The sequence below is a fragment of the Triticum urartu genome, chromosome 3A (assembly GCF_056163025.1).
Source record: "Triticum urartu cultivar PI428250 chromosome 3A, HENAU_Tu73, whole genome shotgun sequence".
Taxonomy (NCBI): domain Eukaryota; kingdom Viridiplantae; phylum Streptophyta; class Magnoliopsida; order Poales; family Poaceae; genus Triticum; species Triticum urartu.
The window spans coordinates 720,315,733-720,387,212 of NC_141875.1; the positions used below are offsets into that span (position 1 = coordinate 720,315,733).

Here is a 71,480-nt window from a genome sequence, read left to right on the forward strand (position 1 = left end):
TACACATAACTAGCTCCAGTGAGCGAAATGGCATTCTGGGTGTGGTTTTTCTTCAGGATTCTTCTTGCTGTAGCTCCTGTACACCCAATTTTTGAAGAATAAAGGCCAGCATCTACAAATAATAAATTATGAAAAGTTAGAAACATAATCAAGTGAATCCGCCTAAGCAAACACAGAAGTACAATGCTTGAGATACATGTATGCAGCAAGAAAAACAGGCAATGTGATGGCAGTATGAGCGCACAATAATTCTGGGAGTAAAAAGAACATAAATAATACAACAATCTCTGGAAACAAAAACATGAGATGAAGCTTAGTTAACCAGAAAGTACATTATAGTGATGAAGATAACATCAACAAGATGGTCAAGAGAAACAAAAACATCTGACACTACATTCTGTGTATGGACAAGTCTACACAAAACCTAGTTAATACCATTGAATGCATTGCAAACTTATACCACCCAGACAAGAATTCATATGCAATAGATCCATTACAGATGAGAGACACGACTCAAAAACTTGCCTTCAACACTTCCTTTTACAGAATGTCAAGAGAGCAAACAACAAAATAACTAAATGTAACTATTTCCTCTTGTGCTCAAGACAAAGCTTGCCCACCACAACTGCCCGCACAGCTATCACAAACAATTTCAGCATTCAGTCACTACTAGCATACGAAGCTCATCGAGCTAACTGAGCATCAAAACATGGGAGAGCACCCATACAAGCCGGAGACAGCTATGTACACAAGCTTTTCCCGCAGGAGAATAACAAAACCCTAAGGTACATGAGGTACTACTGCTAGTGTATATAGAACCAATCAAGCTGCTGGTGCAGGAGCAGAGCATGAGTCCAACAAAACATGCTATAGGAGCATAAAAGAGGGAGCTAGGGGTAGGAGATGGAGCCAGCTCACCGAAGAACTTGGGAGTCCAGCTTGGGTCCTTGCTAATCTGCTGCTGCTCCAGTAGCTCTCGTGTGCGGGTATAAGATCAGACCCAACCGACTAGAAGCGGCCATTTGTCGAGCGATCTTTCATTTCCTAGTCTGCAACAAGAGGTAAATGCTAGAGATTAGCAACTGCTGCCAAACCCAATGTGACAAAGAGGTAAGCACTATAAACTGGATTTATAAAAACAGAATAAGCAAAACGCAGAGCCTGTGCAAGTTTATCAGTACTGTAGTTCAGTGGAGTAGCTGCAAAGAATTAACACTAAGCATAAGATAGACTAAGAATTTTCAGTGGAGCAGCTGCACATAATTAAGAAAGCATCAGCAAGTTAACAAGCTACTGAAAAACTACTGGAACCAAAATAGTACTACAAAATACAGAATTTGCAAAAATCTGTAAACTGAATTTTTTGCCAAGGAAACAAAATCTTATAGCTTCAGGCTGGAGCACTACAGTTGTTGGTTAGACTTCATATAGCTTCAGGCTGGTTGGAGTACTACAGCAGCAACCATTTCATGGTTAGACTACTCCATTTGCAGTAGCCAAATATTCAGATATGACTAAGTGACTGATCAGGCCAACAACATAAGCAAGTGGCAGCGTAAGCAGAAATTGGCCTTTGAATTATCAACATCAACCGCAAGACTACGACAAGAAGGCTTATTATAGAATCAGTCAATCACATAATCAATGACAGCAACTGATGACTGCACAATCAAGTTTCACTTCCATGGGCTCGTGATGAGGTCATACCTCGCAGGAGATGTATCGGGAGGGGGCTTGGAGATGGCGTCACGGTGGTGGTGGAGCTGTGTCCTCCATGGCGTCCTCACGTGCATGGCGTCATCCCCTCCATCGCGTCCTCTTCTCCATGGCGTGCCCTCTTGCTGTTTCTTCACTTCAGGTTCTGCTGTGGACACTTTAGTGAGAGAGCAGTTGCACTCTTGCTGTTGCTGCTGCTTCTCTTCTTTAGGGTGCAATGTATCTTCAGCTGTTTTCTTATGAATCTTGAGCTTTAAATCTGTGATGATCTTCTTGGCGGACTCGAGTTGCTTGAGCACACCGAGCGTCTCTCTTTCTTTGGCGCCGAGCTCCTTCTCTATCTGCGTGGTCTGCTCCGCTAGATTGACGTGTTGTTCATCTTCAGTCCCCCCACACACAGTCTGGTTCTGTTTCTGCAGGCGGAAAATGTGGCAAGAACAAAATTAATCGAGAGAACGAAGAGAAACATCAGTGCTGGCTGATTTTACTGGCCACATTTGCCTCCGAATCACGGACAAGAACCACTCCGCTCTTCTCCTAATTGAATGAAGAACTATGTGACCCAAAGTAGTACAGGGGTACGGCCATGTAGTACTATGCAAGAACAAAAAGTACTCCGCGGAATAGGAAATGGCACCGTTTCTCCAGCAAGAATGTAAATCAGGCCAAGACGAGTCGCGACGAGAAGGGAGACGGGAGGAGGAGGAGGTCGGACTGACCTTGTGGTGCGCGAAGATGCGGTTGACGAGGTGGGAGCTCCAGGCGGCGCTGCCGCGGAAGCGGTCGACAGCCTCCCACACGGACTCGAACGGCGTCCTCGAGCCGCTGCACTCGTCCCAGACCGACGATTGCAGGGTGTGGCGCGCTGCTCCCGTATCCTATAGGAGGAGCCTCCCAGGTCGCGGATCTGGCAGCCCTCGTCGCCGACACGTGCTGGATCCATTGGCGAGGCTGCAGCCATCGATCCAGAGGGAGGAAGGAGAACACCATGGATCCAGATCGGAGTGGGCAAGGCTGCGGCCGTCGCGGTCTGGAAGCGCTACCTCGCACTGCCCGACTTGGGGCCAAGGTGAGGGGAGGGCGTGGTGGTGTGCGGCAGCGGCATGGGTCATCGACGGTGTGGGTGGAGCGGCGACTGCGGGAGTGGATCCCATCTCACTGAACCGAGAGAGAGCAGCGACTGGGACGGAGGGGTGGTGGAAGTGGGGATGGCCGGGGATGGGGCCGGAGGAGGGATCAAGAAGTGGTGCAGGGGACGGGGAGGAGGTGGCGGCGCCGAGGTTGGCGACGAGGAGTGGTGCAGGGGACAGGGAGGAGTGGCGGCGGCGAGGAGATGGGGACGAGGGAGGAGGGGTGCGATGGGGGATCTGAGCTAGGGTTTGGGCTGCGGGTGGGGATCTTTTTCTTTTATTTTTTCTGTAGATAGATGGATGGATGGATGTGGGGTGGAGAGATGGATGGGTGGATGGATGGGCGCCATGTCATCGATCCGTGGGAAGAGTTCTCATTGGTTCGAAAAATCAGTGTTTTAAAATAGTCTTCAAGTATTAAAAATAGAGGGATTTTGTGAAGCAGCTATCAAAAATATTTTGCAAAAGGGCACAACACAAATTTTCACTAGACTTAGACCACATTTTATGGATAAGGACCAATTTGTATGCATTTCTGATCTTTCTAGATATTTTAAATCATTTTTTTGTGAAGAACCTACCAAATATTTGTTACAAAATTGGATTACATCAATTTTATAAAATACTAGTCCATATTTAATATACAATTGACCAAATGGTTGGGTGTCGAAAGTTTTGATCCACCTCTGGTAAAAAAGACAAATTTTCGTCGATTCAGTAGGAAGCAGGTCAAATTTGAACTAAACCTGCCTCATAGTTTGCTCTTTATGTTTTCCAAAAATCATTTCTAGGTAAATAAGTATCTATTTAATCATAGAAACACCAAAAAAATTCCAAGATTCAACCACTAGCTAGGAACGGTCAAGCCCGCCGTTTTGACCGCATTTTGAAACGGGCATAAAAAATTCAAAAAAAATCAAAAAATTGGAAAACCTTTGCATTGTGTCATTATATGTGACCAAGTTTCCAGGAAAAATAATAAACTTGTAATACGGTAATTATTTTGAAAAAGTGTTCTTAGAAATGAGCTATCATGCATGAAAATTCATGGCTTTCAAGCCAAATGATCAATCTTATGGCCACATTCATGGCATAGTTTGTTCAAATGATCTCATATTGTGCACAAGGGTACATCTTGGAAATCCAAACAATGTTTCCTAAGGAAGTTTTCATTTTCTTTGCATGGAAATTTCATTTTTCATTTTCCGAGTGCCCAAAAGGAGGTTTTTTGTGAAGGAACTACCAAATAATTGTTGCAAAAATGGACCAAATCAATTTTATAAAATAATAGGCCATATATAATGCACAATTGACAAAATGTTTGGGTGAAAAAGGTTTTGATCCACCTCTGGTGAAAAAGACAAATTGCCGTCGATTCAGTTGGAAACGGGTCAAATTTGAACTGCAGTTGCCTCATAGTTTGCTCTTTATTTTTTCCAAAAATCATTTATAGGTAAATAAGTATCTATTTAATCATAGAAACACCAAAAAAATTCCAAGATTCAACCACTAGCTAGGAATGGTCAAGCCCGCCGTTTTGACTATATTTTGAAACGGGCATAAAAAATTCAAAAAAAATCAAAAAATTGGAAAACCTTCGCATTGTGTAATTATATGTGACCAAGTTTCCAGGAAAAATAATAAACTTGTAATACGGTAATTATTTTAAAAAAGTGTTCTCAGAAATGAGCTATCATGCGTGAAGATTCATGGCTTTCAAGCCAAATGATCAATCTTATGGCCACATTCATGGCATAGTTTGTTCAAATGATCTCATATTGTGCACAAGAGTGCATATTGGAATGGAAAACAATGTTTTCTAAGGAAGTTTTCATTTTCGTTGGATGAAAAAACCATTTTCCATTTTTCGAGTGCCCGAAAGGAGGTTTTTTTGTGAAGGAACTACCAAATAATTGTTGCAAAATTGGACTAAATCATTTTTATAAAATACTAGGCCATATTTAATGCACAATTGACAAAATGGTTGGGTGTAAAAGTTTTTGATCCACCTCTCGTGAAAAAGACAAATTTCCGCCGATTCAGTTGGAAGCGGGTCAAATTTGAACTGCAGCTGCCTCATAGTTTGCTATTTATTTTTTCCAAAAATCATTTATAGGTACATAAGGACCTATTTAATCATAAATACATGGTTTGGTGGCGATACGTCGAGGTTTGGGCGGTGACCGAGGGCCCCAACTCTAGAGCGCGTAAACTCGCATGCCCGTCGCGTGGTCACCGGGTGACCGTAATGTTGCCATGTGTTCTGGGCGGCCTAGGCATGTCTAGTGGGTTGGGCACTCCCCAGGTTGGTGCTAGAAAGAAAATTACAACATAAGATTCTCACGAGGAGACCGATCGATGCTCAAACATGAATTAGCAGCCAAGTGTTTGATTAGCGGTACGGGAAATGCACATGGCCAATGGGCGTGAGTTTTGGATGACGATGATCATCTACTAAGAAGAATGTCTTCACAAATTTTTAGCTCAAAAGGAGGATCCTAGGTGGTACTTGCTTTGCAAAGTACCACGCTGGACAAAAATATGAATGTTGAAGCTGGGCTCAAAATAATGAATGGAGTGAGCTGAAATTTTGTGGAGGATGGTTATTTGGACATAGGAAAGCATTGTAGAAAATTGATACCATTTGGACATGCCAAAGTAGTACTTCCTTCACAATGCTCTTCTATGGACAGAAACTTGGGAAAACTAGTGAGAGAGATTGGATGAATGAAATGAGCTCAAAATTGGTGTAGGTAAGTTACTTAGGTATGGTCATGCGCTGGTAAATTTTCAGATCATTTGGGTAAGCCTAGCTAGTACTTACTTCACAAAGCTTCTCTCGAGGTAGAAACTTTGGAAATTTCCCGAGAAAGATTTACTAGGAAAATTGAGCTGCATATTAGCATGTGGCAATGATTTGGGTATGGAAGAGTGCCCGAAAAGTTTGAGGGTAATAGGAGGGGTCTATATAACACTTGCTTTGCAATGTGCCAATTTGGCCATAAAATATAAATTGAACCTGGGCTCACATAGATGATTTGACTGAGCTGCAATTTGGAGGAGGGTGATAATTTGGGCACATGAAGGAACTGTATAAATTTCATGTCATTTAGAGATATAAAAAAGGTACTTCCTTCACAATGCTTCTAGGTGGACAAAAACTTTGGAAATTTGCCGAGGAAGATTTGCTAGGCAAATGGAGCTGAATTTTGTCATGCGGTAATAATTTGGATAGGAAAGAGTGCCCAAAAATTCCGAGGGCAATCAAGAATATATAAATAGCACTTCCTTCATAAAGTGTTGTTGTGAACAGAATAGGAAAATGAATATTGTTGAATTAGTTTTGAACTAGGAAAGGAAGGATTTTTACATATTTGATGAAGATATGCCCCAAAGAATTTATGAGATTTTTTTGGGAATTTTGGGAATGATAGAAATATAGGTTGCTTCACAACCTAGGGCAAAAACTGCCACATGGACATGACACATAGGCAAAACTGATGAGATGGCGCCTAGTCATCACAACCCACCACAATCTACAAGGCTATGACCATCTATATTGGTCATTAACAACTATAAATAAGGCAGCGGACTAGCACTGTTTGCTTTGTGACCATTTCGTGTAAGGAAATTACGACCTTTCTGACCAAAATGGTCGCAATGGTTTAGGGTTTGGAGCCCCCTGAACAGCTTTTGACCAATTGGTCTAAAATGGTCATAAATTTATGACCAATTCTTCGAGGGTCACTGATAGAAGGTCATAAGTTGACATATTTCTTGTAGTGGAAGAAGCCATCTAGCTACTAACTATGGACCCGTAGGTTTGAGGTAAACTACTCACACTTCATCGGAGGGGCTATGGTGTTGATGTAGAAGCCCTCCGTGATTGATGCCCCCTCCGGCGAAGCTCCAAAACAGGCCCCAAGATGGGATCTCGTGGATACAGAAAGTTGCGGCGGTGGAATTAGGTTTTTGGCTCCGTATCTGATCGTTTGGGGGTACGTAGGTATATATAGGAGGAAGGAGTATGTCGGTGGAGCAACAGGGGGCCCACGAGGGTGGAGGGCGCGCCTGGGGGGGGGGGGGGGGGTAGGCGCGCCCCCTACCTCGTGGCCTCCTCTTTTCTTTCTTGACGTAGGGTCTAAGTCTCCCGGGTCTTGTTTGTTGAGAAAATCACGTTCCCGAAGGTTTCATTCCGTTTGGACTCCGTTTGATATTCCTTTTCTTCAAAACCCTATAACAGGTAAAAGACAGCAATTCTGGGCTGGGCCTCCGATTAATAGGTTAGTCCCAAAAATAATATAAAGGTGGATAATAAAGCCCAGTAATGTCCAAAACAGTAGATAATATAGCATGGGGCAATCAAAAATTATAGATACGTTGGAGACGTGCCAGCGCCTGGCGTGGCCGCTTCCGGCTCCTGGCCACCTGCCAGCCATCCCGCGGATGGTCCTCGGGCGGAGGCCGGCAGATCTCGGAGCGGACACGGGGACGTGCAGACGACGGCGACGAGGAGGCAGCAGGCGACGAGGCGACGGGGGATGCGGGGGTCGTGGGCCTGCAAAGGATCTGCCTGTAGGAGGCGGGTGGGGAGCCGGCAGAGCTGCCCGACGAGGGGCTGGATTCGAGCGCGCGAGTAGCCAGCCGCCGCAGGAGGAGGGGTGGCCATGGGGTGGTCGATGGGGCCGGAGCGACCGCCACCGAGGTGGGTGGACGCCGGGGCCGGTACATGGTCTTGCACATTGTATATACCTTAAATCTTTTGTGGCATCCACAACCACCTCCATCTTGCCTGCCGTGAGGAGATCATTGAAATTGTTAGATAAGGGGTAGATTTTCAACTCGGTTCTTTGCCTCAGCCGTTACCTTATTCTTCACTCGAACTCTAGCTTACACAGGCAAAACAGAAATGGCACGAGTCTTTTTTATAATATTTTTTCTCCACTACTCCTTTCCTTCACCACCACTATTTTATCTAGTGTTTAATCTGAAACAAATTAACAAATCAGTGACATGAGTCAGAAAATAATTGACATATATATACATGTCACAAATTAGGAAAAGTCTTCTCACTTGTGTAATTTATAAAACATTACTATATTCATGACTCCACATCAGGATTTTTTTATAAAAAGAGTATGTTTGTGTGAAAACAATTAGCCATCTAACTAAGACATGAAGTATTCAGTTAAAATAGTTCATTATTATCTAATTATTACTTTTGTTATTAAAATACATTGGAGCTCGGTTCAAAGCCTACATATTTGTTTTTTTCTGTGAAAACTTCGAATATGTCATTTAAAGACATTATAACCGAGCACTTTTCCCGCCCTCTCAGGCTATCAAGGTTTTTGGCCATCGAATCTGGCGGATGAACATTTTCTGGCCGTCCAATCTGACTCCTGGATGGATGTCTCTAGGGCAGCTACTCCCGTGACAAATTCTGCCATATATGGTTAATTGGGCCAATATGGGCTTTCTGATTGCTCTTGTTGCTCGGTATTGCTCTGTAGGCAGTTGGTACGTCTCCTTCCCCTTCATAGCAGAACAAAGAGCATCAAAAGTATTCCCTCTATATCAAAATATAAGACATTTTTTAAAAGAAATTAAACTGGTGGTGCTATAACTTGGCGTAAACGGTCACTTTGGTGCTAAAAATTGTGGTGTATATTGAAGTGGTGCAAAAACTTGGCATTAACGTGCAAATACGGTGCTTATCTCGTTTATGTACGGAGTATATGCTGACTAGGCGTATGGAGCCCGCTGTCAGCCACTCGACCAGAGAGATGGGGCATGTGACCTGATTTTTTTCAAAAACATCCTCAAAATATATATTTTCACAAAAAGCCCCTGTTGACGTGAGAGAGTGGCATTTTTTCACCACTATGAGGAGCGGGTCCCACCTGTCAGACAAGAGTGAAAATTAAATCAAAACTGAGTCCTCCTGGACTCGAAGCCATGTCCGACAACAAGCCACAACACGGATAACCAGTACGCCAACAAGATATATATTGTTTAATTCGGATAAGAAAGCTATATGTACTAAACTGGAAGCATGAGGAGCTTTTATGGGCTGCAGATAGTGCGGCCCATTGTACACCTGTTCCTTTTTAAAATCTATTTGTAAAACATAATTAATAGAAATATGTTCAAATATTTGTGTGATACAAATATTATACATGAAAATGATTATTAGTAAATATAACAGCATTTAAATATACATCTGTGCATGATATAAAAAATATTTAGTTAATACGGACATTTAATAAAATTAAAATATTTAATGAATACATAAATATTATACAGTCACGGATTATATTTAAATTATAGAAAATGAATATTCATATGACCAGTTTAAATTATAAATTATGATTACTTTTACTTATCAAAACATTGAACTATACAAACGTGCATATAATTATTGAAATGCTGTATACCTAAAATAATTTTATGAATTGTAATTTAACTTTTTCTAATTCCTAATTATGTAAATACTGTTATAATTCATATTTTTTAAATAATATGTGAACAAATTTATAAAATAATTTATTCTGTTTGCATGTACAATATTTATAAACACAAATATTTGTTTGTTATGTTTATTACTGAGATTATAATTTAGATTTTTCAAAACACTTATAATTTTGATACTTTCTACAGGAAAAACATAAAAACTAACAGGTGCAGAAGAAGCCGCAAGATCTGCAGCCCATTTAACATCCGCCCGCGCTGTGATTAAAAATACATATTACATTTTTTCCTGTACTGGCCGAAGAAAACTTAATGGGTGCAGTGGTTTGTGTGCTCGTTTGCCTTGATGATGTTGTGTGTTCGATCCCCACCGGCCACATCTGTTATTCAGTTTTCTGTCTCAGGTGACATGCGGGACCCACTTCTCATAGAGGTGATGACAAAATCTTCCCAGTCAACATCGAGGGTGTTTTTGAAAAAATCAGGTCACATGCTCCATCTCTTTGGTCGAGTGGCTGAGAGTGGGCTCCATGCGCCTAGTCAGCACCTACTCCATACATAAACAAGATAAACACCGTATTTGTACGTTAATGTCAAGTTTTTGCACCACTCCAATGTACACCATAATTTCTAGCACCAAAGTGACCATTTATGCCAAGTTGTAGCACCACCAGTGTAATTGATTCTTTTTAAAACTATGCGAATCTAAAAAAAGTTATGATATTTCGACACGGAGGAAGAAATAATAGAAAAAAAAAACAAAACCGCGAACCAACCTGTGATTGGATGGTTAGAGGGACCGTGGTATCCCAGCCCACCAGGGTTCAAGTCCTGAAGCTCGCATTTATTCCTGGATTTATTTCAGGATTTCCAACGATGCGCATTCAGTGGGAGGAGACGTTTCCGTCGACGACGAGATGCCTATGGCGACTTCGTAAATTTCAAGATGATATGCCGGCTCAGTCTTTCGAAGGTGCTCATATGGATAGGGTGTGCGTATGTGCGTTCATAGAGGTGAGTATATGCGCGTGTATATGAGCGTTTGCGTCTGTAATGTGTTAAAAAAACCAAAACCTAAACAAACAAACAAACAAAAACTGACATGTCCTCGCCGCGCCACAGACATGTAGTCGTGCTCAGATTGCGAATTCAAAGACACAATCTGCACAATAGAGCCGACATGTCGTGGCCGCGCACAGGACACCACAGCCTCGGACGTCGTGCTGCCGCGTCAGAGCATCTCCAACAAGCGCGCCAAACTAGCGCTGCGCCGCAAAATCCCCCCTTTTTGCGCACGCGCAACCGGAATAGCTGCTCTAGCGGGCGCGCGAAAACCGCGCGCGCGGCATACGTAGTCCAGCGCGCAGGCCGAAACGCAATCGCGCGCCGCTTATTTGCTGCGCCCACTCCCGCGCGCTGGACTCTCGCGCGCTCGCTCGCACCTCCCACCCCCCCTCCAGCCGCGCCGCCGCCGCCGACTGTGCCACCCGGCGACCGTTCCGGCGCTTCCCCGGCCTATCCCCGCCCCGCGCGCGCTTTCTCCGGCCCCCTCTAGGCCCGCCGCCCCGTGCGCATGCTGGTCCGCCGACGAACAGCGCCCACGCGCTCGCTGCCGCTCAACGCCCGCAAGGTGTTCGACAAAACGCTTAGAAGGTATGTATTGCTCAAAAGCCATGAATTTCGTGCATGTTGATTGTAGTTTTTTATTTATAGCATAGTATTCAACATTGTAGATGAGTTCGTCGTATGATTCTTTCGAAGAAAAATTTGATATGGAAGAGGAGGATGATCTTGCAATGATCCTAGCTATGCATATTAATAAAAAACCGAAGCACGGTGGTTCGGTTATGGGTTGGCAAAAAATTTGGAGGGATAGGATCGATGCCCACAACAGATTGATCAGGCATTATTTTGCGGAGAATCCCACATACCCCGAGTCGTATTTTCGTCGCCGGTTTAGGATGAGCACCGAGTTGTTCAGGCGCATTGCAGAGAAACTAGCGAGACATGACCGCCTTTTTCAGCAAAGGAGGAATGCCGCCAGAGAGCTCGGGCATAGCACCTTTCAGAAGGTGACAGCCGCTTTGCGTATGTTGGCATACGGTATACCGGCTGATCTAGTTGATGATCACTTGGCTATGGGTGAGAGCCAAGCCATCATGTGTGTCAAGCGCTTCGCAGTCGGAATTGTGCAAGTGTTTAGCGAGGAGTATTTGAGATCTCCCAACGCTGAAGACGTCGCAAGGCTTTTGGCGATGAACAAAGCTCGCGGCTTTCCTGACATGCTTGGCTCAATAGATTGCATGCATTGGAGTTGGAAGAATTGTCCAAAGGCATGGCATGGGCAATTCCACGGCCAAAAAAAGGGTTCCACTATAATCCTTGAAGCGGTGGCTGATCAAGAGACTTGGATTTGTCATGCATTCTTTGGAATGCCTGGATCTTTGAATGACATCAATTTGTCAACGGGTCACCACTGATGAGTAAGATTGCAAATGGGAAGTTGCCACCGGTGCAGTTTGTAGCAAATGGTCGTACATACAACTATGGCTATTATCTAGCGGATGGCATCTATCCAAAGTGGCAAACCTTTGTCAAGCCGTTGAAAAAGCCAGAAGGTAAGAAAAATCTTGATTTCCACAATGCTCAGGCAGCGGCTAGAAAAGATGTGGAGAGAGCTTTTGGGATTTTGCAAGCCCAATTTGCTATTATGAGAGGAGCGGCTAGATTTTGGGATCAAAAGATGCTTTGGTACATAATACACGCTTGTGTGATCATGCACAACATGATCATCGAGAATGAGCGTGGCCAAGATGTAGACTACTCTCAGTATGAGATCTTGGGATATCCCATGCGAGTGCGATGGAGGGCTAAAAGGGTGGACCGTTTTATTGCCTCCTATCATGCCATTCGACGTCCTGCAGCGCATAATGATCTTCAGAAGGATCTCATTGAGGAGTGGTGGGCATGGAATGGACGAAAAAGAGCATCATGATTTGTGCGTTCGTTATTGTATTGTTGAACTATTTGTTGTGTTTAATTGCACTATTTGTTGTATTGAACGATAAACTGTTTGTTTGAGTTGTAATAAACGAAATTGAACTATTTATTTTTGTTTGTTTTTGATTTTTTTGCTTTTGTTTTCGAATGCATATGTTGTTTGTGCGCGTCACGCGCGCTGCATTTTAGCGCGGCTGCTGGAGCCAGCGCTGCGCGCCGCGCCAAACCAGGCGATGCGCGCGCGGCATATGTGTTTTTTGCGCGCAGCGCGACCGGCGCCTGTTGGAGATGCTCTCATACTGCAGAGAGGCGAAGGACCGCCGGATTAAGAAAGGTTGCCGTCACCGCAAACTCACCGGCGGTCCGACGGCGCCGCTCACAGACGATGCCCTCACCAGCATCTTCACCTGGCTGCCGGACACAGCTACGGTGGTTCGCTATGCCGCCGTGTGCCGACGTTGGGGCCGTGTCGTGTCCATGAGCGCCGCCGTCCTCTCCCGCTCCCTGCTGCCCCTCGGTCGCTTCTTCCCGGACCTAGCCGTCGGCCTCTTCCACCAGGAGAAAGACGGGCCCACCACCCGCGGCGGCCAGGACGCGACGCCGTCGCCACGGCCGTGTTTCGTCGCAACGGCCTTCGGCGGGCGCTTCCTCCGTGATGGCCGGCACTCTTTAGGTGTGGAGGGACTAGATGGCTGCGACGGCCTCATGGACCACTCACGTCCCGTTGCATCCCGGAACGGCCGCCTTGTTCTGGAGCTCCGGAGCGACCTGCGCCAGGATCGCGCGGCTGACGGCCTCCGGCTCGGCATCTGCAACCCTATGACGCGTGACAGCATCGTTGTTGTCCCTCGTTTGGTCTTAGGAGGCAATAACAAAACGAAGATACTGGACTACAGCTGCGCGTTGCTCACCGGCGATGACCTCAGCCCGCCGCACTGCCACGCCTTCTTTCGTGTTCTGCTCGTCTACAACCACAACCGTGGTGGCGGGCAGTCCACGGTGCTCCGGTGCTACTCCTCGGACACGGGGCACCGGGGACCGGAGACTGAATCCAATGTCAAGATCCCCAGCTCCAAGATGCGCAACATCGGTCCGGCGGTGGTACGCCACGGGGTGGCATTCTGGGCTCTCGAACAGAGTGTGTTCGGGGTGCGCCTCTATCGGAACGACCACACCATGGACATGCACCTGATGCCCTTCGATACCTCAAAATTGGGCCCAAACAACCGCCTCATGGGCATCTCGCCAGACAACCGACTCTTCTTAATATATTGCGGCTACATGAGAGTATCAGACGTGTTGGGAAGGCTTGTGTTGAAGCTGACCTGTCTTGAGTTTCCCAATGAAGTTGACATCCATACAGGTAAGATATGTACGGGTCGTGAAACCATGCTGGTGGAGCAAATGCTGAATGTTCCACGAGCTTTTCCCCAAAACCCTAAAACCCTCTGGCGGCAATTAGGGCTCGGTGGCTTTGACGGCGCACGCCGATCCAATCGGCGAGGCACACCGGCGATCCACGGGGCGATGTCTTCTGCCCCCGGTGGTAAGGGACGGAACGACGACGGCGCCCTCTCCCCTCGCTCGGCTCGGGCTCGGATGGAAGAGGCGCGTGGAAAACTGGAATTCTCTGAGGAGGAAGCGACACCTCTGGTGATCGATGACTCCGATGATGGATCTCCGCCGAAGTGGCTCCTCGCAGGCAAGGTGTTGTTCAAGAATCTTTTCCACATACAAACAATCATGAACGCACTACGCCCTGCTTGGGGAAACCCTAGAGGCTTGTCCTTCTGACCTCTTGGAGAGAACATGTTTGCCGCGGAATTTGCATCAAAACGTGATAGGGATCGTGTCTGGGACGGATCCCCTTGGCACATCAGCAAACATGCTGTGATCTTGGAGGAATTTGAGGACCATATGCAACCTTTAGAACTCAAGTTTGATAAGCTTTCAGTTTGGATTCGGGTAGTTAATCTGCCCTACAATCTGAGGAATGAAACGCGTGGTTTGGCGATTGCGCAGCAGGTTGATAAATCTGCTTCTGTTGTCCAAATTGATCCAGTAGGGGGGGTTCTTGCGAGCCAGGGTCACTATTGATGTGCAGAAACCCCTGCGGAGATGGATTCTGATCAATTCGGCTAAGAGAAAGAGCATCGGTCGATATGATATCGAGTATGAACAAATACCCCACTTCTGCTTCTCTTGTGGTCGGCTTGGTCACTCCGACCTATACTGTCCCACGCCCGGGACTAGAGATGAAAACGGTGATCTCCTGTTCAAGGCCTCGTTGAGAGCGTCGGAGGATCGCAGGAAAGCTAATTCGGGAGAGAGCTCAGCACGGGATAAGCATGAGAAACAGCAAAGTACAAGAGAATCCCGATCATCAAACTCTCAGCCGAAGGGAGGGCCAGAAGTGAGATCACCTGTCAAAAATCTGGTGATGCAAAAGCGTAAGGGGGCCCCACAAGCGACTCAGGTCTATCGTCAGGTGGTGAAGCAAGCACTGGCGATCACAGAACATGGCGAGGCTGCTGTTGGCAATATAGATGGAGAAGGCACTTCTGAACAAACTGCTCTAGATGCTGGAAACCTGAACGAGTCTCCCCTTGAGAGGGAATCAAAGAAGAAGAAGCCTACTCCACCATCGTTTGAATCCTCGGCAGCGGCTGCTAGTCAGCCTTGCCCGAGCCAATGAATGCAATGAGTTGGAACTGTCAAGGGCTTGGGAACCCTGCGACAGTTCATGAGCTTCCCAAGCTTGTGAAGCAAGAAGGCCCCACCCTGTTATTCGTCATGGAAACAAAGATCAGGGGGCAACGAGTGGAAGATCTGAAAACTACGTTAGGATTTCATGGTTGTTTTGCCGTCAATAGTGATGCGCTTAGTGGAGGCATCGGTCTCTTTTGGTCAAAAGATGTTGATGTTAGTTTGGAAAACTTTAGTAAATCTCATATTGATGTGAAGGTCACCCAGAATAATAAAAGTTGGCGTTTCACTAGCTTCTACGGTGAGCCCCGTGTGGAGAATCGTCACCACAGCTGGCGGTTCCTCCGTACTCTTTTTGCTATCCAGCATGAGGCGTGGCTGTGCATGGGGGATTTTAACGAAACCCTGCATGTGGATGAGCACTTTGGCGTGAATGCAAGACCGGAAAGAAAAATGCGTGCTTTCCGTGAAGCAATTTCAGATTGCGCACTCTAGGACCTGGGGTGGCGCGGAGTACCCTTCACATGGGATAACACTCAGCAAGGCAGTTCTAATGTTAAAGCGCGAATTGATAGAGCTTTCGCTAACGCTGATTTCCTCCAGCTATTTGAACTCACTAGTGTTAAACATGTGAGTAGCGTGGAGTCGGATCACTGCTTTGTGCTGGCTGAATGTCGTCCTCAAACGACGATGGGACGGACTCAAGCACCACGCACGTTCCGTTATGAAAACGTCTGGCAAACTCATGCAGATTATGACGAGAAGGTCCGGAACATGTGGCAAGTGGGCGCGGGTCAGCAAGGATTACAAGGTATCGTTGACGCCCTTTCCAATGTTCAGCAGCAGCTGGGCTCGTGGGAGCGGCAAGAGTTTGGAAATCTGGAACGGAAAGTCCGAAAGCTTCAGCAGCGGCTTGACCGCCTGCGATCTGCGTCGGTCCGACGCGGCCCAAATGACGAAGAGAAAGCGGTTGCAAAGCAGCTCCGCGAAGCTTTGTGGCAGGAGGAAATTTGGCTAAAACAAAGATCTCGTGTGTTGTGGCTCCGTGCAGGGGACAGAAACACAGGCTACTTTCAAGCACAAGCACGGCAATGCACAAGGACCAATAGAATTATCTCATTGGAGAGCACAAACGGCCACGTCATCAGTGACCCAATGGAGGTAAAGGAGGAGATCACTTCTTTCTATCAAGCTCTATACCAGTCTCAAGGTTACAGACCTATGGAAGAACTTTTGCATTGTGTAGAGCCGCGAGTGTCCGCTGATATGAATCATTTTCTCGAGAAGGAGTACACCGCAACAGAGGTAAAAACCGCACTGTTTGATATGGCGCCGTCTAAAGCGCCAGGTGTGGATGGCTTCACAGAAGGTTTCTACCAATGACACTGGGATGTCGTTGGGAATGATATTACATTGGCTATATTGAGTTATTTGAATGGGGGATAGCTCCCTGCGGGGCTCAACGATACGGCTATCACCTTAATCCCAAAGGTCAGGTACCCTCAGAAAATTTCTCAATACCGTCCTATTGCCTTATGCCCAGTTTTGTACTCCCTCTGTTCGGAAATACTTGTCCTAGAAATGGTTGTATCTAGACTTGTTTTAGTTCTAGATACAACCATTTCTAAGACAAGTATTTCCGAACGGAGGGAGTATAAGATTGCAGTCAAGACTGTGGCAAACAGGCTTCGCCTCATCTTGGATGATGTTATAGGTGATGAGCAGAGCGCGTTTGTGCCGGGACACTTGATCACGGACAATGTCTTAGTGGCCTATGAGTGTATTCATGCTATCAGAAGAAGGAAGAAAGGCAAGAATTATACATGTGCTGTTAAATTGGATATGCTCAAGGCATATGACCGCGTGGAGTGGCATTACCTAGAAGCCATGTTGGTGCAGCTGGGCTTCGGGGATCGATTCATCAGGCTTATTATGAAATGTGTCACATCCGTCAGATTCTCATTTAAGGTTAACGGTGAGCTGCTGCCTTATTTCAACCCCTCTAGGGGTCTTCGCCAAGGTTGTCCAGTCTCACCTTATCTGTTCCTAGTCTGCGCTCAAGGACTAACATCGTTACTCAACAATTATGGTGGTGTGCACATTGACAGAGGCATCCGTGTGAGTATCTATGCACCACGGGTTAGTCATCTTTTGTTCGCTGACGATAGTCTCATTTTCCTTGCTGCCAAGACCCAAAGTGCAGAACGGCTCGTGGAAATATTACAAATCTATGCGGACTGCTCGGGCCAGGTGGTCAACAAAGAGAAAAGCTCTATTTTCTTCAGTGGCAACTCGGGGCAGCCCCTCCGGACACAAATCAAACATATACTCGGGGTTGCAGTAGAAGCGTTTTCTAAGCGCTATCTAGGCTTACCCACTGCCATTGGAAAATCACTAGTGGTACTTTCCGTCATATTAGTGAACGTATCCGCAGCAGAATTAGTGGATGGTCTGAGAGGAATTTAGCCTGTGCAGGGAGGGAGGTCCTTTTGAAATCTATTGCACAAGCTATCCCAACATACACCATGAGCTGTTTCCTACTGACCATAAAAGTTTGCAAGGAAATCACCTCGCCCAGGGCCAAATATTGGTGGGGGAGTTCCATTGACAAAAGATCCCTGCATTGGCTGGCATGGGATAAATTGACAGACCAAACATCAAAGGAGGTCTAGGCTTTCGGGATCCCCAAATGTTCAATCTAGCAATGCTTGGAAAGCAAGGCTGGCGCATTCTGACCAAACCAGATTCTTTGTGCTCTAGAGTGTTGAAGGGAAAGTACTTCCCACACTCAAATTTTCTCCAAGCCTCGGTACCTAAGGGAGCATCCTCTACCTGGAAGGCTATCATCGCAGGCAGAAAGGCGCCGGAGAGGGGACTGATCCACCGAATAGGAGATGGATCATCTATATCCATTTGGAATGATCCTTGGATCCCAAACATAGTCACTATGAAACCGACTGGCAGGTTAGGGGCGGCGCCCCTACACACTGTCTCAGAGCTGATAGATGACTACACTGGGAGTTGGAATGTCAGTTTAGTCTGCCAAAATTTTCTTCACCCCGATGCTGAGCCCATTCTTAATATACCCTTGAACAGATCAGGTGGGGAAGATAGTTTGGCATGGTCGTTGGAAAAGTCAGGTAACTACACTGTAAAATTGAAGGAAATATGCCCTAGAGGCAATAATAATGTTATTATTTTATTTCCTTATATCATGATAAATGTTTATTATTCATGCTAGAATTGTATTATCCGGAAACATAATACTTGTGTGAATACATAGACAAACTAAACGTCACTAGTATGCCTCTACTTGACTAGCTCATTAATCAAAGATGGTTATGTTTCCTAACCATAGACATGTGTTGTCATTTGATTAACGAGATCACATTATTAGGAGAATGATGTGATTGACATGACCCATTCCATTAGCTTAGCACCCGATCGTATAGTATGTTGCTATTGCTTTCTTCATGACTTATACATGTTCCTATGACTATGAGATTATGCAACTCCCGTTTGCCGTAGGAACACTTTGTGTGCTACCAAACGTCACAACGTAACTGGGTGATTATAAAGGAGCTCTACAGGTGTCTCCAAAGGTAAATGTTGGGTTGGCGTATTTCGAGATTAGGATTTGTCACTCCGATTGTCGGAGAGGTATCTCTGGGCCCTCTCGGTAATGCACATCACATAAGCCTTGCAAGCATTGCAACTAATGAGTTAGTTGCGAGATGATGTATTACGAAACGAGTAAAGAGACTTGCCGATAACGAGATTGAACTAGGTATTGAGATACCGATGATCGAATCTCGGGCAAGTAACATACCGATGACAAAGGGAACAACGTATGTTGTTATGCGGTCTGACCGATAAAGATCTTCGTAGAATATGTAGGAGCCAATATGAGCATCTAGGTTCCGCTATTGGTTATTGACCGGAGATATGTCTCGGTCATGTCTACATTGTTCTCAAACCCGTAGGGTCCGCACGCTTAAGGTTTCGATGACAGTTATATTATGAGTTTATGAGTTTTGATGTACCGAAGTTAGTTCAGAGTCCCGGATGTGATCACGGACATAACGAGGAGTCTCGAAATGGTCGAGACATAAAGATTGATATATTGGACGGCTATATTCAGACACCGGAAGTGTTCCGGGTGATTTCGAAGAAAACCGGAGTACCGGAGGGTTACCAGAACCCCCCCGGGAGAAGTAATGGGGCATATGGGCCTTAGTGGAGAAAGAGAAGGGCAGCCAGGGTGGGCCGCGCAGCTCCTCCCCCTGGTCTGAATTGGACTAGGAGAGGGGGGCGGCGCCCCACTTTCCTTCTCCTTCCCCACTTCCTTCCCCCTCCTAGTAGGAGTCCTACTCCTACTAGGAGGAGGACTCCTCCTTGGCGCGCCTATAGGGCCGGCCGGCCTCCTCCCCTTGCTCCTTTATATACGGGGGCAGGGGCATCCCTAGACACAAGTTGATCCACGTGATCGTTTTCTTAGCCATGTGCGGTGCCCCCTTCCACCATAATCCTCGATAATATTGTAGCGGTGCTTAGGCGAAGCCCTGCGACGGTAGAACATCAAGATCGTCACCACGCCGTCGTGCTGACGGAACTCTTCCCCAACACTTTGCTGGATCGGAGTCCGGGGATCGTCATCGAGCTGAACGTGTGCTAAAACTCGGAGGTGCCGTAGTTTCGGTGCTTGATCGGTCGGGCCGTGAAGACGTACGACTACATCAACCGCGTTGTGCTAACGCTTCCGCTGTCGGTCTACAAGGGTACATAGATCACACTCTCCCCTCTCGTTGCTATGCATCACCATGATCTTGCGTGTGCATAGGAATTTTTTTGAAATTACTACGTTCCCCAACAGTGGCATCCGAGCCTAGGTTTTATGTGTTGATGTTATATGCATGAGTAGAACACAAGTGAGTTGTGGGCGATATAAGTCGTACTGCTTACCAGCATGTCATACTTTGGTTCGGCGGTATTGTTGGACGAAGCGGCCCAGACCGACATTACGCGTACGCTTACGCGAGACCGGTTCTCCCGACGTGCTTTGCACAAAGGTGGCTAGCGGGTGTCAGTTTCTCCAACTTTAGTTGAACCAAGTGTGGCTACGCCCGGTCCTTGCGAAGGTTAAAACAGCACCAACTTGACAAACTATCGTTGTGGTTTTGATGCGTAGGTAAGATTGGTTCTTGCTTAAGCCCGTAGCAGCCACGTAAAACTTGCAACAACAAAGTAGAGGACGTCTAACTTGTTTTTGCAGGGCATGTTGTGATGTGATATGGTCAAGACATGATGCTAAATTTTATTGTATGAGATGATCATGTTTTGTAACCAAGTTATCGGCAACTGGCAGGAGCCATATGGTTGTCGCTTTATTGTATGCAATGCAATTGCGCTGTAATGCTTTACTTTATCACTAAGGGGTAGCGATAGTCGTGGAAGCATAAGATTGGCGAGACGACAACGATGCTACGATGGTGATCAAGGTGTCACGCCGGTGACGATGGTGATCACGACGGTGCTTCGAAGATGAAGATCACAAGCACAAGATGATGATGGCCATATCATATCACTTATATTGATTGCATGTGATGTTTATCTTTTATGCATCTTATCTTGCTTTGATTGACAGTAGCATTTTAAGATGATCTCTCACTAATTATCAAGAAGTGTTCTCCCTGAGTATGCACCGTTGCGAAAGTTCTTCGTGCTGAGACACCACGTGATGATCGGGTGTGATAGGCTCTACGTTCAAATACAACGGGTGCAAAACAGTTGCACACACGGAATACTCAGGTTATACTTGACGAGCCAAGCATATACAGATATGGCCTCGGAACACGGAGACCGAAAGGTCGAGCGTGAATCATATAGTAGATATGATCAACATAGTGATGTTCACCATTGAAACTACTCCATCTCACATGATGATCGGACATGGTTTAGTTGATTTGGATCACGTAATCACTTAGAGGATTAGAGGGATATCTATCTAAGCGGGAGTTCTTTAGTAATATGATTAATTGAACCAAATTTATCATGAACTTAGTACCTGATAGTATCTTGCTTGTTTATGTTTGATTGTAGATAGATGGCCCGTGCTGTTGTTCCATTGAATTTTAATGCGTTCCTTGAGAAATCAAAGTTGAAAGATGATGGTAGCAATTACACGGACTGGGTCCGTAACTTGAGGATTATCCTCATTGCTGCACAGAAGAATTACGTCCTGGAAGCACCGCTGGGTGCCGGGCCTGCTGCTGGAGCAACACCAGATGTTATGAACGTCTGGCAGAGCAAAGCTGATGACTACTCGATAGTTCAGTGTGCCATGCTTTACGGCTTAGAATCGGGACTTCAACGACGTTTTGAACGTCCTGGAGCATATGAGATGTTCCAGGAGTTGAAGTTAATATTTCAAGCAAATGCCCGGATTGAGAGATATGAAGTCTCCAATAAGTTCTATAGCTGCAAGATGGAGGAGAACAGTTCTGTCAGTGAGCATATACTCAAAATGTCTGGGTATAATAATCACTTGATTCAATTGGGAGTTCATCTTCCAGATGATTGCGTCATTGAAAGAATTCTCCAATCACTGCCACCAAGCTACAAGAGCTTCGTGATGAACTATAATATGCAAGGGATGAATAATACTATTCCCGAGCTCTTCGCAATGCTGAAAGCTGCGGAGGTAGAAATCAAGAAGGAGCATCAAGTGTTGATGGTCAATAAGACCACTAGTTTCAAGAAAAAGGGCAAAGGAAAGAAGAAGGGGAACTTCAAAAATAACAGCAAGCAAGTTGCTACTCAAGAGAAGAAACCCAAACCTGGACCTAAGCCTGAAACTGAGTGCTTCTACTGCAAGCAGACTGGTCACTGGAAGCGGAACTGCCCCAAGTATTTGGCGGATAAGAAGGATGGCAAGGTGAACAAAGGTATATGTGATATACATGTTATTGATGTGTACCTTACTAATGCTCGCAGTAGCACCTGGGTATTTGATACTGGTTCTGTTGCTAACATTTGCAACTCGAAACAGGGACTACGAATTAAGCGAAGATTGGCTAAGGACGAGGTGACGATGCGCGTGGGAAATGGTTCCAAAGTCGATGTGATCGCGGTCGGCACGCTACGTCTACATCTACCTTCGGGATTAGTATTAGACCTAAATAATTGTTATTTGGTGCTAGCGTTAAGCATGAACATTATATCTGGATCTTGTTTGATGCGAGACGGTTATTCATTTAAATCAGAGAATAATGGTTGTTCTATTTATATGAGTAATATCTTTTATGGTCATGCACCCTTAAAGAGTGGTCTATTCTTATTAAATCTCGATAGTAGTGACACACATATTCATAATGTTGAAGCCAAAAGATGCAAAGTTGATAATGATAGTGCAACTTATTTGTGGCACTGCCGTTTGGGTCATATCGGTATAAAGCGCATGAAGAAACTCCATACTGATGGACTTTTGGAACCACTTGATTATGAATCACTTGATACTTGTGAACCGTGCCTTATGGGTAAGATGACAAAAACACTGTTCTCCGGTACTATGGAGAGAGCCTCAACAATTGAGAATAAATGGATCTTCAAGAAGAAGACTGACGCTGATGGTAATATTACTGTCTACAAAGCTCGACTTGTCGCAAAAGGTTTTCGACAAGTTCAAAGGATTGACTACGATGAGACCTTCTCACCCGTTGCGATGCTTAAGTCTGTCCGAATCATGTTAGCAATTGCCGCATTTTATAATTATGAAATTTGGCAGATGGATGTCAAAACTGCATTCCTGAATGGATTTCCGGAAGAAGAGTTGTATATGATGCAACCGAAAGGTTTTGTCGATCCAAAGGGAGCTAACAAAGTATGCAAGCTCCAGCGATCCATTTATGGACTGGTGCAAGCTTCTCGGAGTTGGAATAAACGCTTTGATAGTGTGATCAAAGCATTTGGTTTTGTATAGACTTTTGGAGAAGCCTGTATTTACAAGAAAGTGAGTGGGAGCTCTGTAGCATTTCTGATATTATATGTAGATGAAATATTACTAATCGGAAATGATATAGAATTTCTGAATAGCATAAAGGGATACTTGAATAAGAGTTTTTCAATGAAAGACCTCGGTGAAGCTGCTTACATATTGGGCATTAAGATCTATAGAGATAGATCAAGACGCTTAATTGGACTTTCAGAAAGCACATACCTTGACAAAATTTTGAAGAAGTTCAAAATGGATCAAGCAAAGAAAGGATTCTTGCCTGTGTTACAAGGTGTGAAATTGAGTAAGTCTCAATGCCCGACCAATGCAGAAGATAGAGAGAAAATGAAAGATGTTCCCTATGCTTTAGCCATAGGCTCTATCATGTATGCAATGCTATGTACCAGACCTGATGTGTGTCTTGCTATAAGTCTAGCAGGGAGGTACCAAAGTAATCCAGGAGTGGATCACTGGACAGCGGTCAAGAACATCCTGAAATACCTGAAAAGGACTAAGGATATGTTTCTCATATATGGAGGTGACAAAGAGCTCATAGTAAATGGTTACATTGATGCAAGCTTTGACACTGATCCGGACGATTCTAAATCGCAAACCGGGTACGTGTTTACATTAAATGGTGGAGCTGTCAGTTGGTGCAGTTCTAAACAAAGCGTTGTGGCGGGATCTACATGTGAAGCAGAGTACATAGCTGCTTCGGAAGCAGCAAACGAAGGAGTCTGGATGAAGGAGTTCATATCCGATCTAGGTGTCATACCTAGTGCATCGGGTCCAATGAAAATCTTTTGTGACAATACTAGTGCAATTTCCCTGGCAAAGGAATCCAGATTTCACAAGAGAACCAAGCACATCAAGAGACGCTTCAATTCCATCCGGGATCTAGTCCAGGTGGGAGACATAGAGATTTGCAAGATACATACAGATCTGAATGTTGCAGACCCATTGACTAAGCCTCTTCCACGAGCAAAACATGATCAGCACCAAAGCTCCATGGGTGTTAGAATCATTACTGTGTAATCTAGATTATTGACTCTAGTGCAAGTGGGAGACTGAAGGAAATATGCCCTAGAGGCAATAATAATGTTATTATTTTATTTCCTTATATCATGATAAATGTTTATTATTCATGCTAGAATTGTATTATCTGGAAACATAATACTTGTGTGAATACATAGACAAACTAAACGTCACTAGTATGCCTCTACTTGACTAGCTCATTAATCAAAGATGGTTATGTTTCCTAACCATAGACATGTGTTGTCATTTGATTAACGAGATCACATTATTAGGAGAATGATGTGATTGACATGACCCATTCCATTAGCTTAGCACCCGATTGTTTAGTATGTTGCTATTGCTTTCTTCATGACTTATACATGTTCCTATGACTATGAGATTATGCAACTCCCGTTTGCCAGAGGAACACTTTGTGTGCTACCAAACGTCACAACGTAACTGGGTGATTATAAAGGAGCTCTACAGGTGTCTCCAAAGGTAAATGTTGGGTTGGCGTATTTCGAGATTAGGATTTGTCACTCCGATTGTCGGAGAGGTATCTCTGGGCCCTCTCGGTAATGCACATCGCATAAGCCTTGCAAGCATTGCAACTAATGAGTTAGTTGCGAGATGATGTATTACGAAACGAGTAAAGAGAATTGCCGATAACGAGATTGAACTAGGTATTGAGATACCGATGATCGAATCTCGGGCAAGTAACATACCGATGACAAAGGGAACAACGTATGTTGTTATGCGACCTGACCGATAAAGATCTTCGTAGAATATGTAGGAGCCAATATGAGCATCCAGGTTCCGCTATTGGTTATTGACCAGAGATATGTCTTGGTCATGTCTACATTGTTCTCGAACTCGTAGGGTCCGCACGCTTAAGGTTCCGATGACAGATATATTATGAGTTTTGATGTACCGAAGTTAGTTCGGAGTCCCGGATGTGATCACGGACATAACGAGGAGTCTCGAAATGGTCGAGACATAAAGATTGATATATTGGACGCCTATATTCAGACACCGGAAGTGTTCCGGGTGATTTTGGAGAAAACCGGAGTACCGGAGGGTTACCGGAACCCCCCCCCCCCCCCCCCGGAGAAGTAATGGGCCATATGGGCCTTAGTGGAGAAAGAGAAGGGTAGCCAGGGTGGGCCGCGCGCCTCCTCCCCCCTGGTCCGAATTGGACTAGGAGAGGGGGGCGGGGCCCCCCTTTCCTTCTCCTTCCCCACTTCCTTCCCCTCCTAGTAGGAGTCCTACTCCTACTAGGAGGAGGACTCCTCCTTGGCGCGCCTATAGGGCCGGCCGGCCTCCTCCCCTTGCTCCTTTATATACGGGGCAGGGGGCACCCCTAGACACAAGTTGATCCACGTGATCGTTTTCTTAGCCGTGTGCGGTGCCCCCTTCCACCATAATCCTCGATAATATTGTAGCGGTGCTTAGGCGAAGCCCTGCGACGGTAGAACATCAAGATCGTCACCACGCCGTCGTGCTGACGGAACTCTTCCCCGACACTTTGCTGGATCGGAGTCCGGGGATCGTCATCGAGCTGAACGTGTGCTAAAACTCGGAGGTGCCGTAGTTTCGGTGCTTGATCGGTCAGGCCGTGAAGACGTACGACTACATCAATCGCGTTGTGCTAACGCTTCCGCTGTCGGTCTACAAGGGTACGTAGATCACACTCTCCCCTCTCGTTGCTATGCATCACCATGATCTTGCGTGTGCGTAGGATTTTTTTTTGAAATTACTACGTTCCCCAACAAAAATTAGCGTATCGCTCGGTCATGACTCGGAACGAGCTTAGTTCTCTAGAGGAAGGGACGATGACATACACTTCGTCAGCAAGTAAACAGCTGTGGACCGCGCTTTGGAAATTGCGGGTGGTGCCGAAGGTTAGGGTTTTCTGGTGGAGGGTTTTACGTGGCATCCTGCCAGACTACATGACTTTACAGCACCATCACATCAAGCCACTTGGCCGCTGCGATCTATGCAAGGCCATGAATGAAGACTTAATGCATGCACTTATCTCATGCTCACATGCCAAGCAGTTCTGGGTTGCGACGAAGGATCGGTTCGATCTCCATTTACCGAGGCTGCATCCGCTAACATGGACACGGGATATTGTGCTCGACGACATGTTTTCTGACGAAGCTTGTTGTCAGATTATCACGATCATGCATGCAATATGGACTTCCAGGAACAAATGGACCCACGATCAGGAGGGCTTCTCCCCGGTGCAAGCACTCAAGTGGATCCATGAAACCCTGGCCATACTCGATCTACCTAACCGCCGCCCAGGGGTGCAGACAGGTCGGAGTTGGAACACCCCCCCCCCCCCGATGTGGGGTGGATTACCATCAACACTGATGGCTCAGTACTCCCAGATGCGTTGTCAGGAGGAGCAGGCGGCGTTGCCCGGTCTCACATTTCTTTTGTGGGGGCTTGGTGCAAGCCGCTAGAGGGGGTCTCCGATCCTTTCATTGCTGAGCTCCTAGCATTTCGGGAGGGTGTGATCTTTGCTCATCTACGTGGAATGTCACATGTGATAATGCAGGTCGACTGCATGGAGCTGGTCACCCAATGGAGTTCGCGCGGCAACTCACAATCTATTGCAGCGCCTATCTTTAGTGAACTTGAAGCTTTAGTCCTTAATTTTGTTTCTTTCTCGGTTCAGCATATCAATAGGGAACTTAATTTCCCGGCCCACTTATGTGCACAGCGTGCTTGTGCAATAGAGGGTACGGACTGCTGGCTCGATGCGAGTCCAGATTTCCTTTTCAATAGCCTACGGGCAGACTGTAACCGCATGATCATTCGTTAAATAAAGTCAGAGTTCGATGCAAAAAAAAGAGCAAATGCTGAATCGGATGATGGTGGTGGCTTTCTACATCCCTGTGATCAAGTTGCGGTGGTTTGGGGAGAAGAGCGGCACCTTGTTGTTCACCATGGGAGAGCAGACCGGGAACCCTGGCACCTACATGTTAAACCTTCGGAACAAAGTGGTTGTCAAGGTTGCGGATGATGTGCACTCAAGAAAGCACTCAAGGAAGAAGTACGTACTTGCTCAAAGTGGTTGACAAGGTGACGGACAATGGACACTCATGGAAGAACTTGCTAGGGTATGAGATGGACATGGCGGCATACCTTGCCTCGGTCTCCCAGACATCCTTCTCTAGTTAAATGCAACTGAATATGTTTAAGATACAAGTATTAACGAGGGTACACTCCAAACTGGTGCTTGGAGAATTCAGAAGGATGGCCTATAAAAACCAACCTTGTCACGTGATGGTTGATGGCTATTCAATTGGCCAACGACTAGATCTATTGCCCCATCCCAATTAGCCTGATTATATCTCCCACATGGCATCGCTTCCCTACAAGCTTTGGCTCTCGCAGAGAAGAGTTGAAGAAGGGAAAGGATCCCAAAGTTTCGGTAAGAAAATTTTGACCTTGAAGTTCGTCAGTGTAAGATGGAGTTATTTGAAGCAAGCGACCAAAGTAACCAAGAAGAAGTCCGGCGAATCAAAGGCATGTTAGATTTTTTATGGCAATAGTAGCTCAGACGACATTTTCTCCAGTTGGTGAGACGCCGATGGTAGACATGTGTATAGTATGCCAATGTTTAAGGCGATTACAATCAGAGGCGGAGCCAGAATTTCTTGAAGCCTAGGGCTAAAACTAACTGACTATAAATAAAATACCAAGGACACAAGTGTGTGTTAGAAGTACTAGATGACCTGGTTGCACCAATGGCGCAAGAAGCGAGCTAGAAGCGATGTTCGTAGTGAATAAGTAGGAAACATAACTGGAAAGATGACGCAATGTGGAATGTGGATTGTATTACAGATAGTAGAATGGCTTAAACCAGTTAACGTAAGATGCTAATTAAAACTAAGAATTATTGTATCGATAACCATTTTATATGCACAAAGATCATTTCATTATTGGACAAAGAGAAAACAAATATGTTCATGCCATATTGTTCGAAGCCACTCTCAATAAAATAGCGTCCATTATGACATGAACCATTTTTAATAATCTGGAATCATAGATATCTAAACAAGCAACATCCATCTTCAGGACCTGCTGCATAAGAAATGGCCTCTCAGGAACCATATCCATTCAAGTAGGCTATAAAGGGAAAGAAAGATAAAGATAAACTATTAACAATATTGATAGTATGAAGCAAGACATATGGAAACTGAAGCAAATGTGTCACAGATTGCAGAAAAGTATTTCAACCATGAAGATGGGTACAAAAGCTAATATCGCGCTTATTGTTATACAACCGATTAAGTATAAATAAGTGAAGCATTCATTGGTGTACAATATTAGCATGTAGGCCTAGGATATGTTTCCTTCCTTAGTCCATCTGGAGCAGCTCGTATAGTTATTATCTCTGGCATATCTTGGTTTTCAGACCATCTGCAGATGCCCATATAGTTCAAAGGCCAAATGGCACAAAATACAAATTCAGTTGAGGAGATATTAGCAAATAAATGCTTAGCATTACAGATAGTACAATGACAATCAATTTTTTGCTACTGAAGTGCATGTCCTTTTCTCTTCTCAGACCAAGACGACACAATGAGGTATCATTTGTTTCCTAATTACACTGTAACCTGAAATCTGTGTGCATATGTGCATGGGCACATCCATTTATTCCTAATAGGAAAATATGCCAAAACATCGGTCACTTTCTCTTTTGAGCTGGAAATACCAATCACTTGGCTAATAGGCATGCAGACACCTCTAATCTAAATAATAGAGGAATTGAAAAATCAGTCACTATGATTTTATTAACTATACATATACATTCCAGTCAAGCGCCTTTCTAGAAAGTGAAATGCTATACATCGGTTTAGAAGTGAATTTCACGGATAATTGTTCATGTCGCTTGAATCATAATTGAATCGATAATATGATTTTACGTGTCACATTATTAGGCTAACTGGGATTGTAGTAGAAAAGGCAGGATAACAGTACTATACTCCACTCTTTTTCCTGTTGGGAAGAACCACCTCTCCTATCCTATTCTCTGAATTCTCATACAAATAACCATCAATTTTCTCTTTGTTCTTTCCATTTTATTTCAGTAGCTACTTCAATTCATATGATTGGCTTTGTTTCATTGATGGACCCTAAGGTTAATGCATGAACTTGCTAAAATGTTCAGATTGACACGGTTACTACGTTTATTTCAATAGTGGTGCTTCTGCATTAACATACGTACCTAAGGTATGGATGACTGTTTACAAACCTGAGTCATAATACATGGGTGCTCCTATTGTCAGAAAACATGGACCGCTATAACTCTAAGTTGAACTCACCATATTTTCCAAGAACTTAAATGCAGAGAAAACGCATAATTAAACTTTTAAGCAAAAAAAAAAGAATTTCTCATATATATCTGAAACTCCTTGACCGTCAAGAAAGCGTGTGTATATTTTTCTCAAAAACCAACTAACCATATGAATTAATGATCACAACCTGAATCATATATTAGCTTATAATACATGGGCGCTCCTATTGTCAGCAAACATGGACTGCTACAACTCTAAGTTGAACTCACCATTTTTTCAGGAACTTAGCTGCAGGAAAAGACACATAATTAAACTTTTAAGCAAAAAAAGAATTTCTCAGATCTATTGATAATCAATAAACACCGCAAGAGCATCATGCATGAACATAAACGTGTCCAACTAAGAAGCCACATGTTAGAGGGCATCTTCACCCGAAGCAGATCAAACTAATTACCTCTAGATAGTTGGGTGAAGTAGAGGCGTTGGAGGAGAGGACTCCCAGGGTGTGCTGATTGGCATGACGCAATTTAATGCGTATATGGCACAAAAACAATTATTAAGCAACATCAGTAAGAAAAGTGAGCATCTAAACAAATCTCACTATTGCAAAATTATTGTAAGCAGATCCACATCATGTGCATGTCTATAGTCTCATACACAGCCAACCCGCAGTCTATTGTTTGGGTCATCCTAGAGAAATCTAGGATTGTAGGAAACACAAAATAATGTACCTGTAGTTTGAAATCTTTGTCGAGTTTTGCAGATTTGGCCTGCCCGAGCCTTATAACTGAAGCAACACATAAAGGATGTTTATAATGAAACAATATTAGTTATAGGACTATAGGCAACACAAAGTAATCTACCTGTACTTTGAAATCTTCACTGAACTTTGCAGGTTTGATCTGCCCAAGCCTAATAACTGAATGAAGACATAGAGGTCATTGCTCCAGGGTCTTCTCAGATTCAATTCGAATAGAGAAGAAGCTTAACTGATGAATTCATAGTAATAATCTTATTTTCAGAGGTAAAGCACAAAGAAATCTGGACGTTGCCGACCAACACCATCTTCAATGAAGACATAGAGGTCAGATGAAATCATGCAAAGGGATCCAATCAAACGATCATTAAAGGATCAACCAAATGTGAGCACCTCTCCGTCAGGTAAACAGGGCCAAAAGAAATCTGGACGTTGCCGATCAACACCATCTTCAATCGCATGAGTTAAAACTGCAGTTGTAGTTATAGCCACTGAAAACAGTAGGGGCAGGCGAAGTCGGGCCTGGCCGCGCTCTCGTCGCCGTCCATGTCCAGCTTGTCCATCCCCGCCCAATCTACGCACGCAAGAACCGGCAAATTAATCAATCAGCCACGAAAACCGACGCAGAGCGATTCTATCCAATCGATGGATCCCGGGAGGGAGGGAGGGTACCGGCGTGGCCGAGCTCCGAGTCCATTTAGATATATAGGTAGGGTAGCCTCTCGCGTGCGCCGCTCGTCCCTCCTCAGCCTCTGGCCCTCTCCTTTGCTTCTCGGCTTGTCCCGGTGGATGAGAGGAGACAGGGAGGGTGAGGAGGGGAGGCCGGAGCTTCTCTCGGTGGCGGCCGCTTCCATCCCACGCCGGTGCCGGCTCTTGCGGTCGAGAGGGCACGCCGGTGCCTGTGCTTGTAGTTTAAGAGGGGCGAACAGATGGGAGGAGGGGGATGAGAAGAGACGAGGGATTCGAGCTACGGTTTGCAGGCCGCCAGTCTAATATGGTGGCACACCGTCTAGCTAGGCATTCGTTACAACTTTCTGTTTCTATGATTATGTATGATACAATCCCTGGGTGGCTGACTGATTGTTTGCAGTCAGACATGCTGGCGCCTAATGAATAAAGAGCTGGAGGGCGTTTAGCTTCAAAAAAGAGAGAGAGATGGGCTGGCGAGAGAGATATTTGTGTGCTCGCTCGCTTCACGCGCGGGACACAAAGGGCCACACGACCGGGCCCAGGCGTCATCGACATAAACTAGGGAGGGAGTGACGTGAAAATGAACAAGATTTGCAAAGGGTGGACGCGTGGATGGCCTGAGAATGCCTACCACCCTTTCATCATCTATATGTTCAATGCCACAAATTCACATTGAAGACGAAATATAAATTCATTATTACCAAGAGAGGAAATTTGATAAAACACACAGTTTAACAATGTGCATCATTGCAAACATTGTTTGGTAGGAAATTAATGAAGACTTGCTTAATCGGAGGCCATCGTTTCTGCAATAGAAGAAGGACCTGGAGATGCAAACATAAAATCGAGTATTTAAAATTAAGACACCGGACATATACTAAATCAATTGTTTCGTATGAAATTTTACAAAATACATAATATACAATTATCACAAAGTGCACGAGGTAGTAGCCCCTTGTGTTTCCTCAATTTTTTATAGCACTGTATAATCTTAATATTACCAATGCTTGCAAATACATCATGCACAATATAGCACACCAAATGATGATTCGTCCATTCATCATTCACTCATTTTGCAGCTCAGTTTTGACAGTGCTCATAGCTGAGAAAGCCCTGGGAGACAGGTACTCCAACATTCTTTACATGACTAATGGCGGATCTTCCATAGGGACGAGCAGAAGTAGTTGTCACAGGTCCACCAACGGCAAAGCAGGGTACTCCTATTCCCCGCACATGAACATGTAGTGTCATGAGCTCTAGGTCACCACGATCGTTGAATTTTTGCCCATAGATGTTGGACGAAGGGATACAAGAGGCAACAAGAAAGAACGAGAATTAGAAGGGCTAGGCTGGATTGGTTCATGTTTGAACTAATTTTCCCACCGAGAGGAGGCTACATATGTAATCGTTGCACGTTGCCATACACAAGTCTCTACTAAAAAAGCCACATGCAAGTTAGAATCCTCATTGTCCTACGCGGAAGAGGATTTGTAGCACGCAACGGCCCGCTCATGCATTTTGTCGGCCATGATTGCGACGTAAGTTGGAAATTTGCTGGGCCGCAACATGCGTGTCTTTGGTTACTGTAGGATGGTCCCATGCATGCTTTGGTCAGATGCTGCGGAATCATGAGACACATGCAACTGTTGTCCAAGTGCATACTAGGGCCAATGTGCTGTTTTGAATTTCTCCAGTTAATCCTTAGCAAGCTCCCGAGAAGAAGAAAAAAGTCTTAACAATACTTTTGTTAGTTTATTTTTTCAAATAAAACTCTTTGTTAGTAGCTGATTTTCATGAATTTTAGTTTTTTTTGCGAATTTCATGAATTTTAGTTGAGTATACTTGCATCTCAATCCTAAAATTTCTAGACATTAAACGCTCATCCTAGTAAACTTCAACTTCTGAATCTGACAGTTGTTGCCTATGCCAAAAGGCTTAGGGCATTTCAAATCGGTCCTCTAATTTTTTTTTCGCGGATACACGAAGGTTGTGTATCATTGCATTGATAGAAGGAGTAGAAAAAGTACATATAGGGATACAATACACATGACACGAACGCACGCAGGCGTGAACATGATGCCCGGAGAAGAGAGACAAGGGATGCTCGGCCGGAACAGAGGATACAACATAGCTAAACCTACCAAATCCGAACCAAGAGCGGCAAATCCGAACCAACAAGAACACCATCATCGACAGAGCCAAAACCGGGGATACCACGAGCGAGAAAGATAGCGTCTTCAAGAAGGAAGGCGACACCGAGACGCCGTTGCCATCAGGTCCAGAGGAACCAGACCTAGGATTTCCCTTAAGCTCGAAGAGGGGCACAACCAAGGGCCTTGATAGCGCCTCCAAGAAGGAACTGACATCCACAGACGCCGCCACTGTCAGCACCGGCAACCCGAGTAGGGATTTCTCCCTGGCCTGAGGCTGAGCAATCCCATAGTTGCCATAATTAGAAATGAAGGTGAGGAGCCAAATGCTGGTGAGAGCCACCATGTTGGAAGGGGGTTGGTAGGGCTGCACCTACCATCGAAGGGTGGCACCACCTCTGAACACAGGAGCATAAGATCTGGCAAAAAGAGACGGCTTTAGATGTCCAATATAGGACAGAGTGAAGCAAACCACGATGGGGTGGGAGACGGCGAACAACAATGCCGACATGCTAGGACGGGAGCAATGTAGACCCTAGATGTCGTGGCCATAGCCGTCAGGACGTCAGGGAGCCAGGCAAGCTTGAAGGGGCGCATCTGCTGGTCCCCGAGGTCGGAGCTGCCCCGACAGAGGATGCCGACAGCCATGGACACTGGAGAGACGCGGGTCCAAGGTCGTCGGGGTCAGACTGTTGGAAATATGCCCTAGAGGCAATAATAAAATGATTATTATATTTCCTTGTTCATGATAATTGTCTATTATTCATGCTATAATTGTATTATCCGGAAATTGTAATACATGTGTGAATACATAGACCACAATGTGTCCCTAGTGAGCCTCTAGTTGACTAGCTCGTTGATCAACAGATAGTCATGGTTTCCTATCTATGGACATGGGGATGTCATTGATAACGGGATCACATCATTAGGAGAATGATGTGATGGACAAGACCCAATCCTAAGCTTAGCTCAAAGATCGTGTAGTTCGTTTGCTGTAGCTTTTGTGAATGTCAAGTATCATTTCCTTAGACCATGAGATTGTGCAACTCCCGGATACCGTAGGAGTGCTTTGGGTGTGCCAAACGTCACAACGTAACTGGGTGACTATAAAGGTACATTACAGGTGTCTCCGAAAGTGTCTGTTGGGTTGGCACGAATCGAGACTGGGATTTGTCACTCCGTATGACGGAGAGGTATCTTTGGGCCCACTCGGTAATGCATCATCATAATGAGCTCAAAGTGATTAGGTGGTTGATCACGGGATCATGCACTACGGTACGAGTAAAGTGACTTGCCGGTAACGAGACTGAACAAGGTATTGGGATACCGACGATCGAGTCTCGGGCAAGTAACGTACCGATTGACAAAGGGAATTGTATACGGGGTTGCTTGAATCCTCGACATCATGGTTCATCCGATGAGATCATCGAGGAGCATGTGGGAGCCAACATGGGTATCCAGATCCCGTTGTTGGCTATTGGCCAGAGAGCCGTCTCGGTCATGTCTACGTGTCTCCCGAACCCGTAGGATCTACACACTTAAGGTTCGGTGACGCTAGGGTTGTAGAGATATGAGTATGTAGTAATCCGAAAGTTGTTCGGAGTCCCGGATGAGATCCTGGACGTCACGAGGAGTTCCGGAATGGTCCGGAGGTGAAGAATTATATATAGGAAGTGTAGTTTCGGCCATCGAGAAAGATTCGGGGTCACCGGTATTGTACCGGGACCACCGGATGGGTCCCAGGGGTCTACTGGGTGGGGCCACCCATCCCGGAGGGCCCCATGGGCTGAAGTAGGGAGGGGAACCAGCCCATAGTGGGCTGGTGCGCCCCCCCCTTGGCCCCCCTGCGCCTAGGGTTGGAAACCCTAGGGTGGGGGCGCCTCCACTTGCCTTGGGGGGCACTCCACCCCCCTTTGGGAGATCCCATCTCCAGGGCCGGCGCCCCCCAGGGGGCCTATATAAACGGGGGAGGGAGGGGCAGCCGCACCTCAAGTCTTGGCGCCTCCCTCTCCCCTGCTACACCTCTCCCTCTCGCAGAAGCTCGATGAAGCCCTGCTGCGATCATTGCTGCATCCACCACCATACCGTCGTGCTGCTGGATCTTCATCAACCTCTCCTTCCCCCTTGCTGGATCAAGAAGGAGGAGACGTCATCCGCTCCGTACGTGTGTTGAACGCGGAGGTGCCGTCCGTTCAGCACTTGGTCATCGGTGATTTGGATCACGGCGAGTACGACTCCATCATCCCCGTTCTCTTGAACGCTTCCACTCGCGATCTACAAGGGTATGTAGATGCACTCTCCTCTTGTTGCTAGTTGACTCCATAGATCGATCTTGGTGAAACGTAGGAAATTTTTTTGTTTTCTGCAACGTTCCCAACAGTGGCATCATGAGCTAGGTCTATGCGTAGTTCTCTTTGCACGAGTAGAACACAATTTGTTGTGGGCGTAGATGTTGTCAACTTTCTTGCCGCTACTAGTCTTATTTTGCTTCAGCGGTATCGTGGGATGAAGCGGCCCGGACCGACCTTACACGTACGTTTACGTGAGACAGGTTCCACCGACTGACATGCACTAGTTGCATAAGGTGGCTAGCGGGTGTCTGTCTCTCCCACTTTAGTTGGAGCGGATTCGACGAAAAGGGTCCTTATGAAGGGTAAATAGAAGTTGACAAATCACGTTGTGGCTTTTACGTAGGTAAGAAAACGTTCTTGCTAGAACCCTATTGCAGCCACGTAAAACTTGCAACAACAATTAGAGGACGTCTAACTTGTTTTTGCAGCAAGTGTCATGTGATGTGATATGGCCAAAGTTGTGATGAATGATGAATGATATATGTGTGATGTATGAGATCATGTTCTTGTAATAGGAATCACGACTTGCATGTCGATGAGTATGACAACCGGCAGGAGCCATAGGAGTTGTCTTTATTTTTTGTATGACCTGCGTGTCATTGAGAAATGCCATGTAAATTACTTTACTTTATTGCTAAACGTGTTAGCCATAGTAGTAGAAGTAATAGTTGGCGAGCAACTTCATGGAGACACGATGATGGAGATCATGGTGTCATGCCGGTGACAAGATGATCATGGAGCCCCAAGATGGAGATCAAAGGAGCTATATGATATTGGCCATATCATGTCACTATTATTTGATTGCATGTGATGTTTATCATGTTTTTGCATCTTGTTTACTTAGAACGACGGTAGTAAATAAGATGATCCCTCATAATAATTTCAAGAAAGTGTTCCCCCTAACTGTGCGCCGTTGCGACAGTTCGTTGTTTCGAAGCACCACGTGATGATCGGGTGTGATAGATTCCAACGTTCACATACAACGGGTGTAAGACAGATTTACACATGCAAACACTTAGGTTGACTTGACGAGCCTAGCATGTACAGACATGGCCTCGGAACACAGAAGACCGAAAGGTCAAACATGAGTCATATAGAAGATACGATCAACATGAAGATGTTCACTGATGTTGACTAGTCCGTCTCACGTGATGATCGAACACGGCCTAGTTAACTCGGATCATGTTATACTTAGATGACTGGAGGGATGTCTATCTGAGTGGGAGTTCATTGAATAATTTGATTAGATGAACTTAATTATCATGAACTTAGTCTAAAATATTTACAATATGTCTTGTAGATCAAATGGCCAACGTTGTCCTCAACTTCAACGCGTTCCTAGAGAAAACCAAGCTGAAAGACAATGACAGCAACTATACGGACTGGGTCCGGAACCTGAGGATCATCCTCATAGCTGCCAAGAAAGATTATGTCCTAGAAGCACCGCTAGGTGACGCACCCGTCCCACAGAACCAAGACGTTATGAACGCTTGGCAGACACGTGCTAATGATTACTCCCTCGTTCAGTGTGGCATGCTTTACAGGTTAGAACTGGGGCTCCAAAAGCGTTTTGAGCGACACGAAGCATATGAGATGTTCGAAGAGCTGAAAATGGTTTTCCAAGCTCATGCCCGGGTCGAGAGATATGAAGTCTCCGACAAGTTCTTCAGCTGTAAGATGGAGGAAAATAGTTCTGTTAGTGAGCACATACTCACAATGTCTGGGTTGCATAACCGCTTGACTCAGCTGGGAGTTACTCTCCCGGATGACGCGGTCATTGACAGAATCCTTCAGTCGCTTCCACTAAGCTACAAGAGCTTTGTGATGAACTTCAATATGCAGGGGATGGAAAAAACCATTCCTGAGGTATATTCAATGCTGAAATCTGCAGAGGTAGAAGTCAAAAAGGAACATCAAGTGTTGATGGTGAATAAAACCACTAAGTTCAAGAAAGGCAAGGGTAAGAAGGACGGCAAGGGAGTTGCCGCGCCCGATAAGCAAGCTGCCGGGAAGAAGCCAAAGAATGGACCCAAGCCCGAGACTGAGTGCTTTTATTGCAAGGGAAGTGGTCACTGGAAGCGGAACTGCCCCAAATACTTAGCGGACAAGAAGGCTGGCATCACGAAAGGTATATGTGATATACATGTAATTGATGTGTACCTTACCAGTACTCGTAGTAGCTCCTGGGTATTTGATACCGGTGCGGTTGCTCACATTTGTAACTCAAAACAGGAGCTGCGGAATAAGCGGAGACTGGCGAAGGACGAGGTGATGATGCGCGTCGGGAATGGTTCCAAGGTCGATGTGATCGCCGTTGGCACGCTACCTCTACATTTACCTACGGGATTAGTTTTAAACCTCAATAATTGTTATTTAGTGCCAGCTTTGAGCATGAACATTGTATCAGGATCTCGTTTAATACGAGATGACTACTCATTTAAATCCGAGAATAATGGTTGTTCTATTTATATGAGAGATATGTTTTATGGTCATGCTCCAATGGTGAATGGTTTATTCTTAATGAATCTCGAGCGTAATGCTACACATATTCATAGTGTGAATACCAAAAGATGTAAGGTTGATAATGATAGTCCCACATACTTGTGGCACTGCCGCCTTGGTCACATAGGTGTCAAACGCATAAAGAAGCTCCATGCAGATGGACTTTTAGAGTCTCTTGATTACGAATCATTTGACACGTGCGAACCATGCCTCATGGGTAAAATGACCAAGACTCCGTTCTCAGGAACAATGGAGCGAGCAACCAACTTATTGGAAATCATACATACTGATGTGTGCGGTCCAATGAGTGTTGAGGCTCGCGGTGGCTATCGTTATGTTCTCACCCTCACTGATGACTTGAGTAGATATGGGTATGTCTACTTAATGAAACACAAGTATGAGACCTTTGAAAAGTTCAAGGAATTTCAGAGTGAGGTTGAGAATCAACGTGACAGGAAAATCAAGTTCTTGCGATCAGATCATGGGGGAGAATACTTGAGTCATGAATTTGGCACACACTTAAGAAAATGTGGAATAGTTTCACAACTCACGCCGCCTGGAACACCTCAGCGTAATGGTGTGTCCGAACGTCGTAATCGCACTCTATTAGATATGGTGCGATCTATGATGTCTCTTACCGATTTACCGCTATCATTTTGGGGCTATGCTTTAGAGACTGCCGCATTCACTTTAAATAGGGCTCCGTCGAAATCCGTTGAGACGACACCGTATGAATTATGGTTTGGGAAGAAACCTAAGCTGTCGTTTCTAAAAGTTTGGGGATGCGATGCTTATGTCAAGAAACTTCAACCTGAAAAGCTCGAACCCAAATCGGAAAAATGCGTCTTCATAGGATACCCTAAAGAAACTATTGGGTATACCTTCTACCTCAGATCCGAGGGCAAGATCTTTGTTGCCAAGAATGGGTCCTTTCTAGAGAAAGAGTTTCTCTCGAAAGAAATAAGTGGGAGGAAGGTAGAACTTGATGAAGTATTACCTCTTGAACCGGTAAGTGGCGCAGCTCAAGAAAATGTTCCTGAGGTGCCTGCACCGACTAGAGAGGAAGTTGATGATGATGATCATGAAACTTCAGATCAAGTTGCTACTGAACTTCGTAGGTCCACAAGGACACGTTCCGCACCAGAGTGGTACGGTAACCCTGTCTTGGAAATCATGTTGTTAGACAACGGTGAACCTTCGAACTATGAAGAAGCGATGGCGGGCCCAGATTCCGACAAATGGATGGAAGCCATGAAATCCGAGATAGGATCCATGTATGAAAACGAAGTATGGACTTTGACTGACTTGCCCGTTGATCGGCGAGCCATAGAAAATAAATGGATCTTTAAGAAGAAGACAGACGCGCATGGTAATGTGACCATCTATAAAGCTCGGCTTGTCGCTAAGGGTTATCGACAAGTTCAAGGGGTTGACTACGATGAGACTTTCTCACCCGTAGCGAAGCTGAAGTCCGTCCGAATCATGTTAGCAATTGCCGCATTCTATGATTATGAGATATGTCAAATGGACGTCAAAACGGCATTCCTTAATGGTTTCCTTAAGGAAGAATTGTATATGATGCAGCCGAAAGGTTTTGTCGATCCTAAGAATGCTGACAAGGTGTGCAAGCTCCAACGCTCGATTTATGGGCTGGTGCAAGCATCTCGGAGTTGGAACATTCGCTTTGATGAGATGATCAAACCGTTTGGGTTTATGCAGACTTATGGAGAAGCCTGCGTTTACAAGAAAGTGAGTGGGAGCTCTGTAGCATTTCTCATATTATATGTAGACGACATACTTATGATGGGAAATGATATAGAACTTTTGGACAGCATTAAGGCCTACTTGAATAAGAGTTTTTCAATGAAGGACCTTGGAGAAGCTGCTTATATATTAGGCATCAAGATCTATAGAGATAGATCAAGACGCCTCATAGGTCTTTCACAAAGCACATACCTTGATAAGATATTGAAGAAGTTCAATATGGATCAGTCTAAGAAGGGGTTCTTGCCTGTGTTGCAAGGTGTGAAATTGAGCTCAGCTCAATGTCCGACCACGACAGAAGATATAGAAGAGATGAGTGTCATCCCCTATGCCTCAGCCATAGGGTGTATTATGTATGCCATGCTGTGTACCAGACCTGATGTAAACCTTGCCGTAAGTTTGGTAGGAAGGTACCAAAGCAATCCCGGCAAGGAACACTAGACAGCGGTCAAGAATATCCTGAAGTACCTGAAAAGGACTAAGGACATGTTTCTCGTTTATGGAGGTGACGAAGAGCTCGTCGTAAAGGGTTACGTCGATGCTAGCTTCGACACAGATCTGGATGACTCTAAGTCACAAACCGGATACGTGTATATGTTGAATGGTGGAGCAGTAAGCTGGTGCAGCTGCAAGCAGAGCGTCGTGGCGGGATCTACATGTGAAGCGGAGTACATGGCAGCCTCGGAGGCAGCGCATGAAGCAATTTGGGTGAAGGAGTTCATCACCGACCTAGGAGTCATACCCAATGCGTCGGGGCCGATCAAACTCTTCTGTGACAACACTGGAGCTATTGCACTTGCCAAGGAGCCCAGGTTTCACAAGAAGACCAGGCACATCAAGCGTCGCTTCAACTCCATTCGTGAAAATGTTCAAAATGGAGACATAGATATTTGTAAAGTACATACGGATCTGAATGTCGCAGATCCGTTGACTAAACCTCTCCCTAGAGCAAAACATGATCAACACCAGAATTCCATGGGTGTTCGATTCATCAGAATGTAACTAGATGATTGACTCTAGTGCAAGTGGGAGACTGTTGGAAATATGCCCTAGAGGCAATAATAAAATGATTATTATATTTCCTTGTTCATGATAATTGTCTATTATTCATGCTATAATTGTATTATCCGGAAACCGTAATACATGTGTGAATACATAGACCACAATGTGTCCCTAGTGAGCCTCTAGTTGACTAGCTCGTTGATCAACAGATAGTCATGGTTTCCTGGCTATGGACATGGGGATGTCATTGATAACGAGATCACATCATTAGGAGAATGATGTGATGGACAAGACCCAATCCTAGGCTTAGCTCAATGATCGTGTAGTTCGTTTGCTGTAGCTTTTCTGAATGTCAAGTATCATTTCCTTAGACCATGAGATTGTGCAACTCCCGGATACCGTAGGAGTGCTTTGGGTGTGCCAAACGTCACAACGTAACTGGGTGACTATAAAGGTACATTACAGGTGTCTCCGAAAGTGTCTGTTGGGTTGGCACGAATCGAGACTGGGATTTGTCACTCCGTATGACGAAGAGGTATCTCTGGGCCCACTCGGTAATGCATCATCATAATGAGCTCAAAGTGATCAAGTGGTTGATCACGGGATCATGCATTACGGTACGAGTAAAGTGACTTGCCGGTAACGAGACTGAACAAGGTATTGGGATACCGACGATCGAGTCTCGGGCAAGTAACGTACCGATTGACAAAGGGAATTGTATACGGGGTTGCTTGAATCCTCGACATCGTGGTTCATCCGATGAGATCATCGAGGAGCATGTGGGAGCCAACATGGGTATCCAGATCCCGCTGTTGGCTATTGGCCAGAGAGCCGTCTCGGTCATGTCTACGTGTCTCCCGAACCCGTAGGGTCTACACACTTAAGGTTCGGTGACGCTAGGGTTGTAGAGATATGAGTATGCAGTAATCTGGAAGTTGTTCGGAGTCCCGGATGAGATCCTGGACGTCACGAGGAGTTCCGGAATGGTCCGGAGGTGAAGAATTATATATAGGAAGTGTAGTTTCGGCCATTGGGAAAGATTCAGGGTCACCGGTATTGTACCGGGACCACCGGATGGGTCCCGGGGGTCCACCGGGTGGGGCCACCCATCCCGGAGGGCCCCATGGGCTGAAGTGGGGAGGGGAACCAGCCCATAGTGGGCCGGTGCACCCCCCCCCCCTTGGGCCCTCCTGCGCCTAGGGTTGGAAACCCTAGGGTGGGGGCGCCTCCACTTGCCTTGGGGGGCACTCCACCCCCCTTGGCCACCGCCCCCCCTTTGGGAGATCCCATCTCCAGGGCCGGCGCCCCCCAGGGGGCCTATATAAAGGGGGGAGGGAGGGGCAGCCGCACCTCAAGTCTTGGCGCCTCCCTCTCCCCTGCTACACCTCTCCCTCTCGCAGAAGCTCGGCGAAGCCCTGCTGCGATCATTGCTGCATCCACCACCACACCGTCGTGCTGCTGGATCTTCATCAACCTCTTCTCCCCCCTTGCTGTATCAAGAAGGAGGAGACGTCATCCGCTCCGTACGTGTGTTGAACGCGGAGGTGCCGTCCGTTCGGCACTTGGTCATCGGTGATTTGGATCACGGCGAGTACGACTCCATCATCCCCGTTCTCTTGAACGCTTCCGCTCGCGATCTACAAGGGTATGTAGATGCACTCTCCTCTCGTTGCTAGTTGACTCCATAGATCGATCTTGGTGAAACGTAGGAATTTTTTTTGTTTTCTGGAACGTTCCCCAACACAGAGTAGCGCCAACAAGTACCCGCCTTGAGGAGCTTCGTGACTGCCACTATCCTTGTAGTCTGGCTGCCTCCGCATGAGCCATCATGATGGCTCGTCGGGAGGTAGGGCCGCCGAAGATGAGGGACGCCGCTTGCGCACGGAAGGCAGCCCGCGAACACCCCCATGATCGGCCGCAGATCCCACGCCCAGCGGCAACAGCAGGGTTGGGCCGCGCCACGTAGGGGAGGAGGCGAGTACTTCAGGGGATCAGGGCGCCTGTGGCAGGAATGCCAGGCCCGCCCCCGGACGTGCAGGAGCGAGCAATGGCTGGGAGGAGGCCGCCCGCGCACAAGCAAGGGCACGCGAGGCGGGAGGGGGGTGCGTGCGGGACGGTGCCGCCCTGCCTCCACCATCCTGGGGCATGACACGGTCTTGCGCAACCCTCCGGTGGCCGCGCAGCTGGAGCGGACGGAGGGGAGGATCGACCCGGCGTCGACGGATGGTGGATCTGGGGCGCAGGGCGGGGTGGGGATGCGCATGGGAAGGATGGAACCGCCCCGCCGCCACCATCCCGGGGCACGGCACGGCTTCGCCGGCCGGCCCTCTGGTGGCGGCGCAGCTGGCAGGCGGAGGCAGGTGTGGCTACCCCCGTGTCGCCAGAGGAGGGCGACGTGGGGGAATCTCCTAAAAATAGTGGAGTATCCAGTGGAGTAAACCCTTAGTGGAGTATATTTACTCCACTAAGTTTTTTTGGTCGGACCTAGCCGCCCTAAGTACAACGAAGCAAAACTTACTTTTGGTTTATGCATTTCTCCAAACACTTGTCGTGCACATATGCACACAGAGTGATTGGCGGAAGGCATTAGTGTTTGTTACTATGGAAGTGCTCTCTTGTAGCCGTTTCGTTAGGTTGATGAACTTGTTGGGTTATGTTATATGTTGGTGAACTCTTACTATTGTGGTATTTGTGTTGTCCTAAATGATGTGATGTTCAAATTATTAGTTGTCTTTGTTCAGTATTTGTCCTAAATGATGTTGTCTTTGTTCAGTTGAATTGTTCAGTATTTGTATTTGCCAAAATGGAATCTGTTTCTGCAATTTGGCAGTTAACAGCACTGCAGCGCCTGACCGTCAGGCGCTGCACTGTACTATGCAGCGCCCAAAGCCTAGGCGCTGCACCTCACAGTGCAGCGCCCGTCCCATAGGCGCTGCTTCACTGGCCATGGCTGCCCATAGGGCCACAGAAGGCTTTGAGCACTGACGATCCACGAAAATTACCAAGTCATAATGCAGCGCCCCAGATCAAGGCGCTGCACTTTACAGTGTGACGCTCGTCCGTTCGGCGCTGCATAGAACAGTGCAGCGCCTTTGTTCTGGGCGCTGCACGGTTGTTTACTGCAAAAATAGAGTTGACAGCACATTCATTTCACCGGAACATCATAATACTTACAATGACTGCATCATCACAACAATTTGAACAAATAAAAATTTTATGCCGACGAGTTCATAACTTAAGACAATTCAAACTACGACATGGTTCACGACACATTCATTACAAATGACAAATGTCAGCTTGCCCTAGAAAATAGTTCACCAACATCTTACATGCCCTCACAAGTTCACGACGAGTGCACCGAACCGAAGTCCCTACTGAGTAGAGCGAGGCCATTTCCCCTTCTTGTCACGGGCCGAGTCCTCCTCTTGCTCCTCGCGAGCCTTTGCAAGCTTTCTTGCCCTCTCCTCCTCACGAGCAAGTTTCGCTTGGCGTGCCCTCTCCTCGTCTCGTTTCTTCCGCTCCATCCTCTCCTTCTGACGACGCTCTTCCTCCAAGCCTCTTCGAAACGATTCTTCGAACCGCCGTTGCCGCCTAAGACAATCTTGGTATTGGTCCTTTTTGACATCTTCTGGCACTTCAAGATCTATCCACATGAAGTACTTGCATAGAGGAGGCGGTGACTGCATACAAAAATTTTGTTAGTGTTGACACACATTTGATAGTAACATTTTACTTCTCGAGCTTACCGGTGGTCGGTCATAGGCGTTAGTTGGAAGTGCACGATCATAAGCATAGTTCGGGCATACAAAATATCTCCGCCCTTCCGTCCATGATTTATTTCGGTCGGTGGATACCTTCACCTTGCAAACATCTCCACACCAACATGGCGGGATGTTGGCATCTTTCTCCTTCACCTTGTCCAAAGATGCGTCCTCCCACTTGTTCGGCATGTCTTCTTGGTTAGCACACGGTGGCCTCGTCATGGAACCGGATGAAGCCATGCCTACAAAACCGATAATTCTTGGTTAACCCTAACCCCCACTTAACAATAACCACAATCCTAACCATAGCATAACCCTAACACTAACATCAAACACACATACCCCTAACCCTAGCATACCATGAAAGCCTAACCAACCCAAATTAGCAAAGAAACTTAACATCATTCAACAAATATTTGCAAATCCAAGCCAAAACTAGGGTTTCCCCAAAGTAGCAAGATTTGAGCAAATGTGACAATTCCTATGGATGAAAACGAGGGGATCGAAGGAGATTACCTTAAGGAAGGGGTTGGCTTCGAAATCCACGGTCAAATACTTCGGATTTGCAAGATTTGAGAAGGATTTGAGAGGGGAGAGGGGAAGAGAGGAGGGGCGCAAGGCTAAGGGTTTGTGTGGGGTGGGGTGTGTGGGGTGGGGGTGGGATGGGAGAGAGGGTGGGGCCAGCCTAAGTGGAACACAGACTGTGCAGCGCCCAAGAGCTAGGCGCTGCACATTACAAGTGTGGCGCCTAAGCCTGAGGCGCTGCAGTGCTGTCTGTGGGGCCGCAACTGGACCAAGGCTGCCACGCTGGCACGAGGTGCGACGCCCAAGAGAGAGGCGCTGCATAGTAGTGTGTGGCGCCCAGCTGTCGGGCGCCACACGAAAGGGTCAGCAGAGTGAAATTTTTTCGGAACGAGGTCAGTTTGTGATTTGATTTGGACCTCAGGTCAAATATGTGATTTCTGCCTTGACTAGTGCATGCTCCGGTACTTAGCACCCAGACAGAGCAGTCCTCGGAAAGCATGAGCATGAGCTCAGCCCCTAGTGATGTCGTCCATGTACGCGCAGATGATCGGCGCGACCAACGAGAGCTACGGGCTATCCTACTACGGCCCGATGCTTGTGCACCTGGCCGAGTGCGCGTTTGTGCGCCACATGTTCCAGGCCGTTGTCAAGGACCACTGTCCTGGGCCATGGAGGTAAAATGAGGAGGTGTACCGGGGCTTCCTGGCAGTCGCGGACGTCGAGCAGCTCTCGGTGCTGCTGTGGGTCGTGCACTCGAGGGAGAGATGAAAGAGGAAGCGACGCCAAGGACATGGAGCTCATGGCGTTGCCGCCGCCGTTCAGGTACCAGCGGAGCGCCCACTCCTGGTGGCCGGAGAGCTCGAGCGGCTTGAGTTGGGATGGCAGGTCACTGGCGGCGGGCGGGGGTTCGGGAAGGGGCCCCGCGACGTGAGGAAGAGGGGCAGATGCAGGTGTGGGTGATGGAGCAGCAGGAAATGGTTGGGGCAGAGTATAATTTTTAGTCCCTTGCGGCGGATTGGGGATAGGTTAGGTCTGCGTTAAAGGAGTAAAACTGACTTTTTACACCTCTAACACCCAGTTAGAAATGCCCTTAATTGGGTTGGTCATGTCCCGGCGATCAACTCCTTAGCTCCTTCCGCATTCACTCTTCATGTTTGTTTGTCGCCCTTGCCTCTCATTTCCATGAAAAAAAACACTTGCTCTGTTTCAAAACATCTGAAGTTCTAAGTTTGTTGAACTTTCTAAAATCTGACCAAGTTTATAGAAAAAAGAGAAAAGTATACTTTTCGTCCCTCAACTATCGGTGAAGTTTAGATTTGGTCCCTCAATTTCGAAACCGGACAACTTGCACCTCCAACTAATGAAACCGGACAAGGTTCGTCCCTGGCCCCGGTTTTGACCGATGCTGACTCAAATTCGTGTAATTTTTACAAATCTTTGAAGTTTTTGAAATTCACATACTCTTCTCAAATCCATATAGGTTTTTCAAGATCGCGCAAGTTTTTCAAAAATAAACATACCTTTTTCAAATCTGTGAACTATTTCGAAATTTGTGTACTTTTTTCAAATCCCTGATTTTTTTAATTTGCATACTTTTTTCAAATTAGTGTATTTTTTTCAAGTTCGTGTAATTTTATCAAATCCAAGTATTTTTTTTCAAATCCATGGTGTTTTTGAAAATCACGTACTTGTTTCAAATCTGCATACTTTTTAAAGTTTATGTATTTTTTTTCAAATCCGTGTTCCTTTTCCAATCCGTGAACTTTGTTTGAAATTCACATACTTGTGTCAAGTTGACATTATTTTTCAAATCCACACATTTATTCTAATTTACGTAAAAGAAATTCAAATCCGTGTACTTTTTCAAGTTCGCGTAAACTTTTCATATTCATTAACTCTTTCCAAAAAAATGTACGCGAATATGAATAAGTACGTCAATTTAAAAAATTACATGCATTAGTTAGAAAAAACCGCATGAACTTTAAATAAGTACGCGGATTTGAAAAAAGTACGTGAAGTTGGAAAAAGTACCCGGATTTGGAAAGAGTACACAAATTTTTAAAAAGTTCATGTATTTGAAAACATTAAGCGGACTTGGAAATGGTATGCGGATTTGAGTCGGCACGGTCAAAACTGGGGTGGGACAACGCCAAAACCGGTCAAAACCGCGACCACGGACGAATTTTGTCCGGTTTCAGTAGTTAAGAGTGCAAGTTGTCCGGTTTTGAAGTTGAGGGATGAAATCTAGATTTCGCCAAGAATTGAGGAATGAAAAGTATACTTTTCTCTAGAAAAAATGACTAATATCCACTGCATCAATATATATATATATATATATATATATATATACCCAAAATATATATAGCTATAATGATGAATCTAATGACACTAATTTGACGTTGTGAATGATGGTGCAGACATCTTTCTATAGACTTTTTCAAACATAAATAATTTTCATTTAGGATAAACCCAAAACTTGAAATATTTTGAAACCGAGGAAGCAGCAAGGAGGGCATTCGCGTGCTAAAACATGTGTCCGTGTACATACTTATGTACCCGTCTACTCCACACCAGATGCACGGGCACACCAGTAGATATAATACGATGACTTCGTAAATCTCAAGATGATATGCCGGCTCAGTCTCTCGGAGGTACTCATAAGGATAGGATGTGCGTATGTGCGTTCATAAGGATGAGTGTATGCGCGTGTATATGAGCGCTTGTGTCTGTACTGATGCTAAAAAAAAAGATATGGTGGGCAGGCAGAGGCAGGTGTCCTCCACTCCACCCGCAGAGTATCCGGACGGACGAACCCAACGACCCTTGCGCGCAGCCCAATGAGAACTCGGCGGTATGACTCACTGACGTGCGGACCCACACCTACCCGTCCCCACCGACCAGTGGCACGCGACAGGGTCCACGCACACCAACTGCGCCTCCACCTCCGGCTGCAGCAGCACGCGCGCGAGCGAGCGACGACTCTGTTTTTCCGTTCTCCTCTCTTCTCTGACTCTGTCATCCTTGCCTTCAACGCCATTTCAAACCACACCCGCGATCGCCGCCGCCGCCACCACCACCGCCGGATGCCGATGGCCGCGCCGCAGACTCGCCGCCACCTGCAGGCCGCCTTCCTCCGCAGCAAGCCCCCCGCCCCCGCCCCCGTCAACGGGAAGGCCGGCGCGACCAATGGGAAACCCGCCGCCGCCTCCTCCAAGCCCAACTCGCCCGCCTCGCCCGCCCAGGCACCACCAACGTACGCTCTCCGCCGATCGTCGGTTCGTTCCCTTCCGCTTGATTTTGATTCGAACGATTTATACATGCGGTGTTTATGAATGTGGCGTAGGTCGTCGCTGGAGGATAGGACGGTGAAGCAGCTCAGGCTGGCCAAGGCCCTGACTCTCCCGGAGGCCACCGCGGTGTCCGAGGCGTGCAGGAGGATGGCCGCCAGGCGCGCCGACGCCGCGCTGCTCACCGACGCCAAAGGGGTGCTCTCAGGCATCGTCACGGCCGAGGTCAGAAACTCATCACAAGGAGTCTTGAGTCTTTGCAACGTGAAAACAGGGAATATCAACTTTAAACTGCAGGGGAATGATAATGCGATTCTTGGGGCTGGCGCTGGATGACCCAAAAATTTCGAGTGTCTCTTGAGATGAGCTGCAATTCTGCACGGTCATGTGGATAACATAGTTTCTTGATTTCTTCGGATGCCAAGTATGTAAAATCATATCATATTTTCAGGGAAAATGAGACTGACATGCGCTTTGCTATTTAGGACAAACTGGAAAGGGGGATTGGGTTTAATGAATAGATATAACAAACATTAAACTGTTGGGTTTTCGGGGGGTTTTCTTAAGGAATTGGATGTGGTTAATGACGAGCATCAGGTTTTCTATGAATCAATAGTGATGGATACACAGAACTATTTATTGCCACCGAGGCACTGCAGAAGATGGTCCAAGGTCTGCTTGTTGTTTTTCTTCAGTACCACAATTAGCAGTATTTGTTGCCAGTTTCGCCTTCAGTCATAATCATAGCGATGTATTTTGTCAGTAACTGAAGTCGTGGCCGAATATAAAACCTACTTAGGCCTACTTTCTAAAAATATATGTGAGAAAACAAATAATCTGCAACTGAGAGTCATCTTGAATTGAGGAATAGTGTAACTCGGAGCAATTTTATTACATCCTAGCTAATAGCCAGAGGCAAGAACTGCAAGAGGAATAGTGTGCCTGAAAGTACAAGAATGTTCTCTTAAGAAATTTCTGTCGTGTTTTATGCTGGGATTTTGTTGTCATTCTTATTGACCTCTTCTATCTTATCTTCATGGTTTCTTTCATGTCATATGAATTCATATACAGGCAAATTTCGGCATCTTCCTGTAGTGGAGCATGGTGAGGTCATTGCCATGTTGGATATTACCAAGTTCCTCTATGATGCGATTTCTAGAATGGAAAAGGCAGCAGAACAAGGTAGTGCTATTGCCGCTGCTATGGAAAGGGTCAAACGGCAGTGGGGAAATGAATTTGCAGGTTGCTTTTTCAGTTTCTTTTAATATGATTAAATTGACTACTTTCTTTACAAGAATACTTATTTCAATTTTCATGATCACCAATGATGCATTTCATTCAGGTCTGTTTGATTAACTAGCTGATGTCATATTTTGGGTCCTTACTTCAGGTCCGCACACGTTAATAGAAAATCTTCGAGAACACATGTTCAAGCCTTCCTTATCAACTATCATAACTGAAAATAGCAGGTCAAATTTCTACTGCCAGAAAAATGTATGATGTGATTTTGTTTCTTATGACTGAACATTGCTGTCGCTTATCCTTTGTAGTGTTCCATCAGTATCTCCATCAGATCTGGTAACTGTAGCTGCCAAAAAGATGAGAGAGTACCAAGTTAACTCAGTGGTTGTCATGACAGGGAACATGCTGCAAGGCATTCTCACATATGTTCTTATCAAAATCCGCGTAGTTTTAAAGTTTTCCCATCTCATTTATTTGTTAAGTACTATCACCAAGATGCTGAGCATACTGTAGTTCCAAGGATTTGGTTTTGCGAGTAGTGGCACAAAATCTGTCCCCAGAGGTGACTCTGGTAGAAAAGGTGTGGCAAAAGAACTGAAGCATCCATATTTTAAGCAATCAAGATTTTTGCCCTATTTTTCTCCTAAAGCGATGTTAACTTTCCGAAGGTCATGACTGCAAGTCCTGATTGTGCTACATTGGACACATCAATCCTCGAGGCTCTACAATCAATGCAAGATAGAAAATGTCGTCATATTCTTGTTGCGGACAAAAGTAAGTACTGAATTCTAACATCAAAGAAAAGTTCCGTTCTATGTACATATCTAAGTTAAATCTTTGAACAGGAGGACAGATTGTCGCCTGTTTGGACGCTCTACAGTTAACCCACACAGCCATCTCCATGGTAAGAATGAATTATTATGTTTCCACTACCATACTGCACATTTCATTATTTCCTCATATTAAAGAGAAAGAACAGTACTTTCTTGGAAGGTGAAGCTTTCATTCTGAAGGGAAGTCCCTGGCACATGAGTTCTATTTTTGTTGCATCAAACTGATTCAGTCACGATATTTTACATTAGTTGAATTAAAGATTCTGTTAGCTATGATCGTTTTGTTGCACCATACAAATACGTTATTTTTATTTCTCATCACCATATAATCCTGACTTTTTGTGTGTTCTCATTAGGTTGAGGGAGCCTCTGGACCAAACAATGTGGCAAATACCATGGTTCAGAAGTTTTGGGATTCAGCACTTGCCTTGCATCCTGCAGAAGACTATGACTGGCATAGGTTTGTTCTTCTTCGATTTGCATTTACTCTTACATTCCTGAAGATGGTTTGATCAGTCTTCTGTTATATAGTGCAGTGACGAATCTCGTACGGCAGCCTCAGACAGTGCTGAAGGAAAGCAAACACCCCCTCATGTTGGCAATGCATTCTCTTTCAAAATTGAAGACAGAAAAGGGCGAATGCACAGATTCAGTTGCGGTTGGTGCATTTCTTATCGTCTTTCCCTATTGCGGTTTACTGACGAAGTATGATAAATTTGTTTGTCTTCCTGAAGAACTTCTGATAGGCTCCTCCTTTATGCAGTTTCAGAAAGCTTAGAAGAGCTTGTGTCTGCTATTGCATACAGATTAGGAACAGAAAACAAGAAGGCGAATGTAAACCTTATGGTAAGAGGTTGAGCTTTGCTAATGCAGTGTGCCTCCAAGTGAGCAACAAGCCGAGCAAAATCTTGTAGATGGGATTTTGTTTTTGGGTATAATTTGTGGACCTATGTACGTTTTTAATCCTTACTTAAAATCGTTTTCAACAGTACAATGACGACGAAGTTGATAGAGTACTTCTGGCTACCGACGCCGACCTGGTTGCAGCAATTGAACATGCCAGATCAGCAGGATGGAAGGTTGTTTTTCTATTCTTTTGTATACCAACATCTTGAATTCCCCGCATGTCGTCTGCATCCTCGGTAATGTAGCTGTGCCGCAACCTAAGTGCGACCGATCATTTTTAGTTTCTTAGTTCTTCTTCTTGCAACTTAGGTTCAGTAATTTACTTTGAGGTTCAGTCTTTTTTGGCATTTCGTTTTGCTGTTTCAGGTTCTGAGGCTGCACATGGACGACGGGTCAAAGATCAGCGCAGATCCCACACCGGCGTCGTCTGTGGATACCTCATCAGCAAGGAGAAGCTGGCCGTCCCTCCGGCTAGGTACAGTGGCCGGTGCAGCTGCTATTGCTGGCGTCGGGGCAATCGTCTACTTGAGATGCTCTCGGCAATGACTTCAATATACATACCTCAGACTCAAAGAGCATACTTCAACACTGCATAGATGTACTACGCAAGAGGAGGATCACACAAATCACGGCGGCAATAAGGCTCTTGCCAAGCCTCTACACTGAATTTTTCTCCAGGGTTTGCAGTCATTCTAAATGGACTTCAGAGAGCGTTTCTTCTTCTTCTTTAGTGATCAATTTCTGACAGCAGGGGTGTATGTTCAGTTGTTTTTTCTCTGACTTTGGTTCATCCTGATGAACTAACAATAACATGAATTAGTGTTTCTTTTTGCGCTGGAACTCTAATCAGCCTATATATTATGGCTAATTGACTGGTTGTCTCTTCAGCCTATATATTAACATGGATCAAACATCCTTTTTCTCTTGTGAAAACAAATTTATTACTCTCTCCGTCCCATAATGTAAGACGTTTTTTGACTCTAGTGTAGTGTCAAAAAACGTCTTACATTAGGGACGGAGAGAGTATAATTTTCTTCTTCTAATAGCAAAGTGACTGTTTGTTGCAACAGATAAAAAGCAGGCTGATACATGTACACAAACAGGAAAAAACATCCTAGTTTTGGTATATATCACCAAAAATATGTTAGGGTCACCCAATGTTTATCCCTCCTATTTGTTTTGATGATGTGGGGAGGGAGTGATCTGGTCATCAGGGCTAAGGAGTTTTATAGAAACTAGGTATGTGCCCGGAAGCTTTTTTTTTTTTAATCTATAAAGGTTAGGGCTGTCTTAAGGTAGAAGTGGATGTAATTCCACCTTATATGGCATGGGGCACACGGGAATCACCGGACTAGAATTTTGATTTTGGCGCTATTATAATTTGGTAGTTTGGGTCATGCATGATAAGTACATTAAATGAGCGGCGTGTAGGAAGGTGTGGTCAAATATGGCGTGGAATTGAGTGACGTAATTCCACATTATTGCGAAAGGTAAGTTAATTAAGATACAGATATGGAGCAGAGTAGCAAGGTCTTTTTGCTATAGCACAATTTTCCTCGTATGCAGTAAATGCAGATTGGGTGGTTTGCAATGACGAGTGACACACACTATTATGCCCAACTGGGTCTTTTAGAAGTAAAAAAAAATAGTGAGATGCTATTTTTATAAAGACTGGACAATTGCTCGTGTGTTGCAACGGAAATATAAACATTCTAGTAGATTAGCTCGTGACTGCATGTCTATCATTATATTGATGCGCTAAAATCTTAGCAAGTTTATGTATGCAATCGCCACGATTTACCTGCCATTTTATTGTTAAGCACTTATTTGATAAGAATTTAATTACTTACCAAACAAAATGTGCTTTTTTATAAGTTAATAAAACATGAGACAATTAATTATATTTTAGGGAGAATTGATGGAGAAAAATCAGACATGAGAGAAAAAAAATCAAAGCGGAAAAGGAAAGAGTGGCACATTTTACATTCTTAAGAAGTTGATCCCCACTACTACCAATTCTCTTAACATGCACACCTTCCACATCAGCTTCATGCCACATCAGCGTTCAGTTCCCAATTTCGTGTGTCGACCTCAGCAAAGTTACCACGTCACAGCCTATTTTTTTTGTTTAAAAACAACGTTTCGGTCGCTTATTATATGAAGGAAGAAGAAACGTTGGAGCTCCTCACAATTGCAGCCCCGTCTCCTCAATTCCCTGCATGGCCCAGCAATTAATTTCATGCCTCTTAATTGTAGGCAACAGACCCCCTTCGTCTTTATCTTATCCATCAAAAACTGATGGAAGAGTAACAGATAGACCTAATCCTCCTTTTAAGCAACCGATCTCCTAGCTGCTGCAGGCGCGAGGTCGAGGTTGTCGACTCTGGGTGCTCCTCGCTGCTGCAGAAGTCTGCCCATTTTCTTGCTAGCTCATCTGGGTAGATCAACATCGTCAGGTAACTAGCGGTTGGGGCGCCACCCGGTGGCGCCACTTGAGAGGAAGTTGAGCGGTGCTAGGTGGGGGGCCGCACTTTCATTATCTTGGGATGTACATCTGGTGAAGCAAATAGCATGCCAAGTAAAATGAAAGTGTCTGCTAAGCCTTGAACACCTATTCCTTGTTGTCCCAATGGGAATAATTAATATCGATTATTTTGTTGAAATTCCTATAATAAATGAAATAATATGTCATATAGGCAACAACTCTTTAGTTAGCATTCACACTAATGGGACATAATAATACTGTTAAGAAACATCCTTTTTTCCCAATACTACGAACATCTAGTCCAGCTTTAGGACAACAGACATGTCCACATCATCATGGTGTTTCTGATCGACTGATTTGTTTGCACCTTTACAAAAAGCTAATGGCATAATTCCTTACAGACCATCAGTTAATTATTCAGAAGAAAAAAGTTCTCACTTGAAATATCACATATGTTTGTCACTTTGTCCTAGAGCTAGCCTAATAGAAGTTATGCACTTTTTGCACCACGGGACAACATTTCCTGTAAACTCTAAATCCTATTTATGGAATAAAGATGTGTGATGACTTACATCTGAATACATCTGTCCGGCTGTGATATATTCATTTCTCTTAAAAGCCTTTGTAGCTTGTAATTTTAGTTCAGATATATGTTTTCTCTTCATACTGACGTTCATCCTTACCACAAATATTTGATTAGACCATATATGTGGAACAACCTTGCTGTCAGAGCATCCCCAATCTACATTGTCGAATTTATAATCCAGCTGCCGATTCAAGTCAATTTGCTGATTGAAGTCACTTTCATCAAATTCATAATCAGACCCTTCATCGCCATTCACATATATAGCAGCCTTCATCTTTGTCATACACATAATAATCTCCTTCCTTGATGTCACAAGTCAAAATTGTGTAACTCAGCTTCAAATGCTTCAACGGAATCATTTTCTATGCAGGATCCATCTTCATCACTGGATGAAGATCCCTGTAAAATATGTCAATGTCTAAGAAAAGCATTTTAACTGTATATACAAACTTTAGTCCACCGAGAAGTACTTGTAACTTTGAGTTATGTATCAGGATCCATTGCTTCGGTGACAACATTAGACGTGCATATACGGTAAAAGCAATCCACATTGTTTTCCCAACAAAGCATCCACAAGAATCTAGTAATTAAGAAAGAATAATATATATATATATATATATATATATATGTGCAACAGGAGCATGTAATCTATTTGCTCTCACAGAAGCGTTTTCTTTCGCAGAGATTTCTTGAAGAAACCTAGCTGCAGTAAAAAAATCAACAATGTAGTAAAGTATAATACTTGCGCTCAGGTTCATCAAAACTACAGTTCAAAAACAAAGTTCATCGAAACTGAATCCCAGTTCTTTTAGTCTGAAACTCTAAAAGTGCACACTTATTATGCTGCTATTTCTTTGATCAATAAGCACTTGACTTTCCATCTTGATCATAGTAGTATGCTGCAGCAGCTCAAGATAAAAGCCCTGTTTATCCATGGCCAGATTTCAGTGAACTAACTTGGAGTATAATGGCTATACCACTCCACTTTTCACACTTATAACAGAAAAATAGATATCCTAAACCACATTCACAAGTTACAAAACAATTTGTGAAACAGGGTAGTCTTATTTTAAGAGACGAAACAGATCAGTAGGCGAACTTACCTTTGGAAGCTCCAGCACTGAATGTTTCGTTATTTTGTCAGAGTGAGGATCACCATCAGCTTGTCATACTCCAAGAAACGAACCTAATCTAGACCAGCCTCCTAAACGTTGCAGATCCAAAATCCAAATAGATGTCAGATCGATGCACGCGGAGTGGAACCGTCGAATCAAGCAAGCAAATCAGAGCCGATCGGACCCAATGGCAAGCAAGCAACGAACCTGACGTAGCAGTGAAGGTGATGGAACTCGTCGAGTCGTCGAGGCTGACGTCGCTGACGCGGCCGTCCACCATTAGCCGCCGCAGCTCCGCCTCCACCTCCACGGCGCCTGCGTCGGAGCCGTAGCCGCAGCCGCCCTTTGCCGTGTGTGCCGGCTTGGCCCATCTCGCGGACACACAGGGGAATAAGAGAGGGAGGTAGGAGATGACTATGGGGTTCGATGACACCGGAGGAACAGGGGAGCTGCAGAGGAGATAGGAAAGGAGAGGTTGCGTGCTGAGAGGCGGCGGCGGCGCTAAATCGCAGCTTCTCGTCGACCTGGACGCCCCCTCCTCACCGTCCGTCGCCACCATGGTCTCGTCCTCCCGACGAAGGAGCGGGCGCCGGAGGAGCTTGGATGTGCCGATGGGGCGGCAGCGGCGGCAACCCTACACGGGGAAGAGAAAATGAGGAGAGGAGAGGGGAGGTTGCTTGAGACAAAAAGGAAAAGTGGTGGGGCTCGATAATTAAGGTCGCTTCGTCAGGAAGGGAAGGCTTCTCTTTGTCGTACCCGTGAGGACGTGGCTAGCGCGGGGATGCGCCTTTGATGCACAGCTGAATGTGTTTGATGTGTATACATTGAGATGATCCGATCTTGATGGATCAATCAACTATATGAATCCGGTAATTATCTTCATCCTCCTCCTCTTGGTATTTTGATTAATTTGTTGATCGTAGTTAACACAACCGTGTAACATAGAATGCGTGTTCATGACAATCCAAACCGATCAATTGACGATAATACAACTGGTGCGTGCAAATCCACATGCAGGCGGTGAATTTCAAGGATGGAGTTCCTCTGCTGCAAGCCGCCGCCCCATGGATCCAGACGCACTGGTGTGATCCGCCCTCAAGATGAGAAGCACATGCCTCGGGACATCGCAGCTACCTGCAGCCTCGATGCGCCTAAGCCCGAGCACCACCATCACGACCGTGCTGCCCAGAAGCAACGACGCCGCAGACTGGGCGACTATCCCCGCCTCACTAAATTCCACCTCTAAACAGTGGAGGCGCATCGTGTCGTCTCCAGCATCAGCTTGGTATCTCTGGCAATCTCTTTTTCATTATTGACATCAAAAGGCATCCTCGCCATCACCTCCCAGCAACGAAACTACATCTGCATCTCCTCCTCTGCCCAACTGACTCCACCAAAGAGCAATTTTGTGTTGACTGATTTCAGACAGTTTTTCACCATGTCTGGCTATCCAAGCCCACAGTACTACGAAATCAGTCTAGAACAATTAGCAGTATACTCTGCTGATGGATTGATTAGCAGCGTACTTTGTATTTAGATGCATGAGTCTGAATGATAAGTGCAAGTTCCCAGAACTATTTATATAAAGAAGGTTAGACCAAAGAGAGGTAAAATGAAAACCTTATGTTCTTTTTAAGCAGTAGAGATAATAGTGAGATGCTAGTGACCGTGCCTAAAGACCTCAACGGAGGATCGTGCCCAATTGGCCAGGGTGGGCCAACATTGAAATTGTTCATTAAAATTTAATTATTTTTAGACATTTTTACCGGAGCTCCTATTTGCCGATTGCTGGGCAGACAGTTACCCGACCCACAGGCCGGCCCATCTAGCGATATGTCCCTAGCATCTTACTGTAGCAGCATGTTACTCTACCCGCTCGGAACTGCAATGGTTCTTTTCTTTATTGCTTTTTTCTTTCTTTTTCGAAAATAGTTTCTAAAAGTGACATATTAAAATGCCAGATTTTTATGAAAATGTGAAATTTTTTAAAAAGCAAACAATATTTGGAACTTGGATCCATTTTTCAAAAAGAAAACAACTTCCATAATTTCAAACATTTTCTATTTTTGAGCTTTTGATAAATGCGAACAATTTCTAGAAATCAGATTATTTTTTGAAAACACAAATAATTTTTTAACACATTTTCAATTTGTGTTTTTTTAAAACACGTATAGTTTTGGAAATTCATATTTTTTGGAAAAATGAACAATTTTCCAAAGCACTTAAAATTTTCTGATATTTTTTATTTTTACAATGAATAAACAGAAAAAGGAAAAAAAGATCCAAGAAAAAATCCAAAAAACATGTAAATAAACAACCAAAATAGAAATATTGTTCACAAATATTCTAGAAGGTTTCCAAAACCAGGTCAAGAACCTCCTAGAAGGTTCTCACAAATGGATCAGTTGAACGCCTTAACAGGGCGGTCAAGCTAGATCACTCATTCGCTGCGGGCGTCGACATTGCGACGAAATGAACAGCGAATACGATTCGTTTTCTCTATTGCCGCTCGTTGCGGCAAATTGTCGCCACAACGCACATGCAACGCTCGAGATCGAGCGAAGTGGGCCGGTCCAGTACACAAGGCTTTCTGTTTCCGGTTTTGGCTGTTGGGAAACGCAGTAGAAAACAAAAAATTTCGCGCCTACGATTACCCAAGATATGAAGATGCATAACGGGTTGGGATCACAATTGTTACTGTCACCTAGTTACGGCGGAAGAACAACGTGTCGGTGTATATCATACATGGAGTCCCTCGAACCGACGATGAACGATTCATCATACCGCCCACAAACAGTCCCTCGAACTGATGACCTAAAGCACGACCTATCTACTTGGTTGCAAGCGTGCAGCCTTCATGATCCGACAACGCTTGGCCGTCCAGAGCTAATCATCACCGGAGAATTAGAGGAAGGAGGTTAGAATCACATAGGGCTTCTAATTACGAGGACAAGAAGATTAACCTAGTTCCAATTAGTCAACTGGGACCAAGTAGAACTAGAACTAGGAGAAGTAGAGGAGGTTCCAAAACTTGTATATCTCAACGGACAAAAACCCTAGTATATATATGTTAAAGGAGAGGGAGAGGGCAACCAACGAGGAGCGAAAATTCCTCTTTGGGCACCTACGCAGGGAAGGAGGATTTGGACTCCTCCCCAACCCCAATTAGGCCTCCTTCCGTAGGGAAGGAGGCGCCTCCCCACTTGGTCTTTTTTGGCCTAAGTTGTCTTTCACCTCTTGTCCTTTTAAGGCCCGTTGATGTTAAATTAAATAAAAAATTGTTCTATATACTTTCAGATGATTTTATATATAATTTAACATCTTTAGAAACATTTTCCACCTATATTTATCAGTAATACCGGGTATTACCCGATATTCACCAAAACCCTTCCGGTGACCCCGAAATGCTTTTCGGATCCTCTCGGTACTATTTCGAATACAAATGAAATAATATTCGCATCTCGAATAAATTTGTTCAGAATTTCAAAAAATGTTCATTGTTTTCAATTTTGTTCCTATTTTCTTAAAATTGTTCGCATTTTCAAAACATTATCTGTACTTTCAAAAATATTCTATTTTTCAAATCGTTCAACGCTGAAATGAATGCCTACGATGGGCATTCCTACCTGCTTGCAAAAATTGGAGTCACTTGAAGGATGTCCAAAAATAGACCATGTTGAACACAGAGGGTGTTCGGGTAGGCTAGAAGGTTCCGTCTGAGAGCACGTTGTTTCTTGACATTCTTGAAATGGCTCCAATTTGTTTCCATGGCTTTGTATGACCAATTTAAGGCGCCATGCAAAGTTTCTCGGGTTTTTGACAATTTTTTCATTTTTTAGAGTTTTCCTGGTGAAAAAAGACTGATAAATGACCAGACATGTAGCAGCTTGCATACGTCATCGGAAATCGTTCAAATCTGACATGGATGCATACGATGAGCATGCCTACCTTATTGCAAAAGTTGAGGTCATTTCAAGGATGTCCAAAAAGAAGTCCATGTTGAATAAAGGGTGTTTGGGTAGGCCAGAAGGCTTCGCCTGAGAGCATGTTCTTTCCCGACATTCCTTAAATGGACCGAATTGTTTTACATGGCCTTGTATGACCAATTCAGAGCACCATGACAAGTTGTTTGGGTTTTCAGAAAGTTTTGCACTTTCTAGAGTTTTTCGCGATGAAAAAAGGCTGATAAATGGCCGTACGTGTTGCAACTTTCATACAGTGTTGGGAAATCGTTCAAACCTGGCAGGATGCCTCATATGTCTGGCAGGATGCCTCAAGAAGTTGGGGTCATTTATCCATCGTCCAAAAACACCATCAGTTAAGAGGAGTGTGCTAGACTAGACTAGATGGGTGCATCAGTGAGCATGTAATTTTTTTCTTCTAATCTGAATGCTTCAATTACTTGCAATTTCCGTCATTGCCAATCAACATGAACATATTCTTATCCTAACTATTTCTTGAAAATTTTCAACAATTTTGGATTTTTTAAATTGTGCACGAAAATTTTATAGACTTGAACACTTTTTTCAACGTTGTTAACATATTCCCAACGATTGATGTTGAACAAAAATTGCAAATCACTTACTTCTTAGAAAATTTATTTACTTCTTTTGAAATGCAAACATTTATTAATGTGTGAACAAATAATTCAAAAACTGCAACATTTGTGAAATTCTAGAACATTTTATAAAATTGTAAACAGTATTTGAAAAAGAAAATTAGTGTTCGAAACAATATTTAAATTTTTAAACAGGTTTCAAAAAGAATAATAAAGTCAAAAAGGAGACAAATGAATGAATGAAAAAACGAAAACTGTAGCAGTAGCGAGTGGAGCTATATACACAACCGACTAAGCCCACGCCAAGTAGCAACTGTGTAAACTGAATTTTTGAAAAGTTCAAGATTTGATAATAGTTCATTGATTTGAACAAAAAGTTTGCATGATTGAAAGAAGTTCATTTTTTTAAAAAAGTTCATCAATTTTGAATTAAAAATCACAAATCAAAAAAATATCAGTAATTTTATTTTTTCTTGGCAAAAATAAAAGAAATGGTTCACCGGTTTTGAAAGAAAGCTGACAGATTTGAAAAGTTCACCAGTTTTGATTGAAAACAGTTCACACATTTGAAAGATTTTCATCGCTTTTAAGAAACAGTTCATCGCTTTTAAAAACAATTAATAGATTTTTACAAAAAAAACCCACGAATTCGAAAAGAGTTCAGCAAATTTCATCGATTTTGATAAAAAGTTCATGCAGTTGGAAAACAGTTCATGATTTTTTTAAGTTCAGAATAACCGAAAAAGTTCACTAATTTGAAGAAAAGTTTGCGAATTAAGAAAATGAAATAAATAAATAAAAGATTTGAAAAGGAAAGGAAAAGTCATAGAATAAACGGCCAAAGAGGACAAAAAACCAGAAAAGAAAACAATACATGTTACATTTGCCACAAAAGATAGAAAAGGACGAAAGCACAGGACAAAGTAATCTGTCGTAGTGGGTAGTGCCTATAGTACTGAACGTGGAGGTCTCAAGTTCAAATCTCCCCCATTATGCGACCCTCGCGTATTTGTTGAAGGTCAGAAGAAAGAAAAAAAAAACCTAAGCAGGCCAAGCCCAGGACAGCGAGCGGGTGTGCGCCAAGTTGTGAAAAGCGCGTAAAGCCTTGAATGTCGAGGCTCACAATTTAGCGAAGCATACTCTCTCACTTGGGGTTGGCCGCCGTGTGTGGTTAGGCAACCCGTGTGATCTTTCTTTCATCTCTGTAAACATTGTGACGAGTTAAATAAAAGCTTCGCGAGATTGTCTCAAAAAAAAAGCCACAAATAGGGATTGGAGTCTGCGTATACGGCAGCGAAAAATTTATAAAATATAACCATCATGCCCTTTCCTATGAAATGGTACGGACTAATTTGAGCCGTTCTTGTGTGAGGCATGTACCGAAGCAGAAGTGATAATAGATTTATCCAGATGGATATAGAAGACATTGATATGCTTATCTAAATGCATATAGAAGACATGAGTAAAAAAATCTCAATTTCTTTCTATTTTAATAAACTGTAACCAGCTTTTACTATAATCAATCAAAATACCTCATTCACCCGCAAAAAAATAAATAAATCAAAATACCTCATTCAGTCATGCAACATAAAGAAAAGTCAAAGATGCCCAAAGGCTCTTGTTGCATTCAAGCGGCACCCACCTACCACTACCAGGACTCGGTAGTCGACGGACGATGGGTACCATATATAGGAAGGCAGAGCTTCCCCCTTGCTGCGGATGGTCAAGAAAGGACGGCCCAGGCTCATCCAAACGCTGACTTTTGTTCTTGGAACGACTGCCGCTCACCGCTCAGCTCAAGTGTAGCTTTTTTTGACTCGTCCACGCATGCCGATCGAGCTGTATGCACACTGGTCGCACTCGGCACAGCTGCCAGCGCACGGGTATAAAATTGTAAACCATATTTGAAAACAAACCATTTTTTGATATTCCAAACAATATTCTATGTTTTTAAACTGGTTTCAAAAAGAATAATAGAGTCAAAAAGGAGGGAAATGAGTGAACGAAAAAACAAAAACTGTTCCCGTAGCTAGTGGAGCTATGGGCACAACCGGCCAAGCCCACGTCTAAGTAGCGTTTACTATAATCAACTAAACACTCACTCTGTAAATTATTTTAGTGATCTAAACGCTTTTATATTAGTTTACGAAGGGAGTACCTCGTTCAGTCATGCAACAGAAAGAAAAGTCAAAGATGCCGAGAGGCTCTTGTCGCATGAAAGCTGCACCCACCTACCAGGACTCGGTAGTCGATCGGTACCATACATAGGAAGGCAGAGCTTCCCTCTTGCCCTGGATGGTCAAGATAACGAACGCTGACTTTTGTTCGTTCAACGACAGCCGCTCAGCTGAAACGTAGCAGACATGGACTGCAGAGTCTGCGGACAAATTCCACCGCTACATTTCTACGTACTCCCTCCGTCCGCGAATAAGTGTACTTCTAACTTTTGTTCTAAGTCAAAATTTTAAAATTTTGACCAACTATATACAAAAGAATAGTAACCATCAAATTGATATATTATGAAAGCACAATTCAAAACAAACCTAGTGATAGTAATTTAGTGCCATAAATGTTGCTACTTTTTTCTATAAAGTTGGTCAAAGTTTTAAAACTTTGACTTAAGACAAAAGTTAGAAGTACACTTGTTCGTGGACGGAGGGAGTACTGGCTTTTAAGTTTTGACTCGTCTACGCATGCTGATCGAGCTGGATGCACACAGGTAGCAGCTACCATCGCACGGGTATAAATACGGCAGCTGTGTAGGCATTTGCTTCTCCAAGCACAGACAGAAGTAACACACGCATCCTTCCTTCCTTCCTTCCTTGAGGCTTCAACTATGGCTCTCGTCAGGAACTTGGCTGCGCTCCTGGGCGTGGTGCTCGCCTCGCTCGCGTTCGTCGCGCAGGCCGTGCTCGCCGCCAGAGGCATGTATCAACTCTCGATCCCCTCTCCTTTTTGTTCGAATATAAACATTTTTTTGCATGTCTGACGTGATGTCCCGCATGTCTAATGCTGCAGGTGATTTAAGCAACGTGAAGCGAGACGGTGTGAGGGGAACCTGGGCGTCCCCTTCCTACCAGGTGCGGCCGGGGCCGCTCCCGCGCTATCCTCCAAAGTAGGCTGGAGGCGATCTATGCCAAGAATGGGAATACAAATATGCCGGTCAAGAGTAATTTAGTTATTTGTTACTGAGCAGTGAGCGTTTGCGGCCGATATAAAGATACCAAAATGCACGATTGTATTTGTATGTTAGTCCATCCGACTTATCTAAGATGTTGCTACAATCATATGCGAATAAACAACACGGAGCAACGTTTGTGCCTTGCCGTGTGTGCCATGTCCGTAGACTCTCCGACGCTGACTCTATTCGGGTCATGTTCAAGCTGTTACTTATTAGAATCATGACATGAAGCCTGTCATTGCGTTTTTTTTACCACTACTTGTACCTTGAATGAGCAGTACAAGGAGAAAAGGCCAATGATTTTACACGGTCGGCCTGCCCGTGTGTTCAGTGCTTTCCCTCGTGAGCACAAACGCCGGTTTCATAGTGTTTTTGCGAGCCGACTCTCGTTTTCTAATTTTGGAGCTCTACATCTCATTCAAGAAGCTGAGATTTGCCAACGGGTCCCTTTGAGACTTCCATCGCAAACCGGTCCAAGGCAACCTGTGGACTTGCCCCGTTTGAATCTGTTCTTCTTGCCTGTGGATGTCCAAGCTATTTGTCGTATATGGCTATGTCCACATTTTGGAGATGACTTCATTGCTTGGGAACCAGAGAAGAATGGCCAATTCACGGTTCGAAGTGCTTACTGGCTAGCTGCAGGAGAGCTCTATGCTCCTTCTTTAGCTTCCACAAGCAGCGCCCGTGATGGACACACGGAGGTTTGAAACCTAATTTGGGCGTGCCCAGCCCCGCCTAAAGTTCTCCCTTTTGCTTGGTGTGCTGCTACAATTTCTTTGGCAACATGGAAAAAGAAATAGCAGAGGACTTTGGAGATTCGGGGTACTTCACAGTCTGTGGGAGAGAGGATGAAGACATTTTTCATGTCTTCTGTGCTTGTGATAATGCCCGTCGGCTGTGGCAAGCTATGTCTCAGCTTTGTACGCTTCTTGATGTTACCACAATTATGCTCCAAGATGATTGGTTACTTCAGGGTTTTTGTGATGTAGATGAGGCTATGCGAGTTCGCGTACTATTGGTTTTCTAGAGATTATGGCATATCAGAAATGAGTTAGTGCATGACAAGCCGGCACCACCTATTGATGTTTCGGTTAGATTTTTATCAAGTTATCTTGATTCATTTACTTCACTCAAGATGGATTCTAATGCAGATTTTATGAAAGGAAAGATGGTGGCCAAAACATGCAATAATAATGTACCTATGGCTAACACATCCTGGTTCCCTCCAATCCTTGGGAGTGTTAAACTTAACACGGATGGTTTGGTCCTGAATGGAATTGCGGGGACCGGTATGGTTCTTCGGGATCACATTGGCGCTATTATTTTAGCTCATGCATTTTTCTGGGAGAATGTGAGGATGTTTTGAAAACGGAAATTATTGCGCTTCGGGAAGGGATTTCAATGGATTTGCAGTGGAAGAATTTATCCATTGACGTTGAATCGGACTATTTGAAAGCTGTGGCCATGGTGAAGAGTAGTGAAAGCAATTTATCAAAGTACTCTATTATTATCAAAGAGATTAAGCAAGTATGGAGGAACGCGACTCTTCTATTACTTATATACGTCGTAGCGGCAATATTGCTAGTCATTTCATGGCAAACTTTGGTAGGGCTAATGGTCGAACTATAGTTTGGCTGGGATCCAACCCAGAGTTAGTCCTTAATATTGCTCTATGAGCTTGTACTCCCTAATTTTGAGTAATAAAGAGTTAAATTGCAAAAAAAGCGATGTTGAGCATACATAATTGATGGTCGGGCCGTGGAACTTCCTCGCGCCATTGCCAGTTGCATTCATAGGTTGTAAACAGAATCAGGTAATTCTAGAAATTTCCATCTGGTATTACTCAGCAAATGTAATTTGCGCTGGCTCTAGTGGCTGAAGTACTCATCGGGTAGTTCCTGTCGAATGTTCTCCAGTAGTTCCACAAATGACTTGTGCACTTCCACTGGTAGAAAAAGGGCCTATAGTCCCGGTTCGTAAGGGCCTGAACCGGGACTAAAGTGTCGGTACTAATGCCCCGACCCTTTAGTCCCGATTCAATCCAGAACCGGGACTGATGGGCCTCCACGTGGGCAGTGCACAGAGCCCAGGCTGGAGACCCTTTGGTCCCGGTTGGTGGCACCAACCGGGACCAATAGGCATCCACGCGTCAGCATTTCTGTGGCTGGGGGTTTTGTTTTTTTTGAAACGGGGGGGGGGGGGGGGGTTGGGGGTTTTGGGGGGTTAATTTAGGTGTTTCATATATTGTGTTAGCTAGCTATAATTAATAGAGAGAAGTGTCCTCTCTTACGTCCGTGCTTGGTCGACGCTACGTACTATACATACGTATAGAGAGGACTAGACACGCTAGTTAGCTAGTAAGCAAACGAAGGAAACAGAAGATCGTCATGAACATATATGCATACAGAGAGAAGTGATATCGACCACCTCTCCTTCTCCGAGAGATTGGTCGAACAACAAGTTCTCGTATATCTATCCGACACTACCGGCTACATATATACAATAATTATCTCTTACAAATATAATCATACGGACTCATGGTCCACATAGTATTCTCCATCTTCAGCGATCACTTGGTCAAGAAAGAATGCCACCAATTCCTCTTGAATTGCTCGCATGCGAGCTGGTGCTAGGAGTTCATCCCGCTTCCGAAACATCTAATTTGAAGAAGGGGGTCAATACATATATATATGAATGAATGAAACTCAATACAAATGATGGTAATAAAATAAAATTGTGAATGTTGTTATTTACGTACTTCATATTGTTCGTTAGAGTACCCCCCCCCCCCGCTCACAGGTCGTGTGGCGGATGGACTCGCAGATGTAGTATCCACAAAAATCATTCCCTTGTTCCTGCCACAACCACTTTACAAGAAATAGAGGTCAATCAAACTGATAAGCAAGAATGCTAAATGGTATTGATGAAACTAGCGCTTGAATCACTAGGAGATGCGCGGAACATGCTATTATAGTACTTACTTTCGGGTGTCTAAATTCCAGCTCCTTCGGCAGTCCCGGAACTGTTTTGGTGAATTTTCTCCAAACCCTGCCGGACAAAGAAAACAATTACTTGATATCAGGAAATGAACAAAGTTGCTGATATGGTGGATAATGATCGATTTAACTTATTTCTTGAGGATTTCAATCATGTCCGCATACTCCTGGGGATCTTTTCGTTTAGAGTCCAAGACGGTTACTCCTCCCTGCTCAAGCCTAATCTCTAGGAGAATATAGTGGAAACTGCACACGCATGCATAACTCATCAATTACATTACTATAACCTGGACTAATATATAAGGGAAACCGAATATGCACAAGACAGTAACACTCACTCGAAGTTGTAAGGAAAGAGTATTATATCTTTGTTTTCATTTTTTTGAATGATCGTAGCAAGTTGGCCTCGGTATCTGCGGCATGAAATTTAACCTGAGTTGCATCTATGAGATATGTGTTAATGAACCCAATATCACCGATTTGTCTTTTCTTCAATTCGGCGATCTTCATTCTGCATAATATAGTGAGGATAATTATAAATACATGCAATGAAAGAGATGAGCTATATAGAGAGACTTAATGACAGAAGTAGTAGTACTTACAGACAGTAGCAGGTGATCGTTGTTTTATCGAGGGCCAATTGATTGAAAAACTGATAGAACTCCTCAAATGGAATAGGCAACAGTTCAATTCCAATGAGGTCATGCTCCGGTTTAACTCTCGCATACAAAGTACTCCTCCCTCCAGACTCTCTGCAGATTTTCAAGTACCAATCATGTAATCTTCGCATCATCATTGTTAAAGATTTTTCATCTTTGATGAGAGGCTTCCCGTACTCGTATCTGTGTATCTGCACCTCCATGGTATCATAATGTACATCGTCGGGCAGGTAATCACAACATTGCCATAACCGGGCACCATCCTCGGATCGACGATGTCGGTAGGCACCTTGAGGGGGGGGGCACGATTGCTTCGCTTGTTCGCCGAGCTGGGCAATTTGTTTCCCAGCTGCTCGTCGTTCTTTCAGCCTTTGATCACCGACTATACTTCCCAACCGCTCCGCTTCGGCCCATGTCTTTGCAATAATGCGCTCATAGTTGCCTTTCGGTGGAGACTTGGGTGGTTTTGCCAGGGCAGCCAGAGTGCGCTTCACTTTCACCGGATCTACCTTCTCCTCCGGAGGTGGATGTCTCTTTGCTTTCAACCCTTGAAACCAGTCATCCACTTCGGTTCGCGCGATCTTCGCGTTCTCCTCCGGGGTCCTCTCGTATGGTAACTTCTCTGGAGTCTTCAGAGAAGGACCGAATCTGTATGTCCTCCCGCCTCTGGTTGTACTGCTAGACACCGACCGAGCAGACGGAGCGGTTGTCTTCTTTACTTGCTTAAGAGGCGGAGGAGAAGGACTACGATGCGCCGGAGCAGCTGGAGCGGCGGCAGGTCTCTTCCGCCCTTGCTGACGAGGCGGAGAAGTAGGAGGCTGGCTGCTCGGGCGCGTCGGCGCAGGCGGAGAAGGAGGCGGAGTGCCGCCACGCGCCGGAGAAGGAGCCGGCCGAGGGCCCTGATCGTCACTCGCCGGAGGAGGAGGCGGTGGAGGAGGCGGAGTGCCCTGACTTGCCGGAGGAGGAGGAGGAGGAGGCGGAGGCGTCCAGTTCGAAAGGTTGATGAGCTCCTTCCGCCATAGGCATGGAGTCTTCAGAGCAGACCCCAGCCGAGTCTCGCCTTCACCGGTAGGGTGGTCAAGCTGGAGGTCCTCAAATCCCTCCGTTATTTCATCCACCATCACCCTAGCATATCCTTCTGGAATCGGCCGGCAGTGAAAAGTTGCGCCGGGTTCAGTAGGATAAACAGAGCCAACAGCTGCCTTGACCTTCAAATTCATCCATTGCGTCATAAGGTGGCAATTTTGAGACTCCGTTATAGCATCCACGGGATAGCTGGCAGGAGCCGTCAAGGCATGCTCCGGCTGAAGCAGCTTGGTGGAAGCCACGCTGCTTCTACGCTGAGATGGCGGGGTAGCTTTGGGGGAAGCTTCGGCAGTACGTTTGCTGCGATTTGCTTTTCGTTCCTCTATCGCGTCTACCCTTGCTTGCAGCGCCTGCATTTGGGTCTGCTGCACTTTTTCCCTCCTCTCATGGGATTTGTAACCGCCCGCGTCCAGAAACCCAACCTTCCACGGAATGGAGCCTGGCGTGCCTTGTGTCCGTCCAGGGTGCTCAGGATTCCCGAGGGCCATTGTGAGCTCGTCATTCTCTCTGTCTGGAAAGAACTTCCCTTGCTGCGCTGCTTCGATATACTGCTTAAGCTTCCTGACTGGTATGTCCATTTGATCGTTCGTCCAAATGCACTTCCCTGTTACAGGGTCCAAGGTTCCGCCAGCCCCGAAGAACCAAGTCCGGCAACGGTCTGGCCAGCTAATTGTCTCTGGTTCGATCCCTTTAGCAACCAGATCATTCTCAGTCTTGGCCCACTTAGGCCGGGCTACGAGGTAGCCACCTGACCCCGTGCGATGGTGAAGCATCTTCTTCGTAGCATTTTGCTTGTTTGTCGCCGACATCTTCTTACTCTTTTCCGATGTCTTGTGGGCCACAAATGCGGGCCAGTGATCTCTGATCTTCTGATATCTTCCCTTGAATTCTGGTGTCTCTTTTTTATCGACAAACCTATTCAGCTCTTTGTTCCACCTCCTAAATAGATCTGCAATCCTCTTAAGAGCAAAAGACTTGATTAATTGCTCTTTAACTGGCTTCTCCGGATCATCCTCTGGGGGTAGGGTGAAATTTGACTTCAGCTCAGTCCAAAGATCATTTTTCTGCATATCATTGACATAAGACACCTCAGGGTCTTCTGTAGCCGGCTTAAACCATTGCTGGATGCTTATCGGGATCTTGTCCCTAACCAGAACCCCGCACTGAGCAACAAATGCGCTCTTTATCCGGAGGGGTTCAATCGGTTGGCCGTCGGGCGCGATTGCTATGATCTCTAACTTTTCATCCGAGCTCAACTTTTTCTTCGGGCCTCGTCTCTTTACCGAAGTTGTGCTCGATCCGGAGGGCTAGAAAAAAGAACAAAGACTTAATTAATATGTGTACATACCAAAACAATGAATGCATCAATCAGCTAGTCAGCACAGGCTTAACTAATATATATACCTGGCCGGACTCGGTTCAGTCACCGGAGCCGCCATCACGGTCTCCTTCTTGCACCGGCATTGGGTCACCGGAGCCATCCTCATGTTCTTATTCTTGCACCGGCATTAGGTCACCGTAGCCAGCTTGTTCACCCTCTCCTTCCAGACCATCGGTGTCGTTGAGAAACAACGAGACGGCATCACTTCCTTCTGCGATTATGTCCCTCAACAACGCTTCTTTTGCTTCGTCTCGGGCGGTGTCCATAGTTTCTACAAATATTTACAACATGGCAATTATTATTCAAACATGACAGATAGATATATTAGTGCCAAACGTAGAACTAGCTACCTAATCATAGCAAGCTATCGGGAGGGGGTATATATCGACAACGACGACACTACATCTATGTCCCTCGACGACCCTCGTTCCCGATAAAAAAAGAGGAAGAAGAAGAAAAAAAGAGGAGAAGAAAGAATAGAGGAGAAGAACTCCTCTATTCTTGCTTCTCCTCTCTTTTTTTCTTCTTCCTCTTCTTTTTTTATCCTCTTCTTCCTCTCATGTTCGAGAGGATCGCCGAGGGGTCGGGAGGTTGCGTAGTGTCAAAGGATTCAACAAAACCATGTCTTCATCCTTAGGCGAAAGTAACATGTGCATGATGGTACGAAGCTCTTCAAAGTTGTTCTGGAACGGAGTCCCAGATAGGATAATTCGCTTTTTGGTACAAAGTTCAGCAAGAGCCTTCCGAATATCGCTATTTGGAAGGCCTTTGCTGAATTCGTACCAAAAGGCGGATTATTCTATCCGGGACTCCATTCCAGAACAACTTTGCAGAACTTCATACCAACATGCCCTGGTTACTTCCGGCTAATGATGAAGGCATGGATTTCTTCAATACTTTGACACTAGGAAACCTCCCTCAACCCCTCGGCGATCCTCGACCCCTCGAACCCTCGAACCCTCGATAAAAATTAAGAAGAAGAAGAAGAAGAAGAAGAAAAAAGAGGAGAAGAAGAAAGGAATAGCTAGAGGAGAAGAAGAACTGACAAAGTCTTCTCCTCTATTCCTTCTTCTTCTCCTCTTTTTTTTCTTCTTCTTCCTCTTTTTTTCCTTTTCTTTTTTTCTCCTCTTCTTCCTCTTCTCCTCTTGTCCTTCTTCGGGTAAGCCCTAGTTTCCCGACCCTCGACCGCTCGACGACACTCTCGACATGCCCTCGTTCCCGATAAAAAAAGAAGAAGAAGAAAAAAGAAGAGAAGAAAGAATAGAGGAGAAGAACTTCTTCTCCTCTATTCTTTCTTCTCCTCTTTTTATTCTTCTTCTTCCTCTTCTTTTTTTCCTCTTCTTCCTCTCCTCTTCTTCTCCCTCTTCCCCACCTCTCTCATGAATGTTCGCCGCCCCCCTCGACCCCTCGACGACCCTCGTTCCCGATAAAAAAAGAAGAGGAAGAAGAAGAAAAAAGAAGAGAAGAAAGAATAGAGGGGATCTTTTTTATCCTCTTCTTCCTCTCCTCTTCTTCTCCCTCTTCTTCTCCTTCTTCCCCGCCTCTCTCATGAATAGAGGTTAACATCATTTGATCATCTATCATCTATGAACAAAAATATTCCTAGATACATAAAAAATTTCTACAAATGAAAATAACCTAAAAAAATCATATGATCATCTATGAACAAAAAAAAACATCATTTGATCATCTATCATCTATGAACAAAAAAATCATCATTTGATCATCTATCATCTATGAACAAAAATATTCATCATTTGATTATCTATCATCTATGAACAAAAATATTCCTAGATACATAAAAAATTTCTACAAATGAAAATAACCTAAAAAAATCATATGATCATCTATGAACAAAAAAAAACATCATTTGATCATCTATCATCTATGAACAAAAAAATCATCATTTGATCATCTATGATCTATGAACAAAAATATTCCTAGATACATAAAAAATTTCTACAAATGAAAATAACCTAAAAAAAATTTGCAAAGGGAGGGCGCCGGCGGCCGGACCAAGCTAAGGAGAGGTCGGTGGCGAGGATGGCGTCGGGGCAGGGGCGCGGGCGACGGCGAGGGCGGGCCGGGGCGGCGCGCGGGCGACGACGACGGGGGCGGGCCGGGGCGGCGCGTGTCGGGGCAGGGGCGGGCCGGGGCAGGGGCCCGGGCGACGGCGGGCGACGGCGAGGGCGCGGGCGACAGCGGGTGACGGCGAGGGCGCGGGCGATGGCGGGCGACGACGAGGGCGCGGGCGACGACGGGAACGGGCGAGGCGACGGCGACGGCGGGGCAGCCTGGCGGCGTCGGCGTCGGGGCGGCAACTG

The 71,480-nt window shown here is 45.1% G+C and overlaps 3 protein-coding genes and 1 long non-coding RNA gene across 7 annotated transcripts in view; 1 reads left to right on the top strand and 3 right to left on the bottom strand.

The window, feature by feature from the left end:
• The window catches only part of LOC147982120 (uncharacterized), a 3,322-nt gene extending 196 nt beyond the window's left edge, over positions 1–3,126 (bottom strand). The window contains exons 1-4 of one of the 2 annotated variants that reach the window (XR_015599118.1): positions 2,436–3,126; positions 1,708–2,253; positions 919–1,049; positions 1–112 (exon numbers count right to left, since the gene is read on the bottom strand). The exon at positions 1–112 is cut by the window's left edge and continues 196 nt beyond it. This is a non-coding gene — a long non-coding RNA (uncharacterized LOC147982120). The remainder of the gene's footprint in view (positions 113–918; positions 1,050–1,707; positions 2,254–2,435) is intronic. The other variant, XR_015599117.1, reaches the window with a different exon arrangement.
• A 40,800-nt stretch (positions 3,127–43,926) lies between these two features.
• On the bottom strand, positions 43,927–44,603 carry LOC147982121 (uncharacterized). Its single transcript, XM_087516202.1, has 2 exons — positions 44,302–44,603; positions 43,927–44,235 (listed from the first exon to the last, which is right to left on the bottom strand). The coding sequence occupies exons 1-2, from the start codon at positions 44,554–44,556 to the stop codon at positions 43,927–43,929; spliced, it is 564 nt and encodes a 187-aa protein (XP_087372328.1). The 5' UTR covers positions 44,557–44,603.
• A 3,216-nt stretch (positions 44,604–47,819) lies between these two features.
• LOC125547302 (CBS domain-containing protein CBSCBSPB3-like) lies at positions 47,820–52,031 on the top strand. Its single transcript, XM_087514241.1, has 14 exons — positions 47,820–48,094; positions 48,185–48,433; positions 48,769–48,800; positions 49,200–49,370; positions 49,519–49,597; positions 49,679–49,796; positions 49,891–49,950; positions 50,039–50,144; positions 50,216–50,274; positions 50,560–50,663; positions 50,740–50,861; positions 50,967–51,049; positions 51,193–51,282; positions 51,476–52,031. The coding sequence occupies exons 1-14, from the start codon at positions 47,925–47,927 to the stop codon at positions 51,653–51,655; spliced, it is 1,623 nt and encodes a 540-aa protein (XP_087370367.1). The 5' UTR covers positions 47,820–47,924; the 3' UTR covers positions 51,656–52,031.
• A 1,014-nt stretch (positions 52,032–53,045) lies between these two features.
• LOC125549405 (uncharacterized) lies at positions 53,046–55,997 on the bottom strand. 3 transcript variants are annotated; one of them, XM_087514243.1, is made up of 4 exons: positions 55,503–55,997; positions 55,284–55,384; positions 54,167–54,579; positions 53,046–53,663 (listed from the first exon to the last, which is right to left on the bottom strand). In XM_087514243.1, the coding sequence occupies exons 1-2, from the start codon at positions 55,852–55,854 to the stop codon at positions 55,347–55,349; spliced, it is 390 nt and encodes a 129-aa protein (XP_087370369.1). In that variant the 5' UTR covers positions 55,855–55,997; the 3' UTR covers positions 53,046–53,663; positions 54,167–54,579; positions 55,284–55,346. The 3 variants fall into 3 exon arrangements, with proteins under 3 accessions (XP_087370369.1, XP_087370368.1, XP_087370370.1); XM_087514242.1 differs by lacking the exon at positions 53,046–53,663 and having other exon boundaries at positions 53,834–54,579; XM_087514244.1 differs by lacking the exons at positions 53,046–53,663; positions 54,167–54,579 and adding an exon at positions 54,664–55,103.
• Positions 55,998–71,480: the final 15,483 nt, after the last annotated feature.

Bases quoted from the DNA above. Each gene is read 5' to 3' on its own strand.
- LOC125547302 (XM_087514241.1), top strand. From the start codon at position 47,925: ATGCCGATGGCCGCGCCGCAGACTCGCCGCCACCTGCAGGCCGCCTTC. The intron at 48,095-48,184 runs GTACGCTCTCCG...AATGTGGCGTAG, and splicing joins CCCGCCCAGGCACCACCAAC to GTCGTCGCTGGAGGATAGGA. The intron at 50,145-50,215 runs GTAAGTACTGAA...ATCTTTGAACAG, and splicing joins TATTCTTGTTGCGGACAAAA to GAGGACAGATTGTCGCCTGT.
- LOC125549405 (XM_087514243.1), bottom strand. From the start codon at position 55,854: ATGGTGGCGACGGACGGTGAGGAGGGGGCGTCCAGGTCGACGAGAAGC. The intron at 55,385-55,502 runs GTTCGTTGCTTG...TGCAACGTTTAG, and splicing joins CACCTTCACTGCTACGTCAG to GAGGCTGGTCTAGATTAGGT.
- LOC147982121 (XM_087516202.1), bottom strand. From the start codon at position 44,556: ATGGCTTCATCCGGTTCCATGACGAGGCCACCGTGTGCTAACCAAGAA. The intron at 44,236-44,301 runs GTAAGCTCGAGA...TTTTGTATGCAG, and splicing joins ACGCCTATGACCGACCACCG to TCACCGCCTCCTCTATGCAA.